Source organism: Pseudonaja textilis, chromosome 6 (genome assembly GCF_049901715.1).
Source record: "Pseudonaja textilis isolate UNSWEBS1 chromosome 6, rPseTex1.2, whole genome shotgun sequence".
Lineage (NCBI taxonomy): Eukaryota > Metazoa > Chordata > Lepidosauria > Squamata > Elapidae > Pseudonaja > Pseudonaja textilis.
Window position 1 is genome coordinate 61,032,376 of NC_141995.1, and position 72,089 is coordinate 61,104,464.

The 72,089-nt window shown below is 37.7% G+C and overlaps 1 protein-coding gene across 3 annotated transcripts; it reads right to left on the minus strand.

Annotated features, from left to right (window-relative positions):
* Nucleotides 1–1,423: 1,423 nt before the first annotated feature.
* Nucleotides 1,424–44,593, minus strand: GLRB (glycine receptor beta). Of its 3 annotated transcripts, XM_087936678.1 has the most exons (10): nucleotides 44,396–44,593; nucleotides 38,211–38,365; nucleotides 28,531–28,637; nucleotides 27,905–27,972; nucleotides 21,772–22,001; nucleotides 21,156–21,238; nucleotides 19,515–19,655; nucleotides 15,691–15,843; nucleotides 13,537–13,829; nucleotides 1,424–2,283 (listed from the first exon to the last, which is right to left on the minus strand). In XM_087936678.1, exons 2-10 carry the CDS (start codon nucleotides 38,330–38,332, stop codon nucleotides 1,987–1,989), a joined length of 1,494 nt encoding a protein of 497 aa, XP_087792804.1. In that variant the 5' UTR covers nucleotides 38,333–38,365; nucleotides 44,396–44,593; the 3' UTR covers nucleotides 1,424–1,986. The 3 variants fall into 3 exon arrangements, with proteins under 3 accessions (XP_087792804.1, XP_087792805.1, XP_087792806.1); XM_087936679.1 differs by lacking the exon at nucleotides 15,691–15,843; XM_087936680.1 differs by lacking the exon at nucleotides 44,396–44,593 and having other exon boundaries at nucleotides 28,526–28,637; nucleotides 38,211–38,364.
* Between the last annotated feature and the right edge of the window lie 27,496 nt (nucleotides 44,594–72,089).

Here is a 72,089-nt window from a genome sequence, read left to right on the forward strand (position 1 = left end):
AGAAGTTAGTGGTCCCGATTGATCATGTCATGAATTAGTGTGTCATTACACTCTGACACGGTTTCCCAAACTGTGAGGTGTGCCTCTCTTGAGGAGGTACAGTTAGTGTCCAGGGGAGCTGTTAAGAACCTTTTAGATGCATTTTTAACAATAATCCACCTTTCCTAAAGTTTCATTGTTCATTGGTGTTCATTTTGTTGTGTGGATTTTTTAGGGGTATGTGTGTGTGTGTACCCCTAAGATTAAAGATTGGGCCTGATGGCAAAACCTTTAGGAATTCCTACTCTAACATATAATTCCTTGAAATGATTCTAGGGTGATTAAGCAGATAAACTATTTTCTATTTTCTATCTAGGCTAGAATGATATTTCAAATTCTGTACTCTTTTATTTCAGTGTTTAGGTATTAAGAGTCGCCCCAAGAGATGCTGCTATTTCTTTGGCTGTGTACCTGAATTATTATGTTTTCATTTTTTATTTTATCGAGTCTTAGGAGTTTCCTCTTCCACTACAGCTTTTAACAGATGCGCAAACACATGACACTTGAAATCCTGCTCTTGTTACGTATGATCCACTGAGTATTAGATTAACTGTGTGCATCTGTAGTTGTCTTGTTGTATCTCCTAGGTCCTTTCCTTAATGATTTTTTTTTCCTCTGTACAGATTTACAGTTTGTATCTTTAGAAGCTTTTGTATGTTCATGGATTCCACTCTACCTATGTGGAATGCAGGGTTATGTGTCTTCTCTTTCCATGTTTTTGAGGATATAAGAATTGGAATTCTTTATTGGCCAAGAGTGATTGGAAACACAAACTTGGTGCAAATGCTCTCAGTGTACATAAAAGGTACATTCATCAAGAATCATAAGGTACAACACTTAACGATAGTCATAGGGTACAATAAGTGGCGATGACAAGAAAAAACAGGCCGTATTATCTCTATGAATAGATATAAATCTTTGATTTTGATTTCTCAAATTCTTGCTGGGTATGAGTGTTGATATATAAAGAAGCAGATCAGTAAAACTGTGTGACTGTGGTAGGTCTATGTTATTTGTGTGAAATTCAAGTAATTGAGTAATTGAGCGTATTGAGAATATACCTTTATGGATAGCTATCATTAAAATAACAGTACTACTTTGAATATATTCTATGGAAGTATTAATAACAACATTTTAGTATTTTTCAGATTGTTTTCCTTTCCCTTGTCGTATTTAGCATTCATGCTGCCCTATAGAAGCCTTTCTGCTGTCAAGTACTAGTGTATCTTCAGTTTTGGGGTTTGACTAGGTTTACTGGTTATACTCATAGAAATAAAGTTTTCAGACCCAAACATCTTCAAACATGAAGATAAGCAGCATATTTCATCAAATATTATGATGGAACAGTGTGATTTTGACAAATGACATGATTTTGCAAAATGAGTAATTCTCTGATCTTTATTTTTCACATAGACAAGATCAGCGTAATATATAATTTGTTCACTTACAAAGTCTACACATTTTGAATTACAACATCAGCTTGTTCTTTCACAGTGCCATTTAACTTTATACAAGAAAAATGGGTATTTTCCTTGAAAGTCATAAGGAGTTTTTTTTTAAAAAAAATACTACATATACTAGAATATTGATCTTACTGATACTCAGCGTGCACTTCAATTTCATTGTCAGAAACACTTGAATTCTTGATTATGTCACAAGGGAGTGTTGTCCAATATGTAGTATGCATTGTCTTTCATATACTCCTAAAGCAAGATGCGTATGCTGTACATTTATATACAACAGTTGATCAAGCACAGACATTGCAGTGTCATGCTTTCCTTCAAAATCACGATTCTCATTTCCCTTACCCATTATAGTCACATTTGGCTTCTAATATTCAGTATATTTTTTTGCAAATGCAAAGAGTTGTTGCAAGGTGGCCTTTCATGATGTAATGAAATGGTGTATATTGCACACACTTTTTTTTTTTTTTTAAAAAGGAGATTATCATAAATAGACAGACCAGTATATGACATTGAAGAAGAGGAAGCAAAATGGAAATAGTGCTCTTGCATAAAGATCGATTCGCTTTGCTTCTGATGGGATGACAGGTTTGGGAGGAGGCGGCTTCTTGTTGTTCTTTGCCTGAGACTTCCCAAGACCGTTGTTGACCTCAATGGGTTTTCCATAACAGTCATAATTTGACAATTCAAAATCTCTTGGCAAGCTTCCAACAATGCTGAAATCATTGGATCTCAGGTCAGATTTGGAGGTACAAACTTTTTTGCATCGGGTCTCCCCCACCTATAAAAACAGTGCAGGAGAAGTTGTGAGTTTGTTGAAGCATTTCATTACACATTTAGGACATGTGAACATAAAATTAATTCAGTATGGATTAGGTATTAGATATAGGATGAATTTTAATTTAACTAGTATCTATTGTTACTAGGACCCTGTAATTATATCAGTTATTGCTTTATTCTAATATTCAGATGCCAACCTTCCGTGTTTTCATTTTATTTGCTTCGATCAATTATTGTAATTGAATTTTATATTTTTGGTTATAAAAAATTATGTTTACAATAATAAAACATACCATAATAAAATGTAAACATTCATGATATTACCATAAAATTAAAGAAATTCAGTAACATCATTCCCAGACATAGTTGTAGATGCAACAAAATATGAACTCTTAAGTCTCTAAGTCCTATTGAATAATTACATTTACATCACTTTGCAGAACGCTGTTAGAGTCAGAGTTTGTCTAGCTTCAAGAAGTGCTGAGTGGGAGAAGCTATTCTATATGTGGGAGACCATAAATTCAAAATATTGGTCCAGGACTCACCAAATTAAATTTCCACATGATGGGCTGCTTCTATATGGAGAAGGCAGTCTTAAATGTAGCTAGAGGTGAAACCAAGTCGTGTTTTAAAGGTCAAAAAAATGACACTTTGAATGGTCCCTCGAAGCATGATAATTAACCAATGCAGTACTCACAATGTAAGGATAATCTAACCAAAATGGTTCCCCTTGCACCATGCAGGCAGCTGCGTTTTGATCTCTCCTGGCCACAGCCTCAGTCCTCTTTAAATCAGTAGATAGGTCAAGGAGGACAACCAAATCACACTTGCTTTTTCAGCTGGGATGCAACATCATTCTAAATTATAACTAGAGCAGTATTCTTGCATAAAGGTTTAACAGCTAACCCCAACTTTTTAGGGTTTAATTTGTTTTGTCCCTTCTAGATTTCCACGTCTTCTAAACACTGTGTCAAGACTTCCATGATACAGCTCGGCCCAGATGCTAGCGTACAACTCATAAGGATCCTGAGAAAAGTATAAGCTCTTCCAATGGAATCATGAAGATATTAAAAAGATATGTATCTGCTCGGACGAATGAGGAACTGAATCTGTCACTAATTTGAGTAGCCTACTGAGTAAGAAAGGCGATCAAAGCAAGAAGCATATTCAACCCTTGCATGAGAGTCAAAAAGAATACTATGATCGATAGCTCTAAATGCCAGTAAGAGGCCAAGAAAGACTAGGAAACGTACACGACACCATCTAGGTCCTGACATAGTTAGTCTACCAGGGCAGCCAATGCTCTTTTAATTTTCACCAGATCTGAATATTGTGCACGAAAGGGGTTCCCTCTTAAGGGCTCCACAGCTGAAGTCACATTATCTCATCAGCTTTTCCTAAAAAGGGAAGTTTATGATTGGTTGGTATTGTCTAAAGGCCTCTTTAAAAGCTAGTGCATCAAAGCCTCTTTACACGCACAAACTCTTTTCGCCACATAGGTATTGACTACTTCCGAAATCCAGATGTGTCTCACTCCTAAAGAAGCCAAAGGAAGAATAGGGGTATAACCCCTGGCACACAAGTGGCAGGCTCATTGCTAGAGATTGCTTTAACCACTTCATGAGAACCAATAGACTGAAAAGAATCCAGATGACAGCACAAGACACTGTCCAGGACACTATTTCAGACCTTGCCCACAAGGAATCAAGACTGCCAAATCTGAATCATGTCATCAGCCAAGGATCCTTCCAGAACATTGCAGAAGTCAAGTTCTTACTTTAAAAGATCAAAATAACTTTAACCACCATCACTGATACAGAGTGGAAAAAAACACTTCATCATCCTTACTGCCAAACTGAAGGATCAAAAACGGAGTTCTTACTCAAATTCAGATTCACTTTTTGTCTCTCAGCTAGCGCTGTTGGCATTGTTTGTTTCTCTTCATCTCTTGAGACCCAATAAACTAAAGAGTACCGTGACATCTACAAACAGAAAGTGACTCTTAGAGAAAAGCTTTATCACTCATGGTACTTCTCGGCTCTAAGTCTCAGTTTGTACTTATTGGAATAGCAATAGCACGTAGACTTATATGCCACTTCTTAGGGCTTTACAGCCCATTCTAAGCATTTTAAAGAGTCAGCCTATTAGGCCCAATAATCAAGGTCTTAACTTTTACTGACCTCAGAAGGGTAGAAGGCTGAGTTAACCTTGAGCAGTTCAGAATCAAATTACTGGAGTGAGCAGTGAGTCAGCCCTACAGTATTGCATTCTAATTGCTTTCTGCACCACCAATTGCTTTCCCATTCAGAGGATATAACTTTTCTGAAGCAAAAACCTGATCCAATATTTTCTATCTGCGTGGCTCATACTCATGGTTACCTGGGAGAGGCTCACTGTTGCACTGGAGACTATGACATTCTGGGACCTCCTTGACCCTGTCATAAAGATATATGGTGATTGAAATTCTCCAGTACATGCAGTATCTAACTGAGGGAATTCCAACATTACCTGCAGCTCAGACTGGGTTCCTACCAAAGATGAGTGCTACACAGACAGGATTTCCATCTTGTTTCTATACTGTAACTTAAAATATTTCTCAATGAAATAATTTGTCTTTTAGAACAGGGGTCTCCAACCTTGGCAACTTTAAGCCTCGCGGACTTCAACTCCCAGAATTCCCCAGCCAGCAAAGCTACCAGAATATATTATCCTGGTTGCAAAGCTGGCTGGGGAATTCTGGGAGTTGAAGTCCACCAGGCTTAAAGTTGCCAAGGTTTTAGAATGTGCTTTATAAACGGATATAAATTAGATTATTAAATGTGTTACACAAATGCTTTAAATAAATTTCCAGCTCCGTTCAGATTCCATCCAACATGGTCTTCCTGGTTATATTCCTACCAGGATATATATTATCCTGGTTGTACTAAATCATCATTATCAAGCAGGCAAGAGTTCTGTTAGTATAAAACTAATTAAATTTCATGTTAATAAAGTCTCAAGTACTCAGTTTGACTAACAATTATGTTTATCAGTCAAAGAATTACAGCATGGATTTGAAAAAAAAACCATTACATTTTCAGTAATATTAATGAAAAGAGAACAGAAACTGCATAAATAATGAAAGATAAATGTTAAATATGTAAAATGGATAATAGATTGAAAAATATCTATTTTTCTGTTAACTGAAATACTCTGTCATGGAATAATTAGAGCATTTTTTCCCGTAATTTTTCAGCTTCCTTCATACTCCATGCATTCAAAAATTATTCCATAAAGTTCACTTTCAGAACATATTTTAAATGGATGTAGAAGAAAAAAAGATGGAAGTCGCATTGTACAAATATATCGCATATTGTTTCACAATGTTGGATTCTACCCACAGCACAATACACACTGCTAGCAATCAATAGTAGAAGCAAAACCAGCACATACACAAGCGGTATATAAGTCTAAATGCTATTGCTATTCTCTACATATTACTACATATGGAGAAACTCATTTTATACATTTCTTCATTACATGCCCAAGTTATGGTTTTAGCAGATAATCAATTCAGTCTTAGATAATTGGATATTACCCATAATGATCATGATAAAATATATATTTTCTGGCTTTGAAAAAGCTAACAATGCAAATCTTCTCTACAATCATATATTGGCAGCAGCTTTGTTTTCATTTCTTGCCATTCATTATGTCAAAATTACTAACACGGTTGTTTCAGCTCACATTTTTATTAACATTTTAAATACAGATATACAAATACACCACAATGTTCCCTTTTGCGGCCAGCGATTTTACACAGAATGGAACCAAAGCCAAATAAATTAATGGAGTGTAATCAGAAAATCAGATATAACTAAACTTGGTTTATATCCTTCAACATTCCTCCAACTTTTCATCATTGAAAATAATCCTTGCTTATGTTGTATTCATATACCACTTCATATATACATTTTATTATATGAATTTCATCCAACCATGCCTTTCTCAGTCTTCCCTTTTTTTTTCTCCACTAAATTTCCATCATAGTTTGATTATTATTAATTCTTTCTATATGAACAGAATACAAAAGTATATGACCAGTATGAAGAAATATATGGATTTCTTCATACTGGTCATATACTTTTGTATTCTATACATATTTATTCAAACTTCCATCATTTTCTGATTTAATTTCCTGTTTCAAGAAACATGTTTATTAAATAACCCATTTCTATTGTGTTTAATGTTTAACTTTTATGTTTATCCTAACATATCCAACCTTCACCTACATATGTCAAAGTAGACAAAATGCACTCTAGTTTGATATTTTTTCCTCACCAAGATGATACATTTCTCAGTATTTTAATACATATCATATCATAAAAATTCTCCACCTGTCTTTCCATGTTATTAACATCCAGCTAAATTAAGTTACCTATACTAGTTTTTTTTTTGAAATTTATATATAATCAGCAATTATTAATTCCATTGTATCTATTAAACAAGCTACTTTAGACTTTGATACATTATTTTTCAGATTCATACTCACAGATGGGATTTAGCTGGTTCTCACCTGTTCACCAGAACCATTAGTTAATTGCTTATGCAGTTTGGAGAGCCACTTAAAAATAAAGTGCAAGAGTGGTTCTGTCTCTCTCTCTCCCTCCCTTCCCTTCAGTTAATAGCTCAGGGCAGACAACCAAGAACCACTTAACAGTTGCAGCTAGAATGCAGCCGCCACAAGCTGAATCAAGTCAATAAACAACAGAAACTGACAGGATTAGGACAGGGAAACCCATCAATCACCCATCTAGGGATGGGATTAACCTTTTTCCTTCAGGAAGAAGGATAAGATTCCTTTTCATTATAACGAGTATTAAGTAACACTTCTGTGATCAGCTGATACTCCCTGGAGTTCCCCAATATCTTTTATAGCTGCTGCAGTGTTGGCTACTTCTTGTTTCTTCCTGGGGAAAAAGATACAGGAAGGGACAATGATGCAGCTTGATATACAGGCTGTGAATTTAATGCATGTATGGTCCAACCAGCTGTATTGCTTCTGCTATGAAGCACCCAATTTAGAACATAGAGAACATAGAATAATAGAGTTGGAAGGTTTAATGGCCTTTGGCAGCATGCCCAGGCTTTCAATTAGCCTGCTCCTAGTTTCTCTCTCAGCTGTTGCATTTGCTTTGGGCTTGACTTTTTTTTAGAGGAATGGCTGTTTTAAGTTTTCTGCATTGTTTTAGTGGTTTCTGGCACTGTCCTTTTGGGGTGTACTTCCCTCACTCTTTTTGAAAACCTCTAATGATGGAGCATCCACAACTTCTGAAGACAAGCTATTCCACTGGTTGATTGGTCACACGCTTAGGAAATTTCTCCTTAGTCCTAGGTTGCTTCTCTCTTTGGTTAGTTTCCATCCATTGTTTCTGGTTGTGCCTTTTGGTGCTTTGGAAAATAGACTGACTCCCTCATTTTTGTAGGAGCCCCTCAAATTTCCTGTCAGAACAATGAATCAGTGGAACAACTTGCCTCCAGAAGTTGTAAATGCTCCAACACTGGAAGTTTTTAAGAAGAGATTGGATAACCATTTGTCTGAAGTGGCGTAGGGTTTCCTGCCTAAGCAGGGGGTTGGACTAGAAGACCTCCAAGGTCCTTTCCAACTCTGTTATTCTATTCTATTCTAAATATTGGAACAGTCCTATTTTACTGTGAGTTGGACTAGGGAGAAATTTCCTAAGGGTGAGACCAATCAAGTTGACCATGCCCACCCAGTCACATTCCCACCCAGTCATTAGGGCAGAGAACTGATTGTTAAATTATTTGAATCTCACCACTGTTAATACTCCTTGTTGTGGTATTCAATCTATTTAACATTTATTGCAAATCATCTCAGATCTCAGTTCTCAGTCAATAGCACAGAATAACCTGCATACAAGATTACATGTCCACTCATGTCTCAAACCAACATGCTCTCTCTTCTATCACTGCAAGTATTCCTTATACGATTATATATAAATATATTAAATAACCAAGGAAACATCACACATCCTACTTGCACACTCAGATGAATGTTAAAACAATTGCTAAATATTTCTGTCCACACAAACTTTATTTCCATTATATACTACTCTTGCTGCATTCAACAATCATTTCAACTACTCCATGATTACTTTTTCTAAATCAAAAATGGAAAATACACTTACTTTCTTATTTTCAGGAGTTCTGAGTGTATACAGGAGATCAAATATCTGTTTTGAACCTTGTGCCTTTTATTTACACAACACACATTTTTAGTAATTCTTATTCTTTGCAACTATCAGTATTATATATGTATTTCTCCTCATCATAGGCTTTCATACTACATCATATTACCAAACTTTTTTATACTTTACTTTTGTAGCCGTGACTATTTTCCTCACATCTCCTTTCCATTCGTTATGCTGTGGGATTAATCAATCTTTTAAATTAAACAAGCTCTTTTAGGCCTTTTGAAACGAATCTTTTTTTTCTTTTTCTTTGCAATTATGCTACTTTTGCTATCTTTTTCCCTGTTCTTCCCTGTAGCTTTCTAATCATAGCTTATCTTATCTTGAGAACCTTTTGTTACCCTTTTAGCTCTCAACCTCCATCATAAAGAGTACAAGTAGTCAGACCTTTATATTTTTATTCATTCTTTGGCTTTGATATGAGTATGCCATGTTTAGGGTTAAAAACACAGTGAGGAATAACATTCCCTGCATCGTTTTCAGCAAAGAAATATCTGTAAATCATATTCAATGAAGCAAGGCATTGCATCTTATTAATTTTATAAGTGAAAAAGATGTATACCAGTTAATGCATTGTTAAAATAGCAATCCCCAGTTATCACACCTCTGTAACATATAAAGATCTTGTTCAACTCTTACAAAAATATCATGTAGAAGTACAACCTAATTAGAAATTCTGTTTATATATTGTGTAGATCCATCTGAGTGGATCTATATAAACGAAGTAAACATAACTTTAACGTAGAGAGAAAGAGTATGTACATACTCTATGTACATACTCATAGTGCTTTATTGCCCTCTCTAAGTGGTTTACAGAGTTCGCATATTGCTCCCAACCATCTGGGACCTCATTTCACCAACCTTGGAAGGGTGGAGACCTAAGTCAACCTTGAGAATCAAATTCCTGGCAGTAAGCAGTGGCCTGCAATACTGCATTCTAACCACTGCTCTGCCACAGCTCTTCAAGATATATTTGTTTTCCAATTTATATGTGGCAAAGTTCTCCCCTTCCCAAATGAGGTTCTGATCAGCTTCCAATAATATAGAATAAAACAGAGAGCATGAAAAGGAAGAAAAAACAATAAATAACCCATAAATCCAAGATCAACAATCACTTACTGTACTTAGGGAAGGGAAACTATTCTTAATCTTCAAAGGCTTTCTGGAGGAACTGGGTCATTTTTTCCTGAATGCCAGTGCTCATGTGGAACACTACCCCAAGAAAGAATAGCATATCCCTTGTTGTCTGGGGCAACACCTGAAGAATGTGGCTTGAATATGATCCTGTAGATAACCAGTTCTTGACCCGTGTAAGATTTTAAACATGACAACTATCATCTTGAATTGAACACAGACATCAACTGGTAATCAATATCGGTGTTTCTCAGGCAAAACGAGAAAACTACTTGAACTGCTACATTCTAGACCTTCTGCATCTTTGGGGCAATTATCAAGAATGGCGCCATGTAGAATGAGTTGCAAAAGCCCAATGGAGAGATGAGCAATGCCTGAGTGATTGTGAATGAGTACACTCTTGTTCTAGAAATGGTTTTAAATGGCACATGAAGTAGAGTTATACAGAGGATTGCCTAATCAAAATGTCCACCTGCTCTTCAAATGAGTCTTGAATCTTGGGAAATCTGTCTCATTTGTTTGTATGCAGTACTATAGTAACACCACACAAACCAAATTAGTGGTAATACAGATTAATAAGAAGCAGCCAGAACAGACATTTTAATATTGCCTAAATTTTCATAGACAACAATCCACTTCAACTGATGAATGTCTTGTTTTACTGATGAATTTATTGTTTATGTAATAAAAAGTATTATATACACAGAGAAACACAGACACAGAGTTATCAGAGAGCAGACAAAGGATAAATAGTGAAAGGGAATGTGAGAGACTGAGTTACTTATAAATGGTGAAATTTACACAGCAATAGTTACACACATTATTGCATTAATGACCTAGTTAATATATGTAGTGTTACAAGAAACTCAGGTCTTTCTTCATACTGTGAGAATTGAAACCCATTAGAAAAAAATTGATTTCATCCCTTACCATACATTTCATTACATCCCATCATCACCTTTTATCCTCCATTATCTCATTCAGTCTTTTATTTATCACTTCCAAATCTATCTCCAATATCTAATTTCATGAAAAAAGACTAAATTAGAATTTAGTATAAGAGGATAGTATTTCTGATAGTTTATTTATATTATATCATTGTAATAAATGGAAAAAGCATTACTAGCACTAGTTACCCTGAAAGTAAATCTTGAATTCATGATGAGGAGCTCAGTAAAAATGGAAACTCAGTATGTTAAAAAAAAAATCAAAGAAGGAACATTTGATACTGTGCTTCTATTGGGAATAGTCTAGCTAGAGCACTTCTCCACGGTGGGCACCATTCTTTAAAATACCATTCCTCAGAGACACAGACAGGATAAAATTAAATCCATAATAAATTATATAAAGCAAAAATATTTTGAGTTTGCAAATAATTCAGGGAAGTGGCTAGCAGATGGATTACAAAAAGAAAAAAAAATGATATTTACAAGAAAAAATACTGTATTACTGGTCAATACAAACATCATTTTATTGATATTATTCTAACTTATGTAAAGGAAGTGACATCCCTTTAGAGAAAACAGATTGGTATTTCAAGAAACAAAATTTACAAGTATTACAGAAGAACAGATAAAGATTACAAGTGACCTACAACAACTTTTTGGGAACAGGTTAAACCAGAAAATATGCCTGGACCAGATGGATAATCTTATTATAATTGGTTTGAGGATGAGTACAAAATACTATGTACTCTATCCTATAGGGAGGAAAGTTTCCAGAGAGTTGGAAAGAGCCCAATCTAGCATTAATACAAAGAGGAACAAGATTTGACTTTACAAGAAACTTATTTGTTTATCTATTTATTTTTCATATTTCATTTGCCTCGAGGCCAATATTATTATTAAATAATGATTACAAATTGTTCATCATGGCTGTAGCTGATAGAATGAAAATAATTTTGCAAGTTATTCATGAGGATCATTGTGAGCTTTTACCTAAAAATAGTTAAAGGACAATGTTAGAAGTATCCTTTAAATGTTGGACATTTTGAAATATAGTATATGAAAAACCAGTCACATTGATTTTCATAGTTGTTGAAGAATGCCTTCGACAACTTGAACTGGACCTTCCTGTTCAAGATTTTGGAAGATCTGAATTATGGAGAGAATGTTATAAAATGGGTAAGATCAATCGGCATTTCATAGAAAACACAAATAATTGATAATGGAGACCCAGCAAAACTGTGAAGTACTAAACCAAAACAAGAAAGAATGCTGACTGTCTCCTCTTCTGTTTATTTTGGCTCTTGAAATACTGAAGAGAAACATAAGATAAGATGAAAAGATTGTGGGGAAAAAAATTGATGCATTAGCAGGTTTCAAGAAGTTAGCAAAAATATGAAAATAAAAGATCAAACAAAATGGATGAATAAAACTTTTTTTTTAAGATTGAAAAGAATGTACAATATCTGGGTATCACTATGATAAAAATATGAATTGCATCCTATTTCAAAATAATAGGGTAGTTCTTGAACGGGAGTTCTAATAGTTAGCTATAAGAAGGATATCAAGAAAGGTATTAATAACAAAGATCTCAGAAAGAACATAATTATACAATGCTGATTTAGCCAGAAAAATGCAGATTCAATTCTACTTAGCCATTGTTGACAGACAAGAAAAAATAGAGTTTGCTTTCTGATAAAAATACATTTCTTATCTAATAAGGTGAGAATGGAAACACAGATTCAGCTGACCTGAGAAATGGGAATAATTTCAAGCTTTGCTTTCAAATGATGTATTTCGTCAAAGGGAAATAACTTGATCATATGGACACTTACAGTACATGCAGAAACCTCATACTTTTTATATGTTAGGAAAACTCTGTTTGAACTACAAAAATCCAGGCGATGGAAAAATTGTAACAAAGACAACTTTCTCTTTTTCAGAAGTAAAGTATATTTATATTTTTAAATTATAACGCCCCATTAAATATGGGTCTATCAGTTCAATTCAGAAAAGTACCTTACATATATACTGTATTTTGCAGGAGAAATATAATATATTATGGATGCTGATGATCCCATAAAGCATCACTAGAGGGTGTTAGATAAGTAAATTTTTTCCAGCTATGCATGGAACAGGTTATTTTCCTAAAAAATTGAATGCTATCTAGACTACATATTTTCCTGATTGGAAAGCAATTGTAATTTTTATACCTAAATATTTTCTTAGTACTGCATCTAATTTTACATAGTTTTCCTAATAATTAGCGTATAATATAGTGTATAATTTAATTTACTAATAGAAAGCCAGCTGGATGACTTTGGACCAGTCTCCCTCAGCCCAACCCACCTCACGGGGTTGTTGCTGCCGTGGGGAAAATAAGTTGTATATGTTCACCACCTTGGGACGTTTGTAAAAATATTCAACGCGGGCTCAGTTTTTCTGCTTTCCTGAGCCCTAGGGAAGCCTTCTGGGAGCAAAAACGCCCCTCCTCCGGGAGGTTTGCCTGAGGCCCAGAAGGCCCCCCAAACGCCCCTCCTCCGGGAGGTTTGCCTGAGGCCCAGAAGGCCCCCAAACGCCCTCCTCCGGGAGGTTTGCCTGAGGCCCAGAAGGCCCCCCAAACGCCCCTCCTCCGGGAGGTTTGCCTGAGGCCCAAAATGGCCCCCAAACGCCCCTCCTCCGGGAGGTTTGCCTGAGGCCCAGAAGACTCCCCCAACCGCCCCTCCTCCGGGAGGTTTGCCTGAGGCCCAGAAGGCCCCAAACCCCCGGGGGGTTTGCTGCAAAAAGCAAAAAAATCCCCAAAAGCCATGTCCATCTAGTCACATGGTCATGTCCCTTATCCACGCCCCCTAGTCACGCCCACGGAACCGGAGGTAAAAAAAAATACTTTTGAATCCCACCACCGATACCAAGAAAGGCCCCTACCTGTAAAGTACTGATGTGCACCGGGGTGCCCGTGCCGTTCACCGTGTTCTTTTTAGCGGCATTTCCACCTTTCCCCTCCGCTTGCTCTGCCTTCGCAATCTTTGCCTTTTCAGCTTCAATTCGCTTCGGATTGTTCAGCATGACTTGGACCACTGCATACTCAACCAGTGAAGCAAATCCGAAAAGGAGGCATGCAATCAGCCATACATCCAAGGCCTTCACATAAGACACTTTGGGGAGTTCAGCAGCCAGGGTGGTACATTCGGACGCCAAGTTGAGCACTGAAAAAATGCCTAAGAGGAATAAAAAAACCCAGCAATATACGATGTAATTACGACGTTGTTGCACTGCTAACCATTTTCCACTTTGCTAACCTTAAAAACATTTTTGCTCCGCTTTCTAAATGATGGTATTTCCTCAAAGGAAATAGAAGTTGTTGATGAACCACATGTGTTGCAGAGATGAATATGAACGTAGAGGGTGAGCTATGGAACTGATTAAATCAATTGAGACATAATCATTTTGAGCAGCTATATAGCACTAACAGCTGGAAATGGTTTCTCTTGGTTACTAGCAACTCTATTTATCATGATATATATTGTTCTGCGGATGTGACTTTTTCTTAACGTAAGTTTGCAAGCTGTCAATCAAATCGAATTCTAGGATATCACAAAATATGGAGTGACTTGGAAACCCGAGTGTCAGACAGGCGTACAGGTTTGTCTGAGGACAATGTAGCAATTAAGCTTGGACTACTGATTTTGCACATCATGGAAAAATCTAAAGAGTTTGTTTAAATAGATTATTCTCTTTAAAAGTATATATTTTATTTTAAAATGCCTCTCTTTCACAGCTAAGGGCTAATAATATTGTGTTTTGAAAATCTGCATCCTATGGTAGACTTCCCTGTTCCAGCAGCATCAGTTTGGGGGACATACTAGCTAGTGTTTCTCCAACATATCTGAAGAGAATGCAGCTGGTTTCCATTTATCTTCAACTGACAGTGAAAAATTCAATCTCACAACGATGGAAAGAATCAGTTCACATAATTTCAAATGAGATCTAACTTTTGACTTACCATCTATCTATTATATATGTACGTCTGTCTCTTTGTCTGTCTGTCTACCTGATGTCCTAAATACCTGAAGCACTAGCAACTTTGCTTTGAAATCAAAATATAGAAGTATCAGAAACAGCCAAGACATGCTCTGATCAAACTGGGTTTTATTTTCTTTCTGAAAGAAGAATTTGATAAATTGAAAATAGCAAAGAGTTAAAATAGGATTAGCAGACTGCAAATGTAAAAAATGGGATTAGTTCTCATTTTCATTTATGAAAACTAAACCCACTAAAACTTTATTTCTCTGGAATGCTGTTCTAAGACTTTACAGATTGATCAAGAAATGTTGAGATCTGTTTTCAGCAGAAGATCCATTGCCTATTTTTTTCTTTTTCTTTTGGAGGGCCATTTATCTTACATTGCTATAGGAAGGTTTATAGCTGCCACGAGAAACTAAAATAATTGTAGGTTCTATCTACATTTTATATTAAGTACCATTGTCAGCCCTATTATAAGATAGCTGCCAGTGATTTAAAGCCATGACAAGAAGTCAAAAAAACAACCTGCTGTTTCCAAGATCACTTTTAGCTAGGATTAAGTCTGTTTTCTAACACATAATTAGAGAAAATAAACATGAGGAAAAGTTCTCTGTAAGTTTCATGAAACATTCTATTTGTATAGCATCCTACTCAATATTTAACATTATAGCATTTTGAAAGCCCATAATTATATAGAATCATATCTTGTAAAAAACAACTGTTTTTCTGGTACTTTGGGTGTCAATAATCCCCTATTCCACTCCCAGACAAAATTTATATCCCTTTCAGTTTTCTACTCACTGTTGCACTCAAATACGTCCCTGGTGATATAATGAGTAGATACAGGAACAAATTGCTTTAAAGGCTAGAGTTCTTGTCTTTTAAAAAGTGGAGGCAACAAATATGGAACTGAAAAAGAGAAGATTGGAATGACAATGAAGAACATGCTATGAGAACACAGTTGCTTTCATATCCATGATATGTCTTGCTACTGAGGCAACTGCAAATGGATATGTGACATTAAGTAATGCTAACAATATCAGAAACATAGATTACCCAATGGCACTCTTGCAGCACTTGCATCAGGATTGATCCAGAATGATAGCCATGAAAGCACAACAATGAGTAGCGTAGGAGCATAGACGCCCATCATGTAAAAGCCAACTTGTCTTCTCAGAGTGAAGATCACCTCTACACATGTGTAATAGCCTTTGGAGAAAACACAAAGCTCTAGATGTTTTAGCAAGTTAAATCACTTGGGTTTACTGATGCATGCCACTTTAACTTTTTATTTTAATTTACCTGAAGCTTTAACCAATTCTGAGCCTATCCTAATAAAGCTTATTTTTGGAAAAAGACGTACTGGCAGCTCAAACTCCAGCTAACTCGCATTTAACTGAAAGTATGAATAACAGTGAGACCTCAGTTGTATCAGGCTCCATTTTGGGATTATACTGCAAGTAAGAGCAACAGGAAGTCATTGGATGTACTCTTTGGATATGCCAGTTGATGCTTTTGTTCTAAAGTAAAAGGTTGATGTGCAATTGGCTGACAGAAATGAGTGCACTGCAAATACAATGTTTTGCATTGTGCACAGCAACTAAACACTTGCCAGCTAGTAAATTTTCCAGGGACAAAAAAAAGAACACTTGTATTACTATAGCAGTAAAATTAAAAGAGGAGAAAGAACGATGGCAGCAAGGCATGAATGAGTGAAATATTTTGACTCTAACAACCATAAAAACGAACAGGAGGACCAGTAGTGCCATAGCTGAGCCATTATTTCTTAAAATATGTTTTCTGAAAAAAAAATTGCCAATACAAAATATATAATTAGGGTTTTTCCTCAACCCACTACAAATAATTGCAGTAGATGACCCTTATGTAGTAGATATTTATTGTGCAGGTGTGTGTCTTCCCATTATTCACTCCAATAATTGTCTGAAGTAACAAATATACAAAATGGCAGCTAGTTTTGGAAGACAGAGATATGGTGAGGTGTTAGCGCTTCCTTGGCTCGGCTTGGGGCTTCAACAGGCATCCTACCGTCAAAAGAAGTGAACTGGATTAAGGGGGGGAGGGGAAAAAGGGGGGAAGGATGAAAGGGCAATAAAACTTTTTGCGTATGATAGGAAATACGGATGGGGGAATGAAAGAGGATAAAGACCAGGGCAGCCGGACCCTGGTTGTACCAACATCTCATGGACAGGCACCCTGAGAAATACGCGAATTACCCCTGAACATCTCAGGGTTCCCCAGAATCTTGGCAAGCTCTGGTTGGCTGCAAACAGACGGGTCATGGTGGGAAGGATGGGCTGGAGAAAAAACCTACATCTATTTTTGCATCTAGCAAGTGCAGTAGATTTCAGAGCTGGCTTGACTTTACCGCAACCAACATTCTTGGTAAAAGAACCGTTTGCTTTAACCAAATGGAGCCAAAAGCTTTTCTTTCCTAAAGGATTGGATTGGGGGCAGGTCTGACATTCAGTCAGCTCTGCAATTGTGGTCAACACGGAGAGGAAACTGCCTCTGTCACAGGAACTGTGCAAACCATGTCAACTCAAGGGAGCAACTAGGAAGAGATTAAGGCCTAGAGGGAAGCATCCTCAAAACCTCATCCTGGAGAGCTAGCTCTATCTGGAGGGCCGGGAGAGGAAGACCCACCAAGACCCTGATGGTTCCTTGGAGTTGGGAAAAAAGAAGCATGGGAAGAGAAACTCATGAAAGTCACCATTTCACCCATGGGGGCCTGGGCAGCCAGCGCAAGCGTGAACCAAAGGACTGGATGTTGCAGCAAGCCATAAAGTTCCTGAGGAGGCCTTTTGGTAGTCTCAAAGCTTGAGAAGTCATAGCCGGGGGTGGCACATCCCATTGATCGGCCAACTCCAGCCCTGGCAAGCAAGGGGGAAACGACCTCTGCCTCTGCAACAGCAGCAGCGAGCACCTCAGCAACTGCAACCATCCTAGCACTTGGCCCCACGGCCCAGCCTGCACCAGCGTCAGTAGTAGTGCCAGCAAGGTAGACAGGACGCAAAAGACATCCTGATCAAATATTTCCGAATTTGGCTAAGTGATGAGATCTACAGCGCCTGCATTTCCAGGCGCCCTCCAGGGCTGGTATGTTCTAGCAGAGGAAGTGGAAATCGACCTGGCTTGATCCAGCCAAGCTCTGGATGATGAAGATGCGCCCCTGAAAAGAAAGAGGCCCCAAAACTGGCATCATGTGAGCACAGCCCAGGCTGATGATCCACGGGTTGCTTCCGATGTGGGAAGGAGGGACGCCGAGCTGCTGATTGACAAGCTGCCCTTCCCTTCTATTTTTTCCTCTTGCAAGACTGAATTCTCTGTCAAGAGGAGGAGAATGTCAGTCCTGCCTGGCTTGGCTTGGGGCCTCGAAGGCATGTTGCTATTGAAAGAAGAAGGGGGAGGACGAAAGGGGGAAGAAGGAAGCAAGGATGAAACGGGGGAGGATGAAAGGGCAATAAAGCTTTGTATGTACATGATATGAAATAGGGAGGCGGGGGAATGTGGCGTGATAAGGACTGGAGCATCCCGATCCTGTTTGAACCAGCATCCCATGGCTAGGCACCCTGAAAAATACGTGGATTACCTGCAAATATATTAAGACTTCACAAAACATCTTGGTGATCACTGGTTGGCTGGAAGCAGACTGGTCACAGAAGCAGAGATGGTCTGGGGGCAAACCTACGTCTATTTTTGCATCTAGCAACTGGCTTGACTTTATTGCAACTAACATCCTTGGGAAAAGAACCCTTTGCTTTAACCAAATGGGAGTCAAAGGCTTTTCTTTCACAAGGGATCAGATTGGAGCAGGTCTGACATAAGGAAAAAAACAACGACACTATTGTTATAATGAATTCAATTGCCGAAAAAATTAACTCCTATTTCACATGAAGTTGTTGAGTATCTTGTACTAAATTGTTGAGGCTGTAAATTAGAAGTCTAGAGATTCCAGATCTTCTTTCCTGCTTCCTGCTTTGCACTAGTGGTGGTTCAGTAGTTATAGATGCTACTGCCCTTGTTTTCATTTGTCTAACCATAATAGTTAATTATTATTAATAATGCACTCTTGCCAATAAAACTAAATGGACATATCCCTTCTATTACAAGGAATTAGACTCAAAAATATTTTATATTTTATATATTTTAAATTATCAGTATACGCTCTGCATCTCTGGCTTTGCAGCATTAAATTTGCTTTATAATTTAATTAAGCTAAAATATATCGTTAAATTTACAATTAAACAAAGTGAGTTGAGTTAGCTAAAAGATCTTAGCAAACAATAATTTTATACATTCATGTGCTATCAATCATTTCCCCCCAAAAAATTATAAGATAAATAAAACTTATAATTTTTATGTTTACAAAGAATTGATTTTACTTCCATTGTGTGTTCTTAAAAATCTTTGTAGGCAAAAATATTTTTCCATTAAATATTAACAATTTAATCATTTCTTCATTTTGCTGCTCTTCCCTCGAGGCTGAAGCCATTAACTGAATTATTATGATTAATGAATTGATGACGTATTGTTGTGACTGTGAATCAGCACATTTCTATTACAAACGTATCTCTCCATATTGACGAGGATGGTAATTTATATGTCTCATGAATCTGGAATGGTATTAACTATCAAGACCTATTAGTACAGAACACAACAAAGCATTATCTATAACTAACATTTTTTAAATTTAAAACAGATATTACAAATCAGATTTCCTGAATCAAGCATGACTGCAAAAGCAACAATAGACAAAATCAGTTTATTCACTTAATAACCTATTCCTTTCATGTTAAGATAAATGAATAAATCATCATTTAAGGTAATGATTGTACAGATAAATTTATTAAAATATATACCAGTCCCTTTGTAGTATTTGGTACAGTTGCCATATTCAATATCTTCTTTTTTAATATCAAACTGGGGTAAAGCAATTTTCTCCAGCTGAACAGGATCACCAGATTGCCAGATAAATCGCAAATCATCAGTGGTGTAACCAACTGCACGTTTTGGACAGAAAAAAAAAAGTTGATGATGTTAATGTGGTTAAAAAGTAATAAATGCAATAATTATAAACAAGCATGGTTTTCTTTTACCATGTCTAAGAATCTGTCAGGTTAATTATTACAGAGTGGGTTTTTTTTTATAATGATCATATCTCATTAGTACTGAAGCGCATTTTACAGTTTTTCATTGTTTCCATATACACTTCTGGAAAGTTCTGAGTATTAAAGAACCCAAGAGAAGATTATCTGAAGCAGTTTAAGTTTTTGGTCCACATGCCAAAGTAATACATTTCTAATTTTAAAAGTGTTTCTCAACCTTCCTTTCTTAAATAGTTTTTTTTCTTACATGTTTCCCTGCCAGCATCGTGCCAATCAGATCCCATGCTCATTAAAACATAATTGCATTTGTGTCTTGGATAAACTAGCATTATGGCTGCCCATCCACTCTCCCCAAGTTAAGATTTTCTACTGATATTAAACACTTTGACTGATGTAAATTCAAGAAAGAAGGAAAAGAAGTGATGATTGAAAACCAGAAGTAGCAAATGACTCTTCAAGTTATGGTTTTGATAAACTTGAGTCTGGGACAAATAACTAAAAAATATGTGGAGTTGGCAGACTCCGATACTTCCGCTAAGGAAATATCTAATTATGATAGACTTTGATACCGAATTTGCATCTTCCTTAAGTTATATTGTCAATTAGAAACATTTTACTTAGCTGCTGCATTTTCTTTTTATTTAGCTATTTCCAGGCAATTGTTTTATTTAAGTGTATCCAATGTTTCAGTGTTTAAAAGGAACATATATATTCTTAAAGAAATAATAGTGTCTATAAAAAAATTCATGCCCTGTGTACAATTTACATTACTGCTATTATAGGAAGGTTTTTTTGCTCAAAGATAAATCAAACATAAATCAAACACAGAATTTAATGCAGATTTACACCCAGGTCTATCTATATAGAAGGGCAGCTTACTAATTATTTGTGTACGCCTATTTAAAGACATGCACACACAGACACAAACATCAAATTTTAATAGGAAGAGTTCGTGGGAGTAAATGGGATATTCTGCTAAAGTTGACTAGAATTTATACTAGTAATACTACACTCTTGAGTAAAGCATGTGAGCCATTTCCTCCTTTCAGTGGTCCATGGAAGTACATCTATAGTACGTAGATAATAAAGTCAAAAAATGGTGAACAACATTTTTACAGAACTGTAAAGTTGAGGAATGGCTGGGAGGAGAGGGGCCAGGCGAGGCACCCCTTCACATGAATGACATTGAGTTGGTCGTGTCCACACAGCCACATGACCACCAAGCCACGCTCAGCTAGTCACGTGACCACCAAGCCACACAGCTAGTCACGTGACCACCAAGCCACAGCCAGCCAGCAAGCCACACCCACAAATTAAGCCATGCCCACAGAACTGATTGTAAAGAAATTTGAATCCCACCCCCTGTGTAAAATATGTAAAATGTAAGTTACATACAGCTCTCCAACTGCATTTTGCAACGCTGTGTATCCATAGGAAACAAAGTTAAATCCAATGGGCATGAGAGAGTAACAGATAATCTGGAAATATAAAGTGAAATTTGAAAGCAATTCGAATGGGCTACAAGTTAGAAAGACAAATTTTGTAATTTAAAAACATATACCGTATACAAGCACAAGAAGTCATATTTAATAGTACACTTGCACTCCTTTTCTTCTTTTTTTTGCATTGTTTTTTTTCAAATTCTTTGATCTGTTTTATTAAATATATAAATACATAGCAGAAAAATATTTAACTAGGAAATAAGAAGCAGTCACACCATGTACATACATTAAATGTTCATGCACTTCAATTAGCGATTATATTTCATTTTGATTTTGTGGCTTGCAAGAGGCATGATGATTATTCAGCTTTCTGAATAATCACTCTATTTTTTGAATAGAGTGCTCACTTTTTGAACTAGTACTCTAACTTGAGTTCCAATAAAGCAGTCCAATTTTCTGATTGTATAGCACCTTGTTTACATAGGATATAATTATTTAAAACAAAAAAAAAATCTACAGTTATGGAGTTTCCTTACTACTATTCATAATCAGTAGAATACATAACGTACCTCATGCTGACTAGGACATCTCCATCACGGAATATAAATAAAAGAATATTTTCTTGAGTGACATCATGGAAGTTAGCATTCTTTTCATTTGCAAAGAACAGATCAGGCTTCCACAAACATTTAAACATGGTAGGATCCACTGTTAGTGATTCAGATCCTTTCCAATCAGTGGGCAACTTAAGTCGAGGATCATTCCATTTCTGTCTTAAGAAGATGTTAACTCTGTAATCCTGTTTGAAGTATATTAAGCATATTAACTGTTACATTTATTTAATCGATATCTTAACATCTAAAGCAGATACTATACTCAGTTGACAGAAACTTGCAAAGCTTAAATCAAGAAACCATTTGCATAATCTATATGTGGATTCACCTCATGGTGAGATAGGTGGCAAGCAAATTTAATAAATAATATGAAATAATAATAAATGTCTATTTTATTCATTCATTCAGTAATTCATTCAAACAATCTGTACAGCTAAATTTTATGCCCCATCACTCTTTTAGACTCAGCCTTACACTGCTCCAGTGCTTGTAAGAAAATTTTAGTTAATGCATTTCTAAAGCCATGTTTTAATTTTAAGCATAGCTTGCAGAGAATCAATTGGAAATCTTATTAGAGGCCCAAACAAATAAATGGGCAAGGTTAGGATAAAATATGAATGTCATTTAACATATAAATATCTGTTATATTGTTCCTGTCTCTATACTGTATCGTTAACACATAAAGTAGATACCCATTATACTGTTCTAATATTGCACTAACTCAAGAAGTGTGGGAAACTCTGAAAACTGAGATAATAAAAGCTCAGCCCAGCACAATACCACTGAAAAAGAAGAACAAGAAATTCAAGAAGAAACCAGCACAAAGATCTCTCTGACAAGTACAAAGAGGGAAAGAGGGACTAAGGCTGATTATCTAAGGCTGATTATCAGCAGATAGCCAGAACATTAAAAGATGGAAATTAGGAAAGCGAAGTCTCAGAATGAACAAACACTTGCAGCGAAAGTCAAAGATAATTTTAAAAAGTTTCTTCCAACACATCAATAACAAGAAAAAAAATCAAGGAAACAGTAGGTCCACTAAAGAGAGAAGATGGCAAGGAAGTAACAGGCACTAGGAAGAAAGCAGAGCTGCTTAACTCGTTCTTTGCATCATTCTTCACACAAAATTATAGCCCAACGTACCAACAAAACTACTGTAAAAGACAAACCAGAAATAAAAATTAAAATAAGCAAGAAAATGATAAGAGATCACCTATCTGACCTTGACAAATATAAATCGCCAAGATCTGACAAATTATACCCCAGAATTTTGAAGGACCTGGCAGATGTTATCTCAAAACCATTGTGCCATATCTTTCAAAGATCCTGGAGCACTGGAGAACTACCTGAGGACTGGAAGAGGGCTGATGTGGTTCCCATCTTCAAGAAAGGAAAAAAAACAGACCCAGGAAACCACAGACCAATCATTCTAACATCAACACCTGGAAAGATCCTGGAAAAGATAATCAAGAAACAGATCTGTGAACAATTAGAAGCAAATAAAGTTTTAACTAGTAGCCAGCATGAGTTTGTTAAAAACAGATCGTGCCAAACCAACTTAGATTTTAGTAAGGCATTCAACAAAGTAGACCACAACCTACTTCTTGGTAAGCTAGAAAAATGTGGGATAGAAACCTCACCACCAGATGGATTTGTAGCTGGCTGACAAACAGCATTCAACAAGTAGTCCTTAATGGTTTTTGATGTTAATCTTGAAGTCATGTCTGACCTATCGCGACCCCATGGACAACGTTCCTCAACCATCTTCTGGAGTCCATTTAAGCTCACGCCTGCTGTTCCAGTGACTCCATCCAGCCACCTCATTCTCCGTGGTCCCCTTCTTCTTCTATTGCCCTCACTCTTTTCCAGCATTAGGCTCTTCTCCAGTGAGTCCTTCCTTCTCATTAGGTGGCCAAAGTATTGGTAGTAAGGTATAGAAGTAAGTAGTGGGGTACCACAAGGCTCTATCTCAGGCCTAGTACTCTTCAATAATTTCATAAATGACTTAGATGAGGGATTGAAGGGGAACTCATCAAATTTGCAGATGACACTAAGCTAGCAGAAATAGCCAACACCCCAGAAGACAAGCTCAGGATCCAAAAAGATCTTGACAGACTTGAACAATGGGCCCTATCTATCCAAGAAAATGGATTTTAATGTGGAGAAAAGCGAGTGCTGGAAAAGTTCCATAATACTGTGAATGTATAGTAAGCACAATCAAGCCAGATGAAAGCCAAAGTACAGATTAGGTAAAACCTGTATCAGAAACAGTAACTGTGAAAGGGATCTTGGAGTCTTACTGGACGATCACTTAATCATGAGTCAGCAAGTATGCAGCAGCAGCCAAAAAAGCTAACACAATCCTGGGTTGTATAAACAAGAGGCACAGAGTCAAGATCATGTGAAGTATTAGTACCACTTTATTAAAATCCTAGTAAGACCACATCTGGAATACCGCAACCAATTTTGGTCACCATACGACAAAGAAGATGTTGAGACCTTGGAAAAGGCTGAGAGAGGAACAACCAAGATGATCAAGGCCTGGAGACTAAAACATATAAAGAATGGTTGCAGGATTTGGTGGGGACGTGATAGCAGTATTCCCGTCTTTGAGAGGCTGCCACAAAGGAGAGGGGGTCAAATCATTCTACAAAGCATTGGAGGCCAGGACAAGAAACAATGGGTGGGAGTTAATCAAGGAGACAAGAAACCTGGAATCATGGAGAAACTTCCGAACAGCGACGACAATTAACCAATTTGCCTTCAGTAATTGTGGGCACTCCATCACTGGAGGATTTTAAGAAGAGACTAGTCAGCCACTTATGTGAAATAGTGTAAGTTCTCCCGTTTGAGCACAGGCCTGGGCTAGAAGATTTCCAAGGTCCCTTCCAGCTCTATTCTATTCTGATTTTTAGATGAGAAGAAAGCCTTTGATAATTTAAATTGGCCTTTTTTGTTCACAGTTTTGGAAGATACTCACTTTAAAGACAATTTATAAAATGGGTAAAATTGATTTGTACCTCACAGAAACCAGACGTGATTGTTAACAGAGAATTAACACAACCCTGTGGAGATACTAGTTTGTTCCTTTTGTTCCTTGAAATTTTGAATAGAGATATGAGGCAAGATGAAAGGATAAAGGGTATATAAATTTAAACAGAGACCTGTAAGTTGGGAGCTTTTACAGATAATTTGGTATTGGTATTAGAAGACCCATTAAATGAGAAAATTAAAAGAATTAAAACATAAAAGCATTTTGGTGAAATTTCAACTAGGGATTAAAATTTAAAAGCCTTTGTTTAAATAACAGAATTCTCATGACTCTGTTCTAATGACATAGAAACTACTGATCAAATGAATGTTGATAGAGACAAAGTTAATTGTTGTGAGAATGATTTAGCTGGTACCTTAAAAGCACCAGATAGAAAGACATCTGTCACAGTCTCTCAGTCAGAATGGGGCATTTAGGTACAGACCCTTGGCCGTGCCTCCTTTGCCTCAAGCCTCAGCCTCTCTTTCTTTCCTCCTCTGCTGGCCCGGCCCCAGCCATTCTCCCTGGCCAATGGGCCTCTGGCTCTCTGCCCCTTTCCCAGGGGTGGGATTCCACCAGTTCGCACCAATTCGCTAGAACCGGTTGTTAACATTCTAAGCAGTTTGGAGAACTGGTTGTTAGAAGAAATTACTGGGCTAATCCTGTAAGGAAGGCGGGAAGGAAACATTCTGGTGTTGCTTACAGAAACTGCCTCTCCGTTAACGCTTATGACATTCTTGGCAGGACTAGACTTCCTGTCTCTGGAACTTCTCTGGAGTTGTTTTTTTTTCCTCCTTTGCTGGTACTGTGCTTGTGTGGAGTGACCGTTCAAAGTTACATTGGCACTGAAAAAAGTGACTTATGACCATTTTTTACACTTACGACTGTTGCAGCATCCCCCACAGTCATGAGAGGCCAGGCGAGGAGATGCGTGCCTCGATGTGAGTGATGTTGAGTTGGCCACACCCAGCCAGTCACATGACCACCAAGCAATGCCCACCAACTAAGCCACGCCCACAGAATCGGTTGTTAAAAAAATTGAATCCTACTCCTGCCCTTACCCTTCAGCCCGGCCCATTCGCTGAGACACTGTTTGTCCTGGGCTTATTGCACCCTATAACTATTATTAAGTGTTGTACCTGATGATTCTTGACTCTTGACGAATGTATCTTTTCTTTCATGTACACTGAGAGCATTTGCACCAAGGCAAATTCCTTGTGTGTCCAATCGCACTTGGCCAATAAAAGAATTCTATTCTATTCTATTTTTTGCTCCAGAGGACAAAGAGCCACCAGCCAATCGGGTGGCAGGCAGAATCCACAGTGCTGCGGAAGCACCTTACAATTGCTGATGGGGGTTATGGGGCTATGCAGCATGCACAGGCAGTGCAACGGCAGTGGCATGCAGCTTCTGGTGGAGGGGGCACAGCAGGAGAACGGCAATGCGTACGGTGGGATTAAAGCTGGAGAACGGCGGTTGAACATGGCTTCTGACGTTGGGAGGGCATGGCAGAGCAACAGTGGTGTGTGGGGTTGCGTGGCAGGAGAACGGAGGTGGTATGCAGCTTCTGGCACTGGGGCACGTGCCTCCTGGCCAACTACCCATTCAGTATTAAGCAGTCAGAATCAGATGCGGGATGGCGTGGGGTGGCCGGACGGGGTCTGGGAGCCAAGGCAATGGAGGGGAGGAAATAAAAAGAAAAAAAAAAAAGGAAGACACTGCCTTGCAGGGACTTTTTTAAGCTATCAGAGGCTCCAGCCATAGCAAATAACAGGCAGGCAGCAGTGGGCAAGGAGCTTCCCATTTTGATCCCTGCTACCTGCCTCTGCCCCTGGATTCTGCCCTGAGGGGTCTTTGCATGGCTCTCAGCTTACCTCTCCAAGACCCTTCACTGTTTTCCCTCCATTCAGTCTGGCTTCAGTCCCCCTTTTTCCTAGCGCCTGTCAGGTCCTTGATTCCTTCCTTCCTTCCTTCCTTCCTTCCTTCCTTCCTTCCTTCCTTCCTTCCTTCCTTCCTTCCTTCCTAAGATTCACCCAGCAGAACCCCTGCATTGTAGGGGTCCAACAGGAGACTAAGGATTCCTTTTTTTTTCTCCGCTCCCCTCCATTGCGTCTGCTCCTGGACTCCGGCCTGCTGCCCCACACCACCCCGCACCCGATCCTGTCTGATTGACACCAAAGGGTAATTGGCCTGCCATGCACCCCCCCCCATGCCAGAATCACATACGCCCATGAGAAAAGCCACATGGCTCCCATGCCAGAAGCCATGCAATCCCCACGCCCCATGTACCACCACCATTCTGCTGCTGTGCCTCCCCACGCACTGTTATTCGCCTATTGTGCCCTCCCATACCAAGAGCTGCACCCTACTGCCATTCACCCGCCATTTTCTCCATACCCTATAGCCCCCCCGTGATCACCTATCAGCAACTGCATGCTGGCCTCATAGCACCATGGCTTCTGCCTGCCACCCGATTGGCTGGCGGCTATTTGTCCCGTAGAGTGAAATGCCCAGGGCAAAGGGTGTCTCGGCAAATGGGTCGGGCCAAAGGGCACACACCAAGGAGAACAGCTGGGAGAGGGCCAGTAGGAGGAAAGTTGGCTGTAAATGGGCTGAGGCAGGAAACTGGAGGCAGTGCGGCCAAGGATAGGACCCCTCTCAGTATAGCTATAGATAAATCTATAAAGCTATGTTAGCCTTAGAGGAAATTTTTAAAAAATTAAATAACACTTAGAAGAAAAGAAAATTGTAACCTCTTATACAGATCTGATGAATATAGAGGATTCAAAGGTGAGGGATCATTCCCTACTAATGTTCTTTCCTTAACATTTGCTCCTGGGTAATGTTGATCCAAACTTTAAAAAATGCTAATAAGTCATTTGACTCTAAACTTTTATCCGCCACACTATTTTGAGCGTTGACTATTTCTAACTGCATTAATTTTAATTATTCTGATACTTTTTTCTTCTAACTTTGTTGCCCAGCAAGTACTACTATGTTTAATGAAGAAAACATTGAATATCTAAATAAATAAGTAAGTAAGTACTTCAATCTCACCATAGTTGTCTCTTGTATTGATCCAAAACTGTTAATGAAAATATTCACTGCTACATCCACTGGAATTCCTAAAATATATGCATAAGAATTTTTATTCTATTTTCTCTCTTTCACCTTTCATTTTTATTTTTGACTCTCAAATAAAAGATTTAAAAACACAGAGCAAGTAAAAAATTAATCCTAATTCTATTTTTTAATGAATATACACCCAGTTCTAGTTTATGAATAAAATTTCAGAAAAGGCCATACAATTATAAGCAATTTATTAGTTACATAATATGACCCAATATTAGATGACTAATAATGGTTAGCTCAGCTTACAATTCAGATAGATTTTTGTATATGTTATATTAATTTATAATGATTGACGGCTACATTAATTTGTTTAAAGAAAATTCAATTTTCTGAATTATATTTAAAATACATAATCTGACATCTGGTTTATTTTTTTTCTGTTTTTCTTTTCCTGTTATTATTTTCTGTTTATTGTAGTTTGGAATCTAATCAATTCTCACCTACCAATGAACAGTTAATTTTCAGAAATAATTAAAATGTAAATTATGCTGCTGCAAACATTTAGAATAGCAAATCAGTCAAATTAAAATAATTGTTATACATTACCCAACCTTTGAAATTTGGTCTTATCCTGGGATCATAACTAACAAGAAGTCTATTTAAGATGTTACTTGTAGAATTAGCAGGTACTCTTGCAAGGTCTTCAGCTGATTGCTGTCTGTTAAAAACCAAAAAAAAGCTTCACTTATTTTTTTCTCTCCATCTTTATAACGATAGCAATAGTAAAGTACTTAGAATTATATACCACTTCATAATGCTTTAGAGCCCTCTCTAAGCGGTTTACAGAGTAGCACATTGCCCCCAACAATCTGGGTCTTCAATTTACTGACCTTGGAAGGACGGAAGGCTGAGTCAACCTTAAACCAGTCAGGATCAACTCCTGGCAATGGAATGCAGAGTTAATCTGAAATAACTGCATTCTAACTACTGGACCACCATAAGTAACTATCAATATTTTTTCAATTAAGCAAAAGACTCAAAAAGATCTTTTTTATAGAAATATACTACCAGGGACATGTAGCACATTTATAAATGTACTGATAACTATATGAATTTGAAGCATGCTACATAAAAGTACGTACAATAGTAAATGAAACATGAAATTATAATGCATGAAGTAGGATACATGAAACTGTATACAATAATACAAAACAAACCTAAATCATTGAGGTTCGACATTACCTTTTGTTTCTTTTATTACAAAAGAATAGCATAACTTGGTTTCTGGAAATCTATGCATGAAATTATGCATGCAGCATCTGAGTCCATAACATAAGTGTACAGTAAAGTGTTAACTGATCCATTCAGGATAAAATAATGTTCTTGATTCTCTTTTGTTCAGCTAATGTACATGAAGAAAAAGCAAAAATAAAAAAAATCAGGATTTTCTTTCTTTCTTTTCTTTCTCTTTTCTTTCTCTTTTCTTTCTTTCTTTCTTTCTTTCTTTCTTTCTTTCTTTCTTTCTTTCTTTCTTCCTTCCTTCCTTCCTTCCTTCCTTCCTTCCTTCCTTCCTTTCTCCTTCCTTCCTTCCTTCCTTTCCTTCCTTCCTTGGAAGCCATAATGTTAAAAGAACTGGTTTTGACAAAGACTAACAGTTAAGGACCACTACATTCCAGTTTCTTGTTTTCATAATCAATGAAAATAATCAATGGCTCAGCCATTTATTGAGAGATTTCTAAGATCACCTGTACAAAATGAAATATATACAAAATAAAGCTCAATTCATTTCTGTGACTAGATGGGAAAAAATAACAATATCCTGTCTTTCTCATACTACACTCAGGAAATTGAATAACATAGAAATGTTGCATTAGTATTTTATTAGAATTCTGTATGTCTTTGTTCTGGCATAATCAAAATACGTTTGATTTTATATTATGGGGAAGAAGACAAATGTCTTAGCTTCTTAGATTCCTGCTGAATTCCTTTCTGAAGGAGGATTAAACATGTTATATTATTTTGTTCGTTGCTCACTTGTCTTCAGCAGTTAAACTTTATCTCCCATTTCTAAATAAGCTGGCCTGTTTTTATCTATATCACCTTGGCTTATAAGGAACAATGAAAAGACATAAAATCCTATGCTTGTTCTGCTTCCTATTTTACTTGCATCACAACTATATATTTTTCCTTTTCTCTCTCCTCTCCCTCGTTGTTTCTTTCACATTTCACTTTGTTGGGTGTTCAGTATATTTCAACAGGTTTAGCAGCAGAACTCTTTTCTTCTTGCCCCCAACTGCTTCATGGAATATTAAGTATTGTCATCCTTTCTCTTATCATCCTCAACAGTTTTTAATGATAAGGAGAAATGGGCTGTTCTGCACAATACACGATGACTGACAAATTGGGAACATAGACTTTTAATCTCTCTTTACTTGATTAATCATTTTTATAATTTATTCATCTTGGTTTCTTTCACTTAGGAGGGAACTAAGATACCACGTTGTCATTTGCGTTTACGTGTATTTTTTTCTTTATTATTACTTATAATATTAATTAGAAACTATTTAATCTTAAATAATTTAATATTAGAAAATATTAATATATCTCATGGCAGCTCCTTTGTAAAATGTGGAATCCAAGGTTTGTTGTCTTTAGACTAGTATAGTTGGGCCAAATTTTAAAAGATGTAAAACTGCTTTTTTGTGGAAGACTTGTACATGCTTTCGATATATTCGATGGAAAAAGTCGTTTCTCAATATTACAGTAAAACTGAACGATATGAAATTAATGTACAACTTTTTTTATTCCATCCCATTATTTTAAACAAATTTATAGCAAGTTGAATAATGCCCTGTGAAAATTTTAGGGTATAAATTACAATTACCTATCAGTAAACTAGGTTTCTGTAGTTTATCTTTTGGTATATATATTTTAACTTTATTATTGACTTAAGGATAGAATTTCAATCTTTCGTCCTAGGAAGCAGAAAATGGAAGTGAAATCTGGGGAAGTATTGGGATCATTTATGTGGGGATTTATTTCAACACCTCTGCTTATTAAGATGTATTAGATCAGGTGTAGTGTAGTGTTAAGGCACTAGGCCATGGGGAAGCCACATTCACTTAACAACCATGTTACTAACTTAATATCTTCAGCGATTCACTTAACAACTGTTTCAAGAAAGGTTGTAAAATGAGGTAAAACTCATGTAACTATTGTTTTGTTGAGCAATGGAAATTTTGGGCTCAATTGTGATTGTAAGTTGAAGACCGTAGTAAATTTAGCCATGAGCTGGTGATAGAGGGAGATATAGGGAGCATTATTACAGTAAGAAATCATAAAGTCAGACATGTGTTTCCTTATCTAGATTTCTTGATCAATATTCAGGGTATAGGGATAGGATACTGTTTTAACCAAATGTACAATATGTTTTCTAAGGTAAACTGCTGTTGTCCCTTTCCTTTAATCAGCTCTCTCTGTCGCATACTTTCTCTAATAAAACCACTGATACTAGAATCTATGTTTATGAGTAAATAGCAGAACACTTCCTGCAATTTTTATTTATTGATACATTTATGGTCAAAGACAATATTAAAGGATTAAACAAAATGTTTGTTTTGATGGTTAATAAAACAGGCTATGAAAATGAATACATGTGATGGATTGAACTGGTTAAAATCAAATCAAATGTATTTATAAGAATATACAAATGAACAACAGGCAATAAGTAGTCCAGTAAGGTGCTCCAGGCTAAAACAAGGTCATACCCATTGACATCCAATTGCAATTGGAACAGAACAAAATTAAGCAACTTCCTTAGAAATTTCAGAGACGGTATCTGCTAATAAAAAGTGCTAGTAAGATTCTGTCAGATTCAGGCCAGCTCATATGTTTGGCAAAAAAGAAGCTATAACTGAACTGATCGCCAATGCTAATGGAATGGGCAATGCAACAGCATATGAGCAATTAATAAAGTGTGTACTGTAGCATCTGCAGTGGCAATTTGCAATGGCAATCTAAATAGAACATATTATTAAATCACTTTCTACAAGCATAAACGGTATGGCACTGAATCTCCGGAACAGCAAAAGAGCTGAAACAAAAATAATCCCTAAATTATAATTGGGAGGCAGGTCTCTGAATTTACAAATCAACACTAGAATACATTGCTTTGCTTCCAAAATGCCTGCTCCAAATCTATTACTTCTAATGCTTTATGGACAGACCTTTCAGAGAAAAACAATTTACTATGACTGTCCTGAAGGAAGTGTTGAATTCCTCTATATGATAAAGACAACATAATGAATCCCCCCAAAAAAAAAGTTTAATTTTAACCAGTATTTCAGATGGCAAATTCACATGCAAATTAGTGATAGACGGAGAATTTAGTTCAATACTCAGGGAAGTCTTAAGGATAATTGAGGAGCATGGAGAATGATTCAATATAGAATTACTTCTAGAATCATAATATGTTTATATTTCATAAAGGCTGAACTGGATTCCATAAAGCAGAAGCAAGAATACTGTAAGTCTAAATAGTGTAAGTGCCATTCAGATCACTCTCTTTATGGCTAACAGATCTGTCAACAGATCTGGAAAACTTCTATGTGTGAGATGAAGCTTTGACAATTGGTTGTTTCCATATGGAAAATGAATGAAAGAGGATACAGTGGGTAATATTTAAGGGCTTGATTTGTTCTATGTGAATGATAAATGATTTATTACAGCAGTCGAAAACTGGACCACCTTTACTTTAACATAAATATGTTCCACACCAGTAGCAACTAGTTATTGCTTGGAGGCCCTTCCAAAAGCTAAGACAGTGGTTCAGATCTCTTTCTTAATAGTTGAGACAAGTTAGGATTATATACTGTTGCATAATACTGATGAAAAATGTATGTACAGTAATAAATCTGCTCAATGTCCTTTTCTCCTATCTGCAGATTTAATATTAAACATGTTTGTGCTACTACAGACACAAATACAAATTTACTTGTCCACTGTTATTGGTATACACTACAGTCCTTTCTCCACAATTTACCCCAGGACTAAAAGTAAACATAGATTAGGAATGACATGAGAGCAACAGTTTTGTGCCACTACAAATTCTAATGATGTTACACACAAGAAAACCCATAAAAATTCTTCTAGTATTTTCCATTGTCCTTTACTTTCTGCCGATTTTGCTCTGTGATATTCCAGTAAGCATTTTGTTTCACAAATTAGCAGGAGATAAATTAAAAGACTATTAGAAGAGAAAAAGAGACCAGAAGAATTTCTGTTCAAGTCAAATTAATAGGAATGCTACATTCTTATTTCTGATTAATTACTTCATAATTTCAATTCATAATTGAAAAATCAGTCATATAAAATATCGATTAATCTACCATATTAATACCTTCACAATATCTTCACTTTCATAACTTGCATTTCTAGGGAAAAAAATAGTACTACAATTTTTCCTTATCCAACTTGGTACATCAGAATTGCAGCTTCAAAACGTAAGAAGACGGGAATTTAGTCGTACGTCTAAATTGATTTTATCTATAATATTAAGCTGAGGAAGGTCAAATTAAAATATTGGAATAAAACATTGAAATTTGACTCAGCCACATTTATCAAAAGCTGAATATCAACAGCATCTGTTGACATTTCAGCATTAAGTCAAAAAGTTAGTTTATTATGAATCCTTATATCAGATAAGAGCAATATAATTAAATATTGATTTGTAACATTATTTTTACTATAAGGAACACAAAGAGGTCACATGTTTAATGAATTAGTGTTAAAATATCACTTTGAAAATAAAATCTAAACAACAAAAATGACTTTTTGAGGTTTTGTTTAATATTTCTTTTAATAATCAATATAGTGTACAACTGAGAAACAAATTGATTAAGATCTAAACAGACATTAAAAAGTTGTTGAATCATTCAATAATTATATCATTGAAACTAAACAAAAGATATGGTAATAATGCTCCTATTTTGGAAACAGAAAAGTATATATAATAACTCTTAATCCTTAAAAAGAGTTAGCTATATTCATCATATATAAATATACGGCATTTTTCATACAGAAGAAATTAGACAGACAGTATATGAAGTGAATCTGATTGGAAACCAAACACTTTAAATAAAAAAACTTCAAAACGCTGCTGATTTCAGTGGCATTGATGGCAATAGTAGATTTTACAACCTCCACCTCTTTTTAGCAGTCTTTCTAGTGCGACGGGTCCTTGGTGCTCTCTAAGCTTGGTTGACTGAGCTTCTTGCAGACATTTTATTATCCAACTAGGTTACATCATTAGTGCTAGTAAGAAGTGAATTTTATATACTAGTACCTTGCCCTGGTATATAAAATAGTCAGTGCTGGTGGGAATGGTCTTGGTGGTTCCTTGATTGAGTTGTAGCTGACTGTTAGCCTGTTTGTCGTAAGTTGGTAGTTTCTTGATTAGGATATTGTTTGCTTCTTTATTGTTGGTCTACCTCAGTGTTAATTTCTGCTCATCTGAGTCTCATCTAATTTCTCCAATCTTAAGAAATTGTAGTTCATTGAATGATGATTAGGAGGAAATTTTTCCTTTCTACTGAACCATAGGGACTTCTGACTATATGAGCCACGGTGGTGCAGTGCTTAGAGTGCAATACTACAGGCTACTTCTGCTGCCTGCCGGCTACCTGCAATTTGGCAGTTGAATCTCACCAGGCTCAAGGTTAACTCAGCCTTCCATCCTTCCAAGGTGGGTAAAATGAGGACCCAAATTGTCGGGGGCAATATGCTGACTCTGTAAACTGTGTAGAGAGGGCTGTAAAGCGGTATATAAGTCTCAGTGGTATTGCTATGTATTTTTTCAAAACAAGAGAAGCTATAATCTAGGACATGATGTCAAACTTGATTTCATTGAAGGCGACATCAGGGTTTTTTTTGATCTTGCGGTGCCAGGGTGGGTGTGGCCAGGGTGGGCGTGGCCAGCTTGATGTCACTCGTGTTGGGGGCACCTTTGGTGGCTTGAGCACTCTTGCCAGCGAAAATGGGCTCCCAAACTCTGTTTTTGGCTGTGACCGCCTCCTGCAACCCTTTGCCAGCGGAAATAGAGTTCCAGAGGACCGCCCTTAGCCTTCATAAGCTCCGTTTTCACTGGAAGAGGCACTGCAGTATAGTCCTTTGCTGTTATACCAGGATGGCCCTGCAGGCCAGATCTAATCACGCTGCGGGCTGGATCTGCCCCCCCCCAGGCCTTGAGTTATCTATGGTCTTCCTGGAGAGAACAAATGGCTGTTACAACTTTTGCTTTTATCTACCTCTTTTTTTATTTTGTCTCAAGAATCTTTCTCCTACACATATAATTTTCCATCTTCATAGTTGTTTTCGCTGTCTATTCACTTAGCTAGCCTCACTATCTTCTGTATACTTTTCTCTAGATCAGGTGTGCTGAACTTAAGGCAAGTTTATTATAAAGTTTTTTTAAATGTGCTAGAAGGAAAAATATATGCATGTAAATATTTATTACTAAGTATATAAATTATTTAAATTAAATTAAATTAAATTTTGGGTACAGTATCTACCGTTTCATTACCTCTTTACCAGACAATAAAGCTATAATAGTTTTACAGGCAACTCATGTAAATAAAATAGGAAGTAGAAGTAAGACATTTCTATTTCCCCCAACATTTAAGTAAAATCACACTTCTAGAAAAATTCTGAACAATTTGAAAAAAGTGATACATAACTTTGAAAGTTTTAATTCATAAAAGCCATTAATTCATAATTTCTACTTATATGCATTATAAATTTGCTTTCTCTAATCAATTCACATTTGTCTATGCATTAATTGTAACAAAACTCATCTCCAATAATGTGTTCATATGGACCAAATATTGCAGCTTGTCTAGAGATTATCTGGAAGTAAAATGAAAGGACTTCTAGAGAAAATTATAAGCGTTCATAAAAGTGATAAATATTAAATTATATAAAATAAGATCAGATATATATGAATATGAACAGTTGTGGTGGCACAACAGTAGTACAGTAGTGCAGGCTAACTCAGCCCACAGCCAGGAGTTCAATCCTGAGCACTCAAGGTTGACTCAGCCTTTCATCCTCCCCAAAGTCAGTAAAATGAGGACCCAGATTGTTGCGGGCAATATGCTGATTCTTAAAACTGCTTAGAGAGGGCTGTAAAGCACTGTGAAGCGGTATATAAGTCTAACTGTTATTGATTAGATAGATAGATAGATAGATAGATAGATAGATACATACATACATGAATTAGAAGTTTTAAATACTTAATAATTTGTAATTGATAGTTATTTTTTCTTTAAATGGGATGGAATCATTTGTCCTTAAGGCTTACAAATATAATAAAATTAAAGTTTGACTATGCGGTTAAGTGATTTGAAATATAATGCAAGTAAAACGCATAAGGGCTACTGTTGGACCGAGTATGTAGAATAATAGATTTAGAAATAATTGGATTTAATGAAATTGTTAATTTCATTAAATCATAATGAAATTATGATTTATATATATATTACTATACACATTATATATATTACTATAAACATTCATATATATATATTACTATACATCTGTACTCTATTTTCCTACAAATAGTATTTTAAAGTAATACTATTATTTTGCTGAAGTATTTGGAAATCCTGATAACTGAAGCAAATTTAAGTTGAGTAAATATTATTTAGATTACATAAGGATTCAGAAATTGATAACCATGTATATTTTATATTTCATAAAACAGTTTGGGATATGTTTCATATTTTGCAAAAATAGGTTTATGTTGGATATTATTGTACAAAAGTACAATAATAAAATAAAATAATAAAACACAACAGCAAATATGTTTGGAGGATATAATCACTCCAGATATATTTTACTAAGATTATAATCTGAATTTGAACTGCCCAATAAGATAATTTCTTTATTGAATAAGGCTAAATTCAAACTTAATGTATCATTTTTCTATGTTTTTTTAAACTTTTCAAAATTGACTCCTGGAAAAACAAAAGAACCCTAACTGCACAAAATAAAATTGTATTGTCTAAACCTCAATGCAGAATTAATACCATGCTTTCCTAATATCGCATGGACCTACCAAAATAACGAAACTTAATTTAATAGCAGGTGGTTTTTTTTTAGAATAGCAGGTCTTGTTAACTTAGAGGTCACTGAGATCAATTACTAGTCATTGCACAACATAGCTAGTCCTTGACTTATGACAATTGAGCCCAAAATTTCTGTTACTAAATAATTATGTGAGTTTTGCCACATTTTACAACCTTTCTTGCCACAGTTATTAAGTGAATTTCTGCAGTTAAGTTGACTAATTGTTTGACAATTATTGACCATAATTGTTAGTACCATAATCTGGCTTCCCCATTGACTTTGGTTGTCAGAAGGTTGCAAAAAGTGGATAATGTGCAAAACCATCATAAATATGAGTCAGTTACCAAACATTTGAATTTTGATCATGTGACAATGGGGATGCTGTAGCAACCATTGTAAGTGTAAAAAAATAATCATAAATCATTTTCTCCAGAGCCTTTGCAACTTTGAATGGTCACTAAATGAACTGCTGTAAGTCAAGGACTGCCTGTACTATGTATTTATGAATTAAGAAACAAAAAATCCAGAGGAAATAATTTTGCAAGCTCAAAATTACTTGCAAGATAATTGCACAGATGCTAGCTGCTAATGTCAATAAAACTAACAATTCATCTGTGACTATTTATACTAAGGTTGGTTATGCCTTCTGTACCTTCAACATACGAGTAAGAATTAATTTCTCTCATGTCAATCTGGCTAAAAAATCACATTCTGGCTTTATCTACTCCTGGTCAACCTAACAGAATAATTTATCTGTTCATGCAAAATCAAGCTACCTGCATAAGGACTTACTGTAAGCAGAATGTTATTGTATGATGATTAATATGCTTTTCAAAACTCATACATTAAAAAAATTGCTTTAAGGTTCTGATCATAATTTTGGGTCTTATTATCAAAACTATGAAGTCTTATTTAATCACTGCTTCATGGAAGAACACATGGTTTTAATTTACAAAGTTCCAGGTTCAAATTCTACAGTGAGAAAGTCTCTTGTTTAAATCACTAAAACGTTGTTGCAGGACATGTCAGTCATAATACTGAGTTAAATGGATACAGTTAAATGGCTACAGCTTCTGTGAATTATCTTGCTTTACATTTAATTACAGGCATTTCTTAATGTGCAACTATACAGTATTTCAGAAATCATATAAAAATGGAGTGAACATACGAAGGACAGAGGTATTGCTTCTTCTTCCCTTTTCCTTTCTTTGAAGATTTCTCTTTGGAACAGACTTCCTCAACATATAAGGAGAAAAAAGCAACCACAAGAATTGCCAAGGAAAACTTCATCGTGGGGACTTGAAGCTCAGGATAAACGTTGACCTGTGTTAGATGAGAAAGAACAGAAACGCAATTTGATGAGGTTCAATGAAGAACTGGGATATACTTCACACAGGAAATAAACATTAGTAAATATCATAGATAGAAATAATTATTCTCTAACGATCAGCTACTAGAGCTCATTAATTTGGCTCTTTATATGATTTAAGGAAAGATAAAAGCAGGCACATATGAGAGCTAGTTTGGTATAGTTGTTAAAAGCATCCGACTAGGAACTGGCAGACTGAGAGTTCTAGTCCTGCCTGAGCACAAAATCATTTACATAACTTTGGATCGGTCACTCCAACTGCAAACCTCCTCTAAAACATCTTACCATGAATGTTCTGCTTATTAATGTTTGGATGGCATAAAGCAGACAGATCAACTCCGCAAAGCATCCATACAAAGTCTTTTTATTGGTTCATCGGGCATCCTTTCAACTCACATTTATGACAAGGTTCTTCTTGATGTCCAATCCTTTGCATATCTGAATTGTAGTGTAGAAAGATAATAAAGTCTCAACCCCATGATGATTAAAGTGACTGCATGGTATGGTGGATTCAGGCAAGAGTGAGGGAATGAGGGTCAATTTAGTGACCAATCAGGATTACAGATGTGGCCACATGGCATGAACTACGTTTCCCAGGATACCTTAACTACATTTACTATGATGCATTCCCTTAAGGGGACAGCTCTCAAATCCTAACTAACTATCCCAAATCCCATTAACTCTAAACTGCCTGGACAGCACAATGAAAACTATGAGGATTAGGCCAGGGAATTGCCAGGAATTGAAAACTGAGTCAAAGGCATCTAATAAATAAATTAAAAATAGGCATATATTTTAAAGCTCATTTAAGTTGTTTTAGATTAGGGTGACTATATTTTAATTGTCACTATAAACTTTGCAACATATAGTCATCCTTTATTAATAAAACCTTGAGTTACTTTAGAAACCAATCTTCTAAAAGAATCTTACAACAAATCTTCCCAAAAAAACTATAGGCATGAAAATCCACCTGCAGAAATTCCTAAATAGAAATACTGTAATCAGTCATGGAGTTTTTTTATATGTATTTTCATATTATGCTACATATAAGATACAACAAATTACTTTTTGGCCCTGTTTAGAATTTTATTCTCCTGCTAGTTCAATTAATATTAACAAAACATTTTACTACGGTATATATACAAAATATACGCTATATTCATTCCCAGTGGAATGTTCAGCATTCTTTTTACAATTAATTTACTTACAACTATCAATAATCTTCCGTTTAACATTCTAATTTCAAATAGAAATAATGGCAGGTATTCATTGAAGCTGTTTTATTATTACACGCTCTCTGCACGGGACTTATTGAATATTCTTTATCAACGAACAAGGAGCAGCGTGATTGTTTACACTTAATACAAATACTGTTTGCTGCACTGACTGAAAAAAAAAACCCTCTGCATTTATGATCTACAACCAGCCTTAGCTCTCTAGAGCAAGTGACTGAGCATTATAATATGTGCTGCGTAGATTTCTTTCTCCATCCTTCTTTTGACTTCTTACTCTGAATGCAGAGGTTGGCTATTTATATCCCTTGAACAGAATTCAACAGAATTTAGATCTCTAGCAACAGAATTGTCTTTCTTCCAACAAAAGAAGCATTTTCGTCTGTTCACAGTGATGGGGACTGCAGTCAGATTATGAGGCCTGGGTTCTCGGTACCTTCCATAAGCAGCTTTGATCGAGGACATGCTCCGGTGCTGCAGCATTGGTAGAAATGGTGATGGTACCCACCCTCCCAACGTCTCCAATGACAAGGTCTCCATAACATCTTCTCCTGCATTCACTAGTGTGAAACCTTTGTGGCCTTTTCTGAAGTTATCACATATTACTAAGGTCACACACACACGTACTTTATAGGATCTTCACACAGAAGGTTTGTAGAACACATTTCAAAGTGCAGAAATGGCACCTTCGATTCGAGGGCACATTTCCAAGAAAACACACTTTCGTGATTGCCTGTGTCACCTTAGCAACAGATGTCACTCTTCTTCCCCTTCCAGCAAGCAACGATACCTAAGGTTTATCACTTGCCTCCTCCGGCTCTTGTTAAACCAACAAGGCCTCTAAAACATCGTTTTGTCTCCCTCCAAATCGGAACTGAGCTGTGGAGCCTGACTTTTCAGAGCCTTAATTTTCGCGGGTGCTTACATGTATGGCATTCAGCTTTGTTCGGGTATTTTGCCACGTCATTGTACTTGTGCTTTTAAAGTTGTAGCAACGTTTCGGCAGAATCTCATATACATATGAATAGATAGATAGATAGATAGATAGATAGATAGATAGATAGATATAGATATATAGATACACATATACATATACATACATACATATATACATACATACATACATACATACATACGTACGTACGTACATACATACATACATATATACATACATATATATCCACATACATATATATATATATATATATATATATATATATATATATATATATATCCACATACATATATATATATATATATATAATATATGCAGGTCTTGGCATGTTCGGGTCTTTTTCCATGTAAGATTGAGAGTATCTTGGCAACGTTTCGACGAGGTCCCACTCGCCATCTTTAGGCTAAAAGCACCAGCCTGAAGATGGCGAGTGGGACCTCATCGAAACGTTGCCAAGATGCTCTCAATCTTACATGGGAAAAGACCCGAACATGCCCGAACAAGACCTGCATACCTGTGCCCGTGAAAATCTATGAATATATGTATATGTATATGAATATATGTATATATGTATATATGTATGTATGTATGCTTCAGGTTTCTATGGGTATTTTCCCACATCTGAATATTTGTGCTTTTATTATAGCGACGTTTCAGCAGAATCTCATCTGCCATCCTCAGGCTTGTGTATTGGGTTCTTTTTAATCTTGTGTGTCACGCTTAGCAGCCGTTTAGCCTGACACACAAGATTAAAAAGAACCCAATACACAAGCCTGAGGATGGCAGATGAGATTCTGCTGAAACATCACTACAACTTTAAAAGCACAACTATAATGACGTGGGAAAATACCCGAACAAAGCTGAATACCATATACATACATACATAAATACATACATACACACCCACACATATATAAATACATACTTACATACATATACATATGGTATTCCGCTTTGTTCGGGTATTTTCCCACGTCATTATAGTTGTGCTTTTAAAGTTGTAGCAATGTTTTGGCAGAATCTCATCTGATGATGAAGCCTGATGATGGCAGATGAGATTCTGCCGAAATGTTGCTACAACTTTAAAAGCACAACTACAATGACGTGGGAAAATACTCGAGCAAAGCTGAATACCACACACACACACACACACACACACACACACACACACGTTTTCTGAGGTTTTCGCGGGTATTTGTATGTGGATCTTTGGTTATTCGGGTCTTCTCCCCCGTAAAATTGGAAGTATCTAGGCGACGTTTCAATGAAGTCTCATTCATCATCTTCAGGCTTGTGTCTTCGGCTTTGTGCTTCTCGGAGTAATGTGAGCTTGCAGCTGCTTCTTCCTTTTAACTGCTAGTGGGGGTGTGACTTGATTGGGTGGGGGCTTGGCTATGTGCTGATTGGGTGGGGGGTTGGCTGTGTTCTGATTGGTTGGAGGGTTGGCTGTGTTCTCATTGGCTGGGGTTGTGTTCTGTTCAGGTAGGGGCTTGGTTGTGCTCAAGTTAATCTTAGTTGCCGGGGGATTTGAGCTGGTGAGCTGTTATCCTGTTGTTTGGCTTCATGTTCGTGGTCATGCCACATCTTCATGGTGGGCGTCCATTCGCTTCATGTACTGGTCGGAGGGGTTTGAAGCGAGTAGTGATGCAGCTGAGGTACGGCTTCTGGTCCTGGTCGTGTCTCATCTTCTGTGTGGGTGTGAGTCTGCTTTCTACATGGAAGTGGGGTGGTAGCATCTTGTGTGGCCCTTGTGGGTGTGGGTCTGGTGTCATTCTTCATGTTAGGTACTCGTTTGTTCATGAGGGCGCGTTTCCAAATGGCTGGTAGGCGGGAGGTATCATCTGGTTTATTCATGCTGTGTGGGCGTTTTTCTATCTCTATGGCTTCTCTGATTACTCTGTTGTTGAAGTGTTCGGTTTTGGCGATAGTTCTGGCATTTTTAAAGTCAATCTCATGTCCTGTGGCCATGACCTGTGGCCAACCTGATGCCCTAAAGTCAATCTCATGTCCTGTCACACCCCCACTAGCAGTTAAAAGGAAGAAGCAGCTGCAAGCTCACATTACTCCAAGAAGCACAAAGCCGAAGACACAAGCCTGAAGAGGACGAATGAGATTTCGTTGAAACGTCGCCACAATACTTCCAATTTTACGTGGGAGAAAACCCGAATAACCAAGATCCACATATACATATACATACATACATACATTACACACACACACACACACACACACACACATATATATTTTCTTAAGTTTTCACGGGTACTTACATGTATGGTATTCAGCTTTGTTCAGGTATTTTCCCACGTCATTATAGTTGTGCTTTTAAAGTTGTAGCAACATTTCGGCAGAATCTCATCTGCCATCGTCAGGCTTGTGTTTGTCTGTGAGTCAGACTTTTACAGTTTACAAAAACTGAAACAACTGTAAAACTCTGACTCACGGACGAACCCAATACAGAAGCCTGACGATGGCAGATGAGATTCTGCCGAAATGTTGCTACAACTTTAAAAGCACAAGTACAATGACGTGGGAAAATACCCCAACAAAGCTGAATACCATAGATAGATGGATGGGTGGGTGGGTGGGTGGGTGGGTGGGTGGATGGATGGATGGATGGATGGATAGACAGACAGACAGACAGACAGACAGACAGACAGACAGACAAATAGATAGATAGATAGATAGATAGATAGATAGATAGATAGATAGATAGATAGATAGATAGATAGATAGAGATAGATGATAGATAGATAGATAGATAGATAGATAGATAGATAGATAGATAGATAGATAGATAGATAGATAGATAGATAGATAGATAGATAGACAGAGATGATAGATAGATAGATAGATAGATAGATAGATAGATAGATAGATAGATAGATAGATAGACAGAGAGAGATAGATAGATAGATAGATAGATAGATAGATAGATAGATAGATAGATAGATAGATAGATAGATAGATATAGATGATAGATAGATAGATAGATAGATAGAGATAGAGATAGATAGATAGATAGATAGATAGATAGATAGATAGATAGAGATAGATAGATAGATAGATAGATAGAGATAGATGATAGATAGATAGATAGATAGATAGATAGATAGATAGAGATAGATAGATAGATATAGATGATAGATAGATAGATAGATAGATAGATAGATAGATAGATAGATAGATATAGATGATAGATAGATAGATAGATAGATAGATAGGTAGATAGATAGATAGATAGATAGATAGATAGATAGAGATAGATGATAGATAGATAGATAGATAGATAGACAGACAGACAGACAGATATACAGATATACAGATATATAGATATAGATACAGATACAGATACAGATACATAGATACATACATACAAAATTTTGTTTGTCAATTGCTTACAAGATAATAAGTTTAAGTAAAATCACATTTATGAATACATGGATACAAATAAGAAAAATAAAATAAAATAATAGAAGAAACCTCGGATAACGGCCTGCCTCCCCCCTCTACCCCACCGGGATGAAAACACCCCCCAGCCCGCAGTTTCCTTCTCCTCTGCCCCCTTCGCGTCTCGCCCGCAGCAGCCGCAGCGCCCGGGGATCCCGCCGTCCCCAAGCCCGCTTCTCTCAGCCAGGAAGGGCGGCCAACCCGCCGGAAGGCGGAGGAGGCACCGGACGGAGCAGGGAGATGCCGGTCGCCCACCTACTGCAGAGCGGGAGGCTGCACCATCCCGGGTCCCGCCGCCTGCGTGGCTGCGCTCCGAGCCCCTTTCGAGCCCCGGGACTAGAACTTACCCGCTAAGCCGGAAAGAGAGACGCCGGGACGGCTCAGGCTCCCGCTGCCTCTCCCGGGATCAGAGCCCGAGCTGGCCGGAGAGTCCGCGGCGGCCCATGGCCGAAGCCGAATCCACCCGCCCGGCCGGGAAGGGAAACGGAGCGGCCGCCCAATTAGGAACCCGAGCCCCGCATCGAACCAGCGTCCATTTTGCTACTGAGCATGCGCGCCCTTTCCTCGGCGAGGCTGTGAAGGGAGCCCGGGCGAGCCTGTTGCGCATGTGCCGTGGCGGCGCTGTGGCGTTTCTGCCCTTGGCTCCTTTCATGGCCGGTCACTTTGGCTGCCTTTCAAAGCCGTTTGGCGTCTGAGGGGCTTCTACTCCCTTCGCTTCTACGCGCCTTTTTCCCGGTCGTTGGGGTTTTTAATCCCGAATCCATTTAAAACAAAAACAAAAAACAACAACCTGGAATATTATACCAGTACAGAACTTCTCCTAGAACGGTTTAGTTCCTACAATGGTTAACTGTAAAATATAAAATCATACCTTGCAATGTCCTTACCTGTCAATGAATCCTTCAGCTTCAACCATAACTACACAAAAACACGCAATAGATACAAACTCAATGAGGTTAACTGCACCAAACTTGATTGCAGGAAATACGACTTTTAACAACAGAGTGGTCAATATCTGGAATCCTCTACCTGACTCTGTGGTTTCTTCCCCAAAACCCAAAAACTTTCACCTTAAACTGTCTACTATTGAACTCACCCCTTTTCTAAGAGGTCTGTAGGGAATGTGCCTAAGCGCACCAATGTGCCTACTATCCCTGTCCTACTCTTTCTTTTATATTTTATTTTTATTTTTCTTATATTACCCATGCATTCATAACTATGTTTTTACTTATACCTATTATCTTGTAAGCAATTGACAAATTAAAAAAAAAAAAAACTGGCTGTCCCCAAGGACTTTTCGCTAACATAAAGTCTTCCAAGAAAATTAAGGCGTTTGTCTCCATTATACTGCATGATATGAAGATGGCAGAGGAGATACAAGTAGTCCTCGACTAATGACCACAATGGAGCCCAACATTTCTGTTGCTAAATGAGATGTTCATTAAATGAACCTTTGCCTCGTTTTATAACCTTTCCTGCCGTCGTTGTAAAGTGAATTGCCGCAGTTGTCAAACTAGTTAAGTGAATCTGGCTTCCCCATTGATTTTGCTTGACTGAAGGCTGCAAAAGGTGGTCACAAACCTGGGACACTCTAATGGTTATAAATAGGAGACGGTTGCCAAATGTCCCGAATTTTGATCATGTGACCATGAGGAAGGTGCAGCAACCATTGTAAGTGAAAAACAGTCACACATCATTTGTTTCCAGTTGTAACTTCGAACAGTCACTAAATGAACCTTTGTAAATCAAGTACTGCCTATATTTAGATCGGAATCGGCACTTATTTGCCTCCTGGGGTTCTTTCTCTGTTCTGATTGAAAGATGGGTTTAAACTAAGTGCATTGAGTGCATTAAATGTTTATTTATTTATTTTATTTGGTCTGTCAATTGCTTACAAGATACTAGGCATAAGTAAAAATATAGTTATGAATACATGGATACATATAAGAAAATAAACAATAGGACAAGGACGGAAGGCATGTTAGTGCGCTTATGCACACCCCCTACAGACCTCTTAGGAAAGGGGTGAGGTCAATAGTAGACAGTCTAAGGTTTTTGGGGTTTGGGGAAAAAACCACAGAGTCAGGTAGAGTATTCCAGACATTGACCACTCTGTTGCTGAAGTTGTATTTTCTGCAATCAAGTTTGTTGCAATTAACCTTGGGTTTGTATCTATTGTTTGCTCTTGTGTTGGTATGGTTGAAGCTGAAGGATTCATTGACAGGTAGGACATTGCAATGTATGATTTTATATACTATACTTAGATCTGACCAAAGGCAGCGGAGTTCTAGGTTTTCTAGGTCTAGAATTTCAAGTCTGGTGGCATAAGGTATTCTGCAGCGAGTAGAGGAGAGGAGAACTCCTCTTGTGAAATATTTCTGGGCTTTCTCAACTGTGTGAATATCAGATACATAATGCCGGTTCCAGACAGATGAGCTGTATTCGAGTATTAGTGTAGCAAATGTTTTGTATGCTCTAGTTAGTAGTGTAATATTACCAGAGAATGTATTGAGCTTTCTTGAATTTGATTGGAAGAAGGAAGAAGTTGGCTCCATAAACTACCTCCTCCTTCTTAATTGTTTTTACATGGGGTCACTCTCCACAGAATCATACCGATCATCATAATCATGGATCTGATCTTTTCCTGATATCACCACTGTATTAAAAAAAAGAGAGGCGGTAAAGTATAGGTCCAAGCCACTGGTGCCAAAAGTGGCACGCAGTGCCATCTCTCTGGGCACACCAGCAGTCCCCCGTTGCTCTTCCAGGTTCCGGCGCACACGAGCATTCCAGCCAGCTGGTCTTTGTGCACACGGGAGCATCAGAAACCGGAAGAGCAGCTCTCCAGAGCCCATGCGTACACCAGCCAGCTGGTCTTCGCACGTGGATGAGTGCCAGAAACAAAAAAAGCAGCTCCCCAGAACATCTGATGGCCTTCACGTGTGCATATGTGTTAGAAACCAGAAGACTCGGTGGCCGGCGCACACGCATGCACCAGGGAGCTAAGCTTCCAGTGCTCCCACGTGCATTCATCGAGCAGCTGCTCTTTCTGATTTTCAGCATGTGTGCAATCCCATTTTAGCACTTGATGTTGAAAAGGTTAGCCACCACGGGTATAGGTTAAGGTACATAACCAGGGGTGGGATTCAAATTTCTTAACAACTGGTTCTGTGGGCATAGCCTAATTTATGGGTGTGGCTTGGTGGTCATGTGACTGGCTGGACGTGGCTTGTATGTAAATATTGTAAACATATATATGTAAAGATTGAATTTTTTATTTGAAAAAAATAGGAGCAACTTTTACCCAAAATCAGGTAAAGCAGGCAGGCAGATTGAGCTGCTTGCAGAATCACAGATTCACTCAGAGATCTACCTTTCTGCAATCTGCTGTCTGAGTCTGCACTGAAAAATAGAACCTTCAGTCCTAAGGAAGGTTCAGCTCTGCTCTCAGGCCATTTCTTCCCCCACCCCCCAACCCCCTGAATACCACCCCTGATTGGGCCTCAGGGAGGCCTCCTGGGTGGGGTGGGTGGGGAGGGGAGGGGCCAGCCCGTGATGTGATTTGCCGGTTCTCCCAACTGCACAGAATCATTACAACCGGTTCTATAGAACTGGTCCAAACTGGTAGAATCCCACCCCTGTAAATAACCATATCTTAGATACAAGACCCAAATTCTAGTCCAACCGCACCCACAGAAAGTGGGTGATGTTAGTCCAATTCTTTTCTAATGCCAGATTGACTCATAAACTCATTGTCGGGGGAAAAATGATGGGCCAGGTTGCAAACTACCATGAACTTCTGTACAAAAGATGGGAAATCTATAAATAAACTGTGTATCCAAAGAACATCCCATCTTCATGGATTTGCTGGAATTTTTTTTTACCATATATGTACCTGAAATCGGTATCACAGTACAGATTATATGAATCTGCATAAAAGAGACCATAAAAAGCACAAATCTGACAATTTTAACCTGAAGCAAAAAAAAAAGTGCGAAAAAGGGATCCAAAGTATAAACTTTTAAAAATTTTTATGTTTTTATCTGAAACTCCAGTTAAAATAAAGCAATATTTCTATCTTCACAGACCATTGATCATGAGTCAATTAACCAATATTGTACCTTCAAATAACTTCACCCAAAATATGAACATCCATGCCTTGTATTTCTATTTTTACATCAAGTGATTCAGGAAATAATCAAATTCATAATTGTTAAGACCTTGAAAACAAATGTTATCTATGAGTAGATGGATTTCAGGTGGATTCATGTAAAATTAATGAGAACTTGTACTGGAGTCATTTTTTTTTGCACCATGAAAGCATCAAAGCATGGTTTACAGTATGTTATGCAGTCAGATGTGAGCTGGTCTTCTTCAGCAATTCCAAGCAGATTCTATGTAAAACTACAACCAATGTATAACTTCCTTGGATTAATGTTTCTGTATTGTATTTTGAATTAAAGTTTCTTAGTTGTGTTGAAAATGTTTAGCTCCATGCTTGTAAAGATCGAATCAAGGAATAATCCAACTATAAGCTGCTTAATTGGTGACTTACGACTTTTAATGAAAGTTATGTACACTGTAGCCCAAATTGTAGTAGTAAAACTTTTGAACCAGAGTTAATCCTGTGCAATAATTATATTTCATTCTTCGATACTCAAACAGAATTTTCCTTTCAATGGTAAAAGAGAAACTAGAATGATATGGTATTCACTTGTTTTCAATTTTAGGATTATTATCAAAATCATAACAGCTTATTTCAGGGCTAACTGACTTCTTTCCTCAGGTGTATAGGGAATTAAAGAACAATGGAGTAACTTTAGACTTCAGCACCTAGATACTAGCTTTTTATATAAATGGATTCATGATAGCTGAAAACATAGGATTATGTTGGTTTATGGTGCCAAAAAAAGAGTTACACAAGTTTCTGACTAAAAACTTGTGCTAAAAGGCATATGCTTCCATGAGTTACTACTCATGCAGATATACAGAGTGGCTCAACTGAGGTAGATACAAATCATAGCTACATCTATCCATGGGGGGGTGGAATCTGAAATCTACTGGCAAAAGCCAAAATAATATCTATTGGTTTGTGTTTTCCAAATGAATATGAGCCAACTTTTTTTAAATTTTGAATCTTGGTGATACTTAACACCTAATATGTATATGTGTGTAAAAACTAAAATATTATAATATATATTTTGACTTCCAGTGACCTTCCAAAGAAAATTGATTTTTTTTGCCAATGTGTTCTTATGCGTATTGGGCTTTTTGGGTATGTCTCTCTGAAATGTAAATTTTTAGCAGCCAAAATTAGCTTTTACAAATTATTTTCACTTAAAGCTATCCTGATTTTGGCTTTTCTATATTAATCCATTGTTAACAATAAACATCTGGTCTTCTGATCATCCTATTCCTAGAGTTACATTGGAGGCAATGGAAATAATTAAGAAAATAACAGGAAAGAACAATTCATTTTCTTCTTTTCTCTGTCCTGGCATGGGGATCTCAGTTCAGATAAAAAGAGCTTGAATTCCTGGATGCCACACATTTGTTCCTAAAGATTTTTAATGAATTTCAAGTTGAGTAGTATAATCATAAAGGGGATATAAAATATTGTAGAATGAGAACATATTTCAATTTCATACCACTTTTATCTGGTTTCTATAGACAGAAAGCATATATTTTGGTTCAGAAACGTATGATTTCTCATGAAGACATCTACCACATGAAATGCATTTTTTAGGGCACATTCTACTTTCAGAAGAAAAACTATACAATCTCAGTGACTCATAAAGAAATTACAGAGCTGTGTATGCTGGTAAGAAAAAAATGACCTATGGAGTGGAAGCTGAACATTTTCACTTACTTTTTCCACTTACTGACCACAAAGTATGTCTACTCTCTTATTAGACTACTGATGTTTTCAAGCTTTCTCCTTAAGTCCTTGATTTATATACAAGCAGCATAGTCTACAACCTGTTTTATAACAGCTTTTATACCCTCTTTCCTTATGTCTACTTGCCATTTATTTGGATAGAAAATTAGTTCTAATACTTTTTCTTACAATAGTTGTACTTCCTATTTCTGCAGTTATTCTCATTTTGCTCTAATTTTTTTCATTTTTTAAAAAATTATTCCATGTTCATTTTCTTCCATAAATCTATTTTTTCCATAACAAATAATAGATTGTACCATATTTGGAATTTTTCATCCCATTATTATTTATTTTGTAGAATTTTCATCATAAATTCAATTACTCCATTTTTAGATTTATATTAATTCCTTTTTGAAGTATGCATATAGATTGACTCACGCTTAAACCACACATTCAGTATGAGCCACCCAATAGCCACCATTCTCATTCATTCTTGGAACTCTGAATGTCGTAATTACTTTTTCTACGCTCTCATATTGTATCCACTCATCCATTTAAGGCAACAAAAACAGTAATTATTTTTCTTGGATTACATTCATTCAGAAAGTTGCACATTTTTGTTTAAATTTAATTCCTGGGTTTTCTATTGTTTCCATTACTGGACCATATCATGCAATTGTCACTAATCTATGGGATCAAACTTTCATAGGAACCCGTAAAAAACTGACACTAGTTGAGTTTCTTTTAATTTATTTTCAAAATCTATGATAATATAATAAAGAATAATGTTCAATATCACATGCTCCTTATGTTCCAAGTGCAGTTATTCCATAGGCCAGAATCCTTACCAAATGGTGGCATAGCTGCTGAATTCTTCTATCCACTAAAGGTTTTACACATTGCTTTTCACACATGAAGAGTTCATCAAACTCATATAATTTCATAGTAATGATAATAATTTCATATAATTTTAATAGGAATTAGAAGCTACATAATAAATTATAAACTTCATTTATATCCTTGCTGGAAATACAATCCTTGAGGAAACAAAGTTCTTCATATGTCAGGACCAGATGCTGGTCAATAAATAACACATTTTAAATTTGTGTTGGAATTAAGCATAAGAGAATGACATCAGGAAGGAAAAAGTGACATGTGGGAAAGCATGAAGTCTAAACTGAGAGCCTCATGCAACAATGCTCATATATGTGACCATAACTTAGCTGAGTAAAATTGAGCATTCAAGCATAAAGATGTTGAGGTAATATATTTTGCTTTTCACAGAATTCTACAGTTCTTGACATGCCTTTGCAGCTCAGTATACCTCTTGGCTACTTTGAAGTCAATAATTATTAGAATACCAGAAGCAAATATAATTCCTGCTCAAACAGTGTATATATATTCAGTTAGACAGGATAAAAAACCATGTCAAGCAAATTGCATTGCTTTCCTTTGTTAACATGAAAGACATGCCAAAAAAACCCAGTTTGGTTTCATTGTTTACCAGTCATTATTTTGGCCTGTAACATTACTTTAGGAAGGAATGATTCTACCTGTTGCTAAGCTACATGAGAGTACCCTGAGAAAAATTTTTACACACAGATTGAAAAGGAATAGCATCTTATTGGGGGGTCTTGAATTACAATGTAAATAGCAGACTTCATTTTAATTTTGTAGAAGAAAACTATGCAAAAGTAATGAACTTTTGAGCAAAAGTGTCTTAAATATGTCAGTAAACTAAGATAGAAGAAAAATGTTTAAAAAAACAATAAAATTTCCTTTTTAAAAAGTGATATATCCCCTTACTTATGAATTGTTGAAGTTAGTGAGTGTTGACTAATTAATAGTAGTGTTGGCTATCGGCCTTGGTTTCAATAATCCCATAAAGCTCCATCTGCAAATGAGAAGAAATGATTGTATTAGATAGTAACATATACTTGAATAAAATATTTAAATATAAATTAGCACGTATTTATTAATTTAGTTTCAAGCACACTTTTTTGTCTAGTCTTGATCATGCGAGAAGCTGGACTACTGCCCAACGCAATGTGAGGCACAGGAATTAATTGTTTTAATCATCATAACTGAGTGTAGTCCAACATTCCCACATGTCGGCAAATAGGGAGTAAGAGGACATAAAATTCAATAAATCTTTCAGCCATTCTTTAGGAGTACGCATCTGCAAGTTCATAGAAAATACCTTTTCGCATTTTGTGCCACTTAAAATTTCCAAAAACCTTTCAGAGGCAGTATACATGAGTAACAAACTATGTTAGTCTCATTTGGATGTGATCATCTATACTAGTGGCTAGATCTCCCATATCCAGAGGAGATAGTACTTGATCCTCTGGATAAAATGCACAAAAATACACCTAACCATGGCCACCCCCAAAGCACCTATATAGACTTGGTCCTTAGTTCATTTGAACTCTCCTGCTAATAGTACCCATGTTTTGTTATATTTGAAGGCAAAAGGATAATTTAATTAAATATTAATTTAATTAAATATTAATATTAACAAATGTATGAATATATTTTTAAATGCAATTATATTAAATAAATAATATTCAGAAATTATTTGAATTGGTAAAATAGAGAATATTTTGATCATGGTCAAATGGCTGGGTAGTGGTTGGGGAAAGAGAGAATTGTCTCTCCTCAGGCCTTATAATCCTCTCGAAATGGAGGAAATTTGCAAGAAGAATTTGGCTAGAAATAAGATTAGACATCATCTGTTTAGGAACTAATGACTTATATATTAACTACCATGGATATAGGCATCTTACCTTGGTTGGGAAGAGACACATAGGTAGTGAGACAAATAGTGGCCTCTACCCTAATGATGGCAATGGTTGCCTGAAAAGAGTCAGTCCATCATGTCACTTTAATCTGTATCGTGCAGGTTGTTCAAAACAAAAATTCTGAGCCCAGTCAACAGATGGTTTTTTTTTCTTTCTTTAATATGAAAACTATATTGCCCCAAAAAGAGTTTATCAAACTTCGCCATGCCGTAAAAAAAACTCTGTGCAATAACGAATACTTGTATCTTTTTAAACATAGATATTTATTTTATTCAAGACAAAATTAAAATACAAAATACCAAACTCCAAAAAAAAAAAAATCACAAAAAAACAAGAGAAAAACAAAAAATTACAGAAAAATCAAAATATTAAAAAATATTTTAAAAGGTGCATTAAAAAAAATCAACATATTACCCTACCAACTCATAATCAACTCGTAGGTTTACCGTGGCATCTTTATCTATTTCAAGTTATCCCCAAAATTATAGTTTGTCCTGGATCAAATACACATGTTTATTTCTTAAACAATTGACAGGGCATGGCATTAATTAAATATAATAGATTCAGTCTTCATAATAATTCTGTCTTCCAATCAAAGTCCAAATATAAGTGGTTACTAGTTAACTGTAATAAATCCATCCACTCTGCCTCAATCTTCATAGGAAAAAGAATTTGTCACTTCCCCTTTTAGTCAAGAGTCCTAATATTATAGGAATATGCAGAGACAGAACAGATGAAACCCACTCTCTTAATTCTCTAGCTGTGAAAACATCTTTTTGACAGGAACTGATTCAAAGTCCTTTTGTGTATATTTATCCAAAGTTCCACGCCCTAGCATATTTTGCAGGATCGTGATCATGTGCCGGCATGCAAGCCACAGGCAAACTTATCTCACTGCACATGCGTGCACCTCTTACCTGATTTTCGGCCTCTTGAGGAAAGCCTTTGCAGGCTGAAAAATAGGCCCATTTCAGCACTTTCTGTATTTCCGGAAATACCGGAAGTGATGAAACAGGCCTAATTTTCAGCCTGCAAAAGCTGCAGAAGCTTTCATCAAGCATCTGGGAGGCCAAAAAAGGCCTCAAACAGGCTGAAAATCAGCTGAGAGGCACAGTGAAGGTAAGGGGGAAGCGGCGGGGGCGATTGTGCACGCATGTACAGGGGGAAGGGGGGGTGCGCATTGCCTTCTGGGTGCTCGCAAGTGCGTGCACAATTTTTGGCACAGGAGCCCAAAACGGTTAGCCACCACTGAGATATATACTCCAATATGAATCTGGATTGTCAACGGTCTGTCATTCCTTGGAATTTATCTTCTCCTGGAATTTTCCTAGAATATAAGTATAACTAACATTACAAAGGCAAAAGTTGATTCAGCATGGCTACTTCTAGATGTTAGAGGTTTATTTTGAAGAATGATTAAAGTGCATAGCATGCCAAAGATCTCTTATTTTGATTAAGAACACCATAATTATATTCCTTACCATCCATAGATAATTGCTACTCAAACAAAGCCATGAAAAGCAAGTAGAGGACATTCTTCTAGCTGGCAACATCTGGAGATATTGGCTATTAGAGTAGAATGGCACAGTTTATTGTCACCCTCTCTTTCTCTCTGGGAAAAATCATCATCAAATGTATGAATCTGGCACACCAATATCTGCCAGATTACCTTTACATTGTTCTCTCCAAACCATTTTTGTTTAACTCAAACTACTTTGCATACAATGGTTTACTATCTTGCCAGTGGTAGGATTCAAATTTTTTTACTACCTGTCCTGTGGGCGTGGCTTGGTGGGCGTGGCAGGGGAAGGATACTGTAAAACCTCCAGTCAGAGGTGGTATTTGCCGGTTCTCCAAACTACCCAAAATTTCTGCTACCGGTTCTCCAGAACTAGTCAGAACCTACTGAATACCACCTCTGCATCTTGCTTGTGAGCAGATTTAAAATATTATATATCATTTTTTCCCTTTATTTAACCAAAAATAGTAGTTCTTACTATGACTTTTTTTCTGAGGCCAATATGCTTTTTTTTGGGTTATATATCTATATGTTATATGTCTTCCTTTGTTATATTCTCTGAGTATAATCAGAAGTTAGAAATATGTTGAATTCAATTTATACTTGCTTAGATAAACATTTAAAATTGACAAATTTAAAAGAAAGACTGAATAATATGAGATTTCTATATTATTGGTAATATATATCACTGGCAATATTTTATACATCCATATTTCATTGACATTCTATGCTCTGTTAATAAAGAAATTTAAATATGTAAAGACCTATTGTTAACATTAAACTAAAATGGATAAAACTTGTTTTTACTGTCAAACGATTTTTATTCTGTTTCTTTATAATCTAAATGCATGCATAAAAATGTTCACATTTTATATCTAGTAAATATATGCACATTTGCAAGCAAATTATATAAATTTGTATATTAGATAAGTGCTTAAGGAAAAAATGTAGTAAAAATCATTGATGTTGGTTTGGAAAGTGAATTTTTTTTTATTTTTCATTTAGGAAGGAAGGAAGGAAGGAAGGAAGGAAGGAAGGATTATTTGAAGTGGAGTCATTAATAACGATCTATAATATATTTATAATACTTCTGTTAACTATATCCTGAACTGAATATATATAAATAATGAATAATGTCTAGGCTATTTTCACTTTCCTATACTTAGTAACTAAAATAACCTGTTGTTGTTGTTGCCACTGTCCAGAAATGAAAGACATCCGTTCTTTAGTACAAAGTATTTATGTTTAGAGTTTTAAATAGGTACGCCCAGTAAATCTGTCACTCCTATACTTATGACTGGATTCAAAGCTAGCATTTTAAAATGTGCTGATTGCACAATCAGAAAATCCAGGTTTTTATTAAAATGGCACTTCAGAAGCAGTTGTTTTCTTTTCACTTAAAAGTGTCAATTCACTCTAAACTTTTAGTAATGTTTCCTACCTGCCAGAAATAGCTGATTATTCACATATTTGAAATACTGTATAATGGAAATTCCAATCCTGAATAACTGACAACTTAAAGAGGAAGAAAACAAGCTATTGTTGAGGGTATAAGTGTCTAAGCCAAGAATAACAAGAGATTCCTCTGGTGCCATTTCTTTCATCAACATTTTAAAGCTCTTTTATTGTATGCCACTGTTCAGGAACTGTACTATGGATTCAAGGGAATGCAGTAACATCAAAAATGTTATTGATGAGCCAACACAAACTTCCAAATGACAGGCGAGGCTTTCCTCTAACTAGATGAAATGTGAATAAAGAGGATAAACTAAGACATTTTAGACAACAATTATCTATAATGATTTGGGGTGTAATTAGCAAAGCATTACATGTCTAACAATCTTAAGAGGTTTTTTTTTCCTGTCAGTCTTTATAAAACATAAGATTTAATCTTAAATTTCATTTCATCTTAAGAATCAATTGGAAATGTTGGTCAAAGCCCCATTCTCAATCAGGTTTGAAGTTTAGCAATGCTAAACTTACAATACACAAGAAACCATAGGGTTTGTGAAAGCTTGTTTGATCTTCACATAGATTGTCTGAGACAAAAGAAAATATCCATACATCTTTAAGAAAGAAAAGGTTTTTCATCAGTTATATTTTAAATTATGAACCAGAATTGGTTACTTTTTCCCAATATCTCAAATATCAGTAGCAATTAAAGAAACCTACCAATAAATACACTATTGAAAAGTACATAATCCGAGTTTAGAAAGAAATGACTTAATATAACAGGTTACTCAGTCCCATTTAAACATATAACAAAGGCCTACTGGGAGGAAAATTGAGTTGATACAGATATCAGAACTTGGAAATGGGAAATTTGGAATTAGAAAGCAAAAGAGGACATTCAAAACTTTAGCTCAGTAAGGAAGGAAGGGAGGGAAGGAAGATTATACTCACGGAGTATAAAATAGTAAAGGGTTACTATATGTTCCTAGAAAGACCCCCATTCAGAATCAGCAATAAACAATGAACCGCAAAGAAGCGAATTGTAGCAGATCTGGGACTGTGGAAACTGCTTGAAAATAGCACTGGCCAGTCAAATATAGCATTAGTAATTCCTGTTAAATTTGGTAAAGCACAGAGTTCTGTCATTATCTAGTGGAAGATGGTTATGCGAAAGAGCTCAGAAGTATTCCCAAGTATTATCACATGTCTTACTATACCTTATACTTGTTACCTATTATGGACACAGTCTTCTGATAAGGTTATATTATTTGGTACAGCTGGGACCATACAGTTTGCTGAGAGGAACTTCCCCAAGAAATTAGAATTTTGCATAGCATATCTAAATTTAAAATAAACATACATTAACGAACAACTAATCAATTATCATGAAAAACATTTTGGACTGGTCAACCTAGGGCCAATATGGAAAAAAAGGTAACTTTATCGTTAAGCATTAACATGTTTCTGACAACAGAATCCATGGTTATCAAATTAACAATTCTCTTGTTTTGGGTAAACAATCCTTTATACTTTATACTAATCATCAACTTACAACTTGGATTTATTTTCCATTGATTAGGAATGACATCTTGTTTTTGCTCTGACCAATCATTGGGATGCCTGAGTCAATTCTTTGAGACTTTTACCCAAATTCTTCCAATTCTCTTTCAATTAATTGGCTAGATTAACCATGCTTACACCCTATATCCATTATTTTTCTCAAGTAACTCCCAAAGTAAATTTGGATTACTTGGATTACAAAATACATGTTGTGGTTCTACCAACCACAATTTATATTTTAAGAAGTCAAATAACTCCTGTTTCCTTTACCAAAACCCTAACATTTTGACCCATATTCTTGCCCTATAATTTAGAGAGCTTGTTTTATCTGTTTAGCCTTTAGAATGCTTTATACTATTTCCCTCCCCAAATTAATAGCCAAAAATATTGTAACTACAGTGTTATCCAAATGCACATCCCACATCCTGATCTAAAGATCTTTTTAACCATTCATTTGGCTTTCACATAGCAATCTACAGGGATGTGGACTGGAAAACACCCAACAACTTGGTACCAATGTTTGTTAAATTTGGTTATGTTATAATTTCCTTAGAGGCAAAATCTGATATCTCAAGCTCAGAAAATAGTTGTATGGGTATATACAGATTTTTATTCCTCCTTTGTTATTTTACGTTGGTCTCCCCATACCAGGAGAAGATGGTAACTCCCACATTTCCAATTTGACATCACTGCCCTGAGAATCTGTGGTTCTCAGCTCATCACTTACACCAATAAACACATATACACTGCCTATAGTAGCAGTTCTCAATCTGATATTTTGTATTTTTTTATTTATTTTTTATTTGATTTGATTTGTCAATTGTTTACAAGATAATAAGTATAAGTGTACACATAGTTATGAATACATGAAATGGGTACATATAAGAAAAATAAAAGAAAAATAAAAGAAACAATAGGACAGGGATGGTAGGCACGTTGGTGCGCTTATGCACGCCCCCTAGAGACCTCTTAGGAAAGGGGTGAGGTCAATAGTAGACAGTCTAAGGTTAAAGTTTTTGGGGTTTGGGGAAGAAACCATAGAGTCATGTGAGTATTCCAGACATTGACCACTCTGTTGCTGAAGTCGTATTTCCTGCAATCAAGTTTGGTGTGGTTAACCTTGAGTTTGTATCTATTGTGTGCTCTTGTGTTGTTATGGTTGAAGCTGAAGTATTCATTGACAGGTAGGACATTGCAATGTATGATTTTATATACTATACTTAGATTGGACAGAAGGCGGCATAGTTGTAGGTTTTCTAGTTCTAGAATTTCAAGTCTGGCGGCATAAGGTATTCTACAACGAGTAGAGGAGTGGAGAACTCTTCTTGTGAAATATTTCTGGACTTTCTCAATTGTGCTAATATCAGATACGTAATGTGGGTTCCAGACTGATGAGCTGTATTCGAGTATTGGTCTAGCAAATGTTTTGTATGCTCTAGTTAGTAGTGTGATATTACCAGAGAAAAAGCTACGTAGGATTAGGTTAACAACTCTTAATGCCTTTTTGTCTATGTAGTTCTGGTGGGTTCTAGCACTTAGATCATTAGAGATGAGTATTCCAAGGTCCTTTAGAGAGCTTGGATCATCAACAAGATCTTGACTATTCAGCTTGTATTTTATTTTCTGATTTTTTTTTTGCCAATATGTAAGACAGAGCATTTATTCATTGAGATTTGAAGTTGCCATTTGTTTGACCATTCTGATACATAGTCAAGATCTTTTTGAAGGGTAGCAGTATTGTCTGTGGTATTGAACAGCTTTACATCATCAGCGAAAAGAACGCAGTTGCTCTTAATATGATCACAGAGGTCATTTATGTAGAGCATGAAGAGAGTTGGTCCTAGAAGGCTGCCCTGGGGGACACCACTATTGAATTTGATAGGACACTCCCAATTTTGACCATTTGTTGTCTGTTTGACAGGAATGCTTCTATCCAGTAATGCAGTTGTCCAGAGATACCATAGGATTTTATTTTTAGTAGTAGTTTGTCGTGTACCACTGAATCAAAGGCTTTACAGAAGTCTATGTAGATTGCATCTATTGTATTGGACTATAATATCCATAATCCCTAACCAGCTGGCAATCCAATACTTCTGGAGGACATCTAGCTAGAGAAAGAGAGATTAACGCTTGGCAGAAAGAAAACAGTGTGTGATAGGAAAGAAGTTAACACTTCTGGCATTGAAAATAGGAAGGTCGCCTGGTGAGCCAGGAGAAAAAATGAAGCACAGGTTCACAGAAAAAAGGTTAAATTACAATCACTCAATATCTCAAATATGTATATAAATCTATCAACATATTTACTTCCCATAAGGACCCCATTTACCCCCAATTAAAAAAAAACCCATGGGTATCTTGCCCACCTCTTTTGGTGATGAAAAAGGTAACAGAAAGAAAATGATACTTTTAATAAAATTGGCATGGAAAACTACAAATATATAGACTAGTTTTAATGTTCAGTTCAGCCTGTTTCTCTGTAATTACTCATTTTGCATTTGCTAACCATAACCATTTGCCTGAGAGGAGAGAGCCAGACAGATTGTATTTAAGAGATTTTTGGTTATAATCAAAAGTTCTGCAAGTACAATTATTTCAGTGATTCCCTTTTCCATTTTACTGTGCATTGATTTATACCATTTATACCCTTCCGTGTCAGGTTTTCAGAAGTTGCAGTTATTTTTGTAAGGAATCCAATTGCTTGATTGTTCTGCCACAACTTCCAAGAAGTTTTCATTGCAGAGATAGCGGCAACTATTCAGAATTGGATAAGATCAAAACAGAACAGCCATACAGCAGCTTATTGCCATTTTTCTATTTTAAGAAGTTGCAAAGTGAGCAAAGACACAATCCTTTTAAGGGCTTATGCTTAAATTAATAGGGTTCATTTCCAGGTACTACATACAAAGCATTTCCAAGTGCCACATACAGAAGTCATTTTCCTATATCATTAAATTCTAATAATTAAACAAAATGAAATTTGCATCCAAGGAACTTTGTAAAAATGGCATAAGCATCTCTTGACACAAAAGAAATGGGAAATTTGAATAAGGTAGCTGCATGGAAAGAAAAGACATCATGCATCAGCCAGAATATTAGCTGCAGGAGTCTAAAATACGGTTATGCTTAGAAACAAATATTGAAATATTGCAGGATTAAAATAATTGAGCAGCATTTTTAAACATGTACACTTCCAAATGTGTATCCAGAATGTATATCCAATGATGATTTAAAAATGTGTATCCAGAATAATGAGTGTATTTCATGTGGATACTAAAGGGAACATTCCAAATTTATTTGAACCTTTAGACATTTAAACAATATTTTAAGAGGTTAAAAAAATGCTCAAAACATTTTGAACCATAAATTGTGTCACACAGATTATGAAAATTATATCAGAAAATAAAGTCTCAAATATATCTATTTAATATTTAATTAGACAATTAAGTAAAGGTGTCTTAAATAATATTACTGTCTTTCTTTTTCTTTTCTCTCTCTTTTTTTTAAAAAAGTGTAAAGTATGACTTTAAAGTGTTTTTTGAGCAGGGGACACTTAACTTATTATTCTGAAAACAATTTATTTTGAAAAATTAATAATAAGATGTGGATATTATAGGCGAGAGCCAGGAGAGGGCACTATGCATGTACTCCTGGACCTTTATAACATTATTAGTGCATAATATTGGAGAAAAGAAGTTATGGAGCATAAACAATAGCTAAAGCCTTCTACTTATATTGCTGATTAAATTGTATTTATCATGTTAAGTCCAATCTGTATTGTAACTATATTGTGTATTGTGTATAGTTGTCAGTTGGTTCTCATTCTGATCCTCTGTTGGAGCGGGGAAATACTCTCTCCTGATTGGTTGTTTGGCCAACCAGTTTCCTATAAAAGGAGCTGTGTCAGCCAGGAAATTCAGTTGCCTCAAAGGCAGTATTGAATAAAGAGCTGTGAGAAATCACTATGGCCTCATCTCCGTTCTTCACCCAGAATTTAACACTGGCAATGAAGGTGGGATCGAATGGAAACTGAGGCTGCAAAGAGCTTGATCACTGGGAGCTGACACATTCAGAGCTTAATCACCAGAGCTGATCCTCAGTTGCTGCCACTTAGACACCTGACCATAGACACCTGAACCCAGATTGCCTGGAGCTCACACCGGTCTCTTGGAAAATGACTGCACCACTGCCTTTTGCTCCATACAATCCAGTCTCTGAGACATGGGACTCCTACCTTGCTTGCTTCAACTGCTTCCTTGAAGCCAATGACTCAAAAAGACAGTTGGACTTCCACCATATTCATCTCCAAGACTACCAGGGGAATAGCATTCCTGTCATCAGAACTGGCACCTTTAGAGTATCTTTCAGGGACTTCTCGGGCCCACTGCAACTGCTCATAGTGGACAGCTCCCTACCAAGTGTCCTAGGACTGGACTGGTTCTCCTCCCTGGATCTGGATATCACTGGCATCAACTCCATCAGTGACTCTGAGATCGAGGCCTTAATCTCTGATTTTGCAGATATCTTTGACGGATATGTGGGCAGGCATACAGGCATACCCATCGCATTCAGCCTTGACCCCCAGGTTGTTCCGATCCAAATGAAGCCACGAAGAGTACCATTTGCCTTGCACTCAAAGGTTGATGGGCAACTCAACAAGGTCCTCAGCCAAGGAATCCTGGAACCTGTCGACTATGCAAAATGGGAGACTCTAATTGTGACCCTGTGAAGCCGGAGGGTTCTGTCCACATTTGCACAGACTATAAATGCACATTAAATAAAGCACTACAGCAAAATGCATACCCACTGCCCGTAGTCAAACATCTGCTGCACTCTCCGGGTGAGCGTAAGGTCTTTGCTAAAATGGACCTTGCCCAAATCTACCAAGAGCTACCAGTTGATGACACCACAGCTGAGGCTCGGATGGTTGTAACACATCGAGGAGCTATCAGATGTCACTGGCTGCAATTTGGGGTGAGCCTGGCACTGGGACTTTTCCAGATCCTGATGGAGCATCTCTTGCAAGGCATCCCAGGTGTCCTCCCCTATTTCAATGACGTCTTAGTATCAGCAGCCAACAACGCCGAACTCCTCAACCATCTGTGAACAATACTCATCCATTTCCAGGAAGTTGGCCTCAAAGTTAAAAAAGAAAAGTGCAAGATTACTGTTACACAGATAAAGTTCCTCGGCTACCTTATCGATGCCTCTGGGTTACACCCTACACAGACAAAAGTCCAAGCCATCCAGGAAGCTACCACACCCAAAACAAGACCTAACTCCAAGCATTTTTGGGAGTCCTGAATGTCTAGTGTCTTCTTGCCACACAAAGTGTCTGTAGCTGAGCCTCTCCATCACTTGCTCGACAAGATGTCTTGGTCCTGGAGCCGAAAAGAAGCTGCTGCCTGCTCTGCTGTCAAGGAGCTGCTATCTTCCAACAGAGTCCTGGTGCAATACAACAAGAATCTTCCCTTGGTTCTCACCTGCAACACCTCTCCATTCGGCGTCGGCACTATTTTAAGCCACCGATTCCTGGATAGAAGAGAAGTCCCGATTGCTTTCTTCTCATGGACATTGTCATTGGCTGAACGAAACTACAGCCAACTGGTCAAGGAAGCTTTGACTGCAGTTCCAGGAGTCAAACGCTTCCATGAATACCTCTGTGGCAAACCATTCAACCTTGTGACCAATCACAAGCTGCTACTGGGCCTGCTCACTGGGGACCGCCAAATGCCACAGGTTTTTCACCTTGCATGCTGCGCTGGACTGTGTTCATAGCTGCATACAAGCTACCTCCTCCTGCATTGGCCAAGTAAGATACTTAGCCATGCTGACGCCCTCAGATGATGCCCATTCCTGACTATTGTTGAGGATCTGGCTCCAGCATCATCTGTTTTATTAGTTGAAGACCTGCCATCCAGTCCCATTACATCATTGGAGATCGCTGCACACTCCACCAAGGACCATGTCATCCCCCAAGTGCTCAACTGGGTGTGGAAGGGATGGCCGAAGGGATTAGTCAGCACAGAATTCCTTCCCTTCCACACCTGGTAACATAAGCTGTCTACTCAATGAGGCTGCCTACTCTGGGGGAGTTGTATGGTGGTACCCCAGAGGCTGCGGTGGCCAGTTTTGGAAGCTCTTCATGTAGGCCACCCAGGCATTGTGTGGATGAAGGCACTCACCCATAGTTATGTCTGATGGCCCAACTTAGACAAGGCCATCGCTGATTGGGTCACATCTTGTCAGCCTTGCCAAGAGTCAATGCCAGCCCCCCCATCTGCTCCAGTAAGCGAGTGGGAAGCACCCAAGACACCTTGGTCAAAGGTGCATATTGATTTTGTGGGGCCCTTCCATGGATAGACTTTTATGGTGGTTGTGGATGCCTACTCAAAATGGCTTGGTACTCATGACATCAACCACTGGGGATGTCATGATCAAGGCCTTTAAAAGGCTGTTTGCTACTCAGAGACTGCCAAACATTCTCATTTTGAACAATGGGCCACAGCTCACATCAAGCCAGTTTGAGTTGTTTCTGGCAGGTCACAGCTTTCGTCATACCCTGATTGCACTATTTCATCCTACTACTCAGGGGCAGGCTGAGTGGATGGTCTGATCAGCAAAGGAAGCAAGGATGGGCCAGGGGACTGGCAAACATGGATAGCCGAGTACCTCCTGGTCCAGCACGTCACACCAACAGGGGTCCGGCTGAACTCCTAATGAATCATTCTCACTGGGCGACCTTGTCTATGTCCACAAGTATGCAGGGTTTTTTTTTACTGGATTCCTGCCAGGTAGTGGACATTACCAGGCTGTGTTCCTACAGGGTGGCTCTTGAAGATGCCAGGTTGTGGCACTGCCACATCAACCAACTGCATGGCTGCCTCAGACCTCAGTCTGCTGCCAACCAGAATGGACTCCACCAGAGACAACCCCGGCTAAAGACACATCAGCTCAGCCACCATGAACAACAGTACCAACAAGGGACTGTGGTGAGTCACAGATGCCTGCTGACTTGATTCCTCTTCTGTTGGAAGCACCACTGACCGAGCCCTTGCTGCTGCTGCAAGCTATACTTGAAGCAGTGTCAGCCTGTCCACCTAGTCCAGGCTCCGGAGGTACTGATCTTGAGACAGAACCTCATAGGTTGGGACAGACACATCTCCGCCCTGCCTACTTAAAAGACTACATATGTTAAATTGTTATTTTGATCACCATAATGCTCCATCTTGGTGGGAAGTTGTCAGTTGAAGTTCTCATTCTGGTCCTCTATTGGAGCGGGAAAATACTCTTGTCTGACTGGTTGTTTGACTGATCAGTTTCTATAAAAGGAGCTGTGTCAGCCAGGGAGTTCAGCTGCCTCACAAACAGTATTGAATAAAGAGCTGTTAGAAATCACTATAGCCTCACCCCCATTCTCCGACCAGAGCTTAACACAATCTAAGAAAAATATAGTTGTTACCCCTTCAAAAATTGTATTTATGTGAACAATTTAAACTTATATTGGACAATCTGCCACTAAATCGGCCTGGTATCAATGTTCACAAAGAAGGATAGTGACAATCGCAAGGCAGCCACAGTCATTTTGGAGACAGATGATGGCTATTGGACCAGTAGGTATTTAATAGATCAGGTATTAAATTATGCCTATTTCTAATCAGACAAGGTATATAGATTTAGTTTTAAGACACGTCTCTATGCAACCCTCAAAAATTTCCCTCACAAGAGTCATCTCTGCAAATGCAGTGATCAAAGTTTAAAAAAAAAATGATCTGAGATGTGAAGACTGGCTGTCAGAGGATTATTAAGACACATCCATATTTATTCTGGGAGATTCAGCAATGAGAATTGTCCATTATATGCTTCTTAGCTCCCTTTCTTGAATGATAAACTAAGAATAAAAACCAAAACCAAAACCAGTACGTCTGGACAGCATGTATCTAAAACACTGAAAAAGTGTACACAGTCCCCTAAATTAAATCCATATGGACCTGACCTAACACAGAGAACATCTATCTTATTCTCATTTTTATTAATCCCACATGTTTGAAGTTAATGTTTTCTGCATTCCTTCACAGTGATGTTTCATTTTAGTCAAGTTGTTTTTACCTTTCCAGCTTCTGTTATACACTGTACGATCTGTTCTCTCCAGCTAACAAAAATGCATGAATGTCACTTGAATTATCATTGTGGGTCTTCAAGATACATTTCGAGCTTTGCATAAATTGCTGAAAGGTTTAATGTTTCTAATGCACCTTTTCCAGCTCTGCTCTAGAAAGGAAACTATTTTAGCCTTATGAGCTGAATCTCCACAAATATTTAGTGTTGGCAGGGTTTCTTTAACCCAGCAGTGAAAATTATCTGGAGTTTGGAGATGCAGATTCTACTATTACCAATAAAATGAAAGCTATTCATAGCCCAATGTGGTATTTAGGCAGGCAGATCTTGGCAATTAAAAAAAAAACACCAGATAACTTTACTTCTTTTATAAGTTCCTTTTCATCAGTTTACACTAACCGGAAACTATTAATGGTATAAGAAAAAGTATTTAAAATATGAGAACTGCTACTGAAACAATATATATTTTCAGTTATAATTTTTCAAACGTCTTGGAAAGTAACTGGAGTATATTTTCATCATAGATTGGGAACTACTGATTGCCATCACCAAATTCTGACCTTAATCTGCCTTCTTCTGTTTTGTTCTGTTTTGAATCCCCATGTAGGTTCAACATTTGTGTCCCTTTCAAATGAATCAGATATTTTGTTCTGTGACTCCTGTCCTTAGAGTCCAAAACATATCCGATCTTATTATTTCATTCTCCCCGCTGCTTGGCCAATATGGGTGAGGATGACAAGTCCCACCCCCACTAGCAGTTAAAAGGAAGAAGCAGCTGCAATCTCACATCACTCTGAGAAGCAAGACCTGAAGACAGAAGCCTGAAGATGATGAATGAGACTTCATCGAAACGTTGCCTAGATACTTCGAATCTTACGCGGGAGAAAACCCGAACAACCAAAGATCCACATACAAATACCCGCGAGAACCTCAGAAAACAAATATATATATACATATACATATACATATATATATTTCGTAAGTTTTCGCGGGTACTTACATGTATGGCATTCAGCTTTGTTCAGGTATTTTCCCACATCATTATAGTTGTGCTTTTAAAGTTGTAGCAAAGTTTCGGCAGAATCTCATCTGCCATCATCAGGCTTCTGTATTGTGTTCGTCTGTGAACCAGACTTTCACAGTCATTTCTGTTTTAAATTTGGGGCTAGCCTACTGCTGTGCCAGAATGGACTTTTCTTCACCCTGATTGGTCTTGGTCTGTGTTTATTGGTCTTGGAGTTTGCTGTGTTCTGCTTGATTGGTGTTTCTAATATCTTCTGTCTGTTTTGTAGCTTTTTTTGGTCTTGATTGGCTGGCTCCAAGTAAATTCCACCAGACTGTCAATTATTTGGAAGCCTGCACTCACAAACAAAAAAATCTTGACACCACAAGCCAGGCAAACACCTGGGCACAAACAGATCCCCCCTGATACCTCCAGCTCAAACACACCCCAACCAGGCACCCAGATGAAACCTAGCTTCCTAATAAATGATAGCCATCCATTTACTCGGAGCCAAGCCACACTAAAAGCCTCCAATACAGCAAACACAATGTTGCCAGCCAATAAAGACCAAAAAAAAAAAGCTACAAAACAGATGAACACTATAGAAGAAGCCTGATAATGGCAGATGAGATTCTGCCGAAATGTTGCTACAACTTTAAAAGCACAACTATAGTTACGTGGGAAAACACCCAAACAAAGCTGAATAACATACATACATACATACACACATACATACATACATACATACATATATACCTGTTATGTAGGTGAGATATTGGTACTCATCTTGTCATTAAAGTAATTATAAATCCTGTATAGTACTATTAAGAAACACATCTGAAATTGGGAAGTTTGCTTGGATGTTTATTGTACTTGTCCAAAAACGTACAGTGTTAGCGATGTAGTTGTTAGAACAACAGCTCCACCACTCTGGAGAGTTTGACTCAATGATGGTTCATCATCTTGGCTACCTGCTCCACCAAGTCATTCCACTCACTCCTTTGGAGCACGTTACAGCAAAAAAAAATTTAAAAAGTGCTATTGGAGGTGTAGTGGAGTAGAAAAACATCAGCTTGGTTATTCATCATAGACACTAATGTGAGTCAGGACTTGAGTAGCTATTTCCCAAAAGTCTTCAGCAGAAACCAGAATACTTTCTTCCTTCACTTATTCTCCCCTCCTAATACTATTTCTCTGGTTTTTTTTTTCCTGCAAGGCTTCATGCTGACCTTAATCTTACAATTGCAGAGACTTTCTTTATCCCTTCACTATTGTGGAAAAAGATTGAAAATCCTCAAATAAGATATATTACAAATGTTTGATTTAAATCTGTTTATATCCACATAAGTTTATCTAAATGATCTGTCTGTCTTTGATAGATCCAAGAAATTTCATGTTTTTGGACAAAAAGAGTGTTTGATAATCAAACACACACCAATTTCTATTAATAACAGACAAAACCTGCTATTTGTAATTCAACAATATCCTATCAAAATTTTAAGACATTGCAATTACTCTTGCAGGTTTCAAAACTCTCAAGTTTATATGAATAATATAGAAGTAAATTTTATAATGGGAGTCAGTTTGTTATGATAATTAAGGAATCAAGCTAGAAACTAGGGGAATGCAGCTTCTAGTTCTACCTTAGGCACAAAGCCAGCTGAGTGACCTTGGGCCAGTCACTCTGAGCCCTAAGGAAGAAGGCAATGGCAAAGCATTAATGGAAACACCTTGCCAAGAAAACTGCAGGGACTTGTCCAGAAGTCTCTAAGAATCAGACACAATAATTGAATGGAAGAAAAAGAAAGTTTTATAAACAATTGCAGTTCTTGTTTAAGCCTATTCAAATATTGGTATTCTTTCAAGTTTAATCTCCGTAGGTGTAATATTCAGCTGAGACACACTGATTTAAAATGTACAAATAGCAAAGGAATTACACTTTTATTGTTTCTGAACCTGGATATTGTCTTTTTTCTCTAATCAGAAACAGTATTTCTATATTCTCCCATTCTAGATTAATTGTTTATTAGAAATAAAGAGTTCTCTATCCCTTTCTTAGCATACAATGCTTGGCAAGTAAAGGCAAATATTTTCATCAACATAAACTTATTTTTTTCTTCAGAAATGCAACAAAAACAGACTGGTTTAATAAATTCTAGGCATGAGATTTAGTTGAAACCTAAGTGCAATGGCAGAATAGTGGATTTTGAAATAAATTTTCATTTATCCAGGATTAAAGTGGATGAGCTCCTGAATATGTGCTGTAATCAAGGTATTTTTGAGAGGTGTTGCCAATAGCTGATCTGTGGCTACAAAAAGTGGAAGAAGAAAAAAATGTGATGGGAAGAAGAAGGAGTTGAAATTTGGATCCAGCAGCTGACAATTAAATCACAGCAATCCTAATAACAACATAATTGTCTATGCTAATAAAGCTGTCTTAAGCCAAGTGATAACACTGGGAAAAATAGTTTGAGGATAGAGATTCAGTTCTGCCAATCATTCCTCAGTTTTGTCATTGTTACCAAGCTTCTCATATGTTGCCTAGCTGACTTGTTATAGCAACTACTTTATTTTATAGAAACCACCGATTAGTAAACCCTTTATCGTTCTGTTTCAACTCTTAAGAATCAACTTCAGCATATTCAGAGAAGAGCAATGTATTCTTTATGAAAAAGCCTTCCCTTTTCTCCTCCATGCTGCATCGAGAGCCCAGGATGGGTTGACTCCTTTCTATGACGTCATAGCTGAATCTGTACTAAGATATAAAAGCCAGCCCCCGGGAGAGACCCCAGCTTTTGACTCGGCTCCTTTCAGTCAGTTGCTGTGTCTCTGAAAGCCTTCTGTTAGATAGCAATCACCAGCGATCTTCAGTACCTTTTTCCTCTCTTCAAGCAGCTCCCAGGGCAGCTGCTCTTCCAGGAGAGCAGGGCTCTCTCTCTCTCTCCTGCAAGTTGGGAGCAGCTTTACAGAGCTCTGTGCAGACAAGCTGGATTTAAAATGCAGAGTCTGCATTCTATTTTAGAGAGTGTTCGGGAGGGCGACCTCCTCTCTTCCATTGATCTCACTGAGGCTTACCTCCACATCCCAATTTGGCCTCATCATCACTAGTTTCTCTGTTTCTGTTATCAGAATACCCATTACCAGTATCGAGCACTTCGCTTTGACCTCTCATCAGCTCCAAGGGTCTTCACAAAGGTTCTGGCAGCATTGGTGGCATCTCTGCATTCTATTCCAGTGAGGATCCAATGCTACTTGGACGACATTTTGACTCTTTCCTCTTCCATCCTTGCGGCCCATCGGGATCTGCAAATTACCCTGTCATGTCTCCAGAGCCATGGATTTTCCATCAACACCAAAAAGAGCCAGCTCTCTCCTACAACCAAATTGCAACACTTGGGAGCAGTCATCGATACCATATCGTGCCAGGTTTTCCTGTCCCCAGCTCGTGGAAAGAGCCTTGCAGAGAGATCAGCCAGATCCAGCAACATCAAATTGTCCCCCTGTCACTGCTGTCCAAACTTCTGGGGAAGATGGTTTCCTGTATTGGCATCGTCCCGTAGGCTCGGCTCCACTCCCGAGTCCTCCAATGATTCCTGCTTCCCTACCAACGAGCAGGAACCAGCCACTCATTCATCAAGGTCCCACTCCCGCCACAAATCCGGAGATCTCTCAATTGGTGGCATTTCCCATCTATCTGGAAGGGACTCCTGTTCAGGGACCCAGACAAGCTAGTGATAACCACCGATGCCAGCCTCCTGGGTTGGGGTTCCCATATGCAGGGCCAGATAGCTCAGGGCGTTTGGTCCAGATCCAAACAGACCCTTCTCATAAATTGGCTAGAGCTCAGAGCCATTTTTCTGGCTCTCAAGCATTTCAGGGAATCAGTGACCAGCTCTCATGTTCTAGTCCTTACGGACAACATGGCCGCAAAGGCTCATGTCAACCGGCAAGGTGGGAGGAGGTCCAAAGCCCTCATGAGAGTGGCTCTACAGTTGGGGTTATGGGCAGAGAAACACCTGTTATCAATCTCGGCGGACCACATCTCTGGGGTCAGCAACTCCCAGGCCCACTGGCTCAGCAGGAACCTAGTCAACCAGGCAGAATGGTCCATTCCTCTGTCTCTATTCAGGGATCTTTCCCTCAGATTCGGAACACTGGATGTGGATCTTTTCTCCACTCCTCAAAATGCCCAAGTCACCAGATTCTTCACCAGGTTTCCTTGCCAGGGAGCAGAGGGGACCAATGCTCTTCGGTGCAGATGGCCCAAGGGTCTCCTCTACACCTTTCCCCCGCTTCCCATCATTCCAGCAGTAATTCGGAAGAGGTTGAAGGAACGTGCAGAGCTCCTCCTGGCACCCTATTGGACAAGGAGGCCCTGGTTTGCAGACTTGGTCAACCTATCGGTGACTTCTCCTTGGAGGATCCCTCCTCATCTAATCTCCCTTCACCGGGGGCCCTGCTCCACCCAGAGCCCCAGTTGTTCAAGCTGACCGTGTGGCACTTGAGCGGCAGCGGCTAGAGGAGACTGATCTTCCAGAAGGGGTCATCCTCACTATCCTGGCTTCTCACAAACCTTCTACAAGGCACATCTATGATGCCACCTGGAAGGCTTTTTCCCGATGGTGCCTCAGGGAGGGTCTTTCTCCTGCTTCAGCCCAGTTTGGCCCACAACACCTTATGCAGGCAGGTTGTGGCCCTCTCCTCAGTCCTTTCATGGGGTTCGCTTCCTTCCTTATCCCATCACACTTCAGTCAGGAGGTTTTTGAAAGGGGCTTCCAACCTGCGCCCTCCAGTGGTTCACAGGTATCCTTCCTGGGACCTTCATTTGGTCCTTTATGCCCTTACAAAGCCCCCTTTTGAACCCCTTAGAACAGTGTCTGTTTCCTGACTCTGAGGGTAGTGTTCCTTGTTGCCATCACTTCTGCCAGGAGGGTTTCCGAGCTTGCTGCTCTTTCCATCAGACAGGACCTTTGTTCCTTTAATGATGATATGGTTGTCCTCAGTCTGAACCCCTCATTTATTCCGAAGGTTAACACCTGGTTTCACAGGTCCCAGTACATTGTTTTGCCTGACTTCTGTCCTCTCCCGCACCATGACTTAGAGCGGCAGTGGCACACGCTAGACGTAAGAAGGGCTCTTAGAATATACATTAAGTGCACTTCCTCCTTCAGGAAGTCGGAAGCCATTTTGTTTCCTTTTTCCCTTCTCACTTGCGGCACAAGGCCTCTTCTCCTACTATTAGCAGGTGGGTCAGGTCTTGCATTGAGCAGGCCTACAAAGCTGTGGCCCTTCCGGTTCCCCGAGGTCTGACGGCGCACTCTACCAGAAGCGCGGCCACTTCTGCTGCCTGGGCGACCCAAGTATCCTTGGAGATTTGTCATGCGGCCATGTGGACATCCCCGTCTCCTTTCATCCTTTCATCAGACACTACTGTCTGGATGCTTTTGCCTTCGGTGTGATGAGCCAGACGAGGACCCACCCGTGGACATGCAAGCTTTGGTATGCCCCATCCTGGGCTCTCAATGCAGCATGGAGGAGAATGGGCATTGGTAGAATTTACTGTGAATGCCCTTTCTATCTATGCTGCAAGAGAGTCCAGACCCTCCCTGGTGGGTGTTAGGGGTGCCACAGTATCTGTTTCCAGAGGAAATTGCTCGAGGCATTCCAGAGTTATGCTGGAAAAAAAGAAAAAATAGAAGACAATAGAAGATAG

What these genes read in the sequence shown, in the direction of transcription:
- GLRB (XM_087936678.1), bottom strand. Translation starts at nt 38,332, where the DNA reads ATGAAGTTTTCCTTGGCAATTCTTGTGGTTGCTTTTTTCTCCTTATAT. An exon ending in AAGCAATACCTCTGTCCTTC is followed by an intron (nt 28,638 to 38,210) that starts GTATGTTCACTC and finishes GGTTTTTAACAG; the next exon opens with ACAGCAATCAGCTGAAGACC. An exon ending in CAAATACTACAAAGGGACTG is followed by an intron (nt 15,844 to 19,514) that starts GTATATATTTTA and finishes TTTTCTCCAAAG; the next exon opens with GCTATTACACATGTGTAGAG.